We start from the raw sequence: 72089 nt of genomic DNA on the forward strand, positions 1-72089 counted from the left end.
TATTTGCAAGTTCTATACATCCTATTACATATTGCTGCTACTACATTTTAGCCAAACATAAATGTCAATCACATAATTCAGAGAATTAACATTATTGAATCATATGACAAAACTAATACATCTTCTTGCTTCACTCCCAATAGCTGAAATTATGACAATTTTTAGTAAAGATTGAATAAACTATTACAATATAAATTACTATAAGAAACATGAGTTTTACACATTTAAATAATAAATACATTTGCAAGGCTTACAAACACATTCTATCATTTCATGGTAACTTGAGAGAAATTTGAAAGAATATAGCTTTTTGCCAAAATGTGGTAGCATAGTGGAATTGGGTAGTTGAATATTCCTTTTCCATCCACGAAACTCTTCTTTATCCTTTATTCATTTTTTCTTCTAAATGAGCAGCAGCTCATGCTCACCTCAGCTATTGTTATAGAGTTTGTTAGTGCATCATAAAATATTCTTCATTTATTGCACTACAGTAAAATACAATCCAAATCAAAAAGAATTTAATATTAAAAAGTTAAAGTAATTAAAGTTTACCAAATACCATGATCTTCTTTTTCTTTCTCTCCCACTTTTATACTTCTATATACTTACCATTAACTCAAAAAAATAAAAGATTTTGGTCTCTTAACAATACCTTAAATTCATATTGGTTCCATAATTTTTTTTCTTATTATCTTAGTCTTTTAATTTTTAAAATGTTTTATTTCAATTTTTTGTCTAATTAACGACGAAAGTTTTTTGAAATCGATCGCTAAATCTGTCTCTAATTAAACAAAATAAACTATAATAAAACATTTTAGAAGTTAAGTGATCAAAATAACACGAAAATAATTAAGAGATCAATCTGAGTCTAAAGATATAATTAAGGGACTAAAATTAATATTTTGCTTTAAAAAATATTACCACTGTTGACATGATACAATAGTGAAAATGTTATATGAAGAAGGCTTAACTTAAAAAAGAACCATGTTTTACTTCAATTTGCTTATCATTATGCATGTGCATTTAGTAATGTTTTTATTTTACATAACGAGGCTATGTAAGGAAAATAATCTGGATATAATGCATTATCCCAAAAGTATTAAATTATCATATACACATGGAAGGTCTCAAGATATAAATTATATAAAAATGAAAAGTATAATTTATAACATCACTTTAAACAAATAATTAAAAGGAGCATTAAAGATGCTATAGAGGCACAAAAGCTCTTCGACTAGTATTAATTAAGAGAAGTCTGCTCTTTGTAAAAGGTTCAGTGTCGTTGATATCATCTCAACCTGGTTACTTGAGTAGCAGACTGATTCTTGCACACACTTTTTCAGTTAAATTGAATAGGGACATATAGTGTTAAATATTAATGTGTTAAACTGGGCATATTTGTTTCAAGAATCATCTATACAAAAATTAATTCTATAACAATCTTACAATATTTTCTGATAATAGGAGAAATGTGTATGTTTTAATAGAATTAATGCCATCATAGTTTCCTTTTATTTTATATTGATTCTATATTGACAAGCTTCATCGAGTTGGGCACCAATTTGAGTTCTTTCCGCTTTTGTTTTATAATTGTTGATAACCTCCAGGTCAACACTCATGAGGTTCAGGTCATTCTCATTTTATTATTTTAATTATTTATAATGTTGATTTTTTTTTCTTTATACCACCGGTTTAGTCCGATTTAGGGGCGAGTTCTGGCATCAAGTGGTTTCATCCCCCTCCCGATCGCAATTGCGTGGATCGAACCGTAGTTCTCCCTATCAAGTTCAGCGTCAATCACCACTGAACCAACTAACAATTGGTATAATGTTGATTTTGATGAAAGCTTGAGGCATTTTCATGGATGCTGTTGAGATTTCATTGAAATGATCCATTTTTTAATCTATATAAGTTATAAATAAAATATTGGATACATATTTGACGAAATGACTGAATGAATTGAAAATATTTAAGTTAAATGACTAATTTTTTACGAAATCATTCCTCTTTTAGACAAATATACTCTTGATTAGGGACGGAGCCATGTTATGAAGAGTGTGGGCTGGTGCCCCCACTATATTTTAAATCTTTGTTCAAATGTATAGTTGCACATATGTTAATATTATATGATGATATAATATAAAAATTTATAAATTAAGAATTAATAAAAATTTATAATAAAGTTTGTCGTAATTAAAAATGTATTATATATTTAGATTTAAATATATATAATGTTGTTATATATACAAATATTAGAGAGTCATCTACGTCATTAATATCATGAATAATTTAATATAGGATTATATGTAAAATGGATGATATTTTAATTATATAGAAACTAGTAACAAACCCGTGCCTTCGCACGGGTTTTGGTACGGGACGCGCATTGATTTCAAATGTATATTTTTTAATAGAAAATATTATATTAAAAGTAATTAAGATTTTGTGGAAAAAAATAATAACAATTAACATTAAAATGTGTCTAAAAAAATTAGGAACAAAATTGAAATCACCAAAATTAAATTGTGTCTAAATAGCCTTTTGTAACTTCACGTTCCCGTTAATAATCAATATTTTGATCAGTAACTTCATGTTCCCGTTAATATTTAATATTTTGCTCAGTAACTTCGTTCCCGTTAATTTCAAAATATTTTGATCAGTAACTTAATGTTTCCGTTAATATTCAATATTTTGATCAGTAACTTCGTGTTCATATTAATACTAAATATTTTAGTCAGTAACTTCAAGTTCCCGTTAATATTCAATATTGTGATCAGTAATTTCATGTTCCTGTTAATATTCAATATTGTGATTAGTAACTTCATGTTTTCGTTAATATTCAATATATTAATCAATAACTTCAGGTTCCCGTTAATATTCAATATTGTGATCAGTAACTTCATGTTCCCGTTAATATTCACTATTTTGATCAGTAACTTCATGTTCCCTTAATATTCAATATTTTAATCAGTAACTTTAGGTTCCCGTTAATATTCAATACTGTGATCAGTAACTTCATGTTCCCGTTAATATTCAATATTTTAATCAGTAACTTCAGGTTTCCGTTAATATTCAATATTGTGATCAATAACTTCATCTCCCCCTTAATGACAAATATTTTAATCAGTAACTTAAGGTTCCCGTTAATATTCAATATGGTGATCAGTAACTTCATGTTCCCGTTAATATTCAATATTATGATAAGTAACTTCATGTTCCCGTTAATATTCAATATTGTGATAAGTAACTTCACGTTCTTTCATGTTCTTTTTTCTGTATACAAATATTATTTTTGTTTAGGTATCATTTACAAAATTATTTGGATCAATATTAAATTTTCGTATATTAAAATATTTAGATCAATAATATATTTTTCCCGTGTACCATTTTTGGATAAAAAATATTTGATCATAAATACCATTTCTCATATATAAAAATATTTAGGTCAATAATAAATTTATTTTCCGTATACAGAATTCATTTTTGTTTAGGTATCATTTACAAAAATATTTGGATCAATAGTAAATTTCGTATATAAAAATATTTATATCAATAGTATATTCTTTCCCGTATAACATTTTTGAATAAAAAATATTTGGATCATAAATAACATTTTTCGTAAATAATAATACAAATATTATTTTTATTTAGGTATCATTTACAAAAATATTTGGATCAATATTAAATTTTTGTATAAAAAAATATTTAGATCAATAATAGATTTTTTCTCGTATACCATTTTTGGATCAAAAATATTTGATCATAAATACTATTTCTCGTATATAAAAATATTTAGATCAATAATAGATTTTTTCTCGTATACCATTTTTGGATCAAAAATATTTGATCATAAATACTATTTCTCGTATTTAAAAATATTTAGATCAATAATAGATTTTTTCCGTATATATACCTCATTTTTGTTTAGGTATCATTTACAAAAACATTTGGATCAATAGTAAATTTCATATATAAAAATATTTAGATCAATATTATATTATTTTCCCGTATACCATTTTGGAATAAAAATATTTGGATCATAAATACCATTTTTCGTAAATAATATATTTTTTCCATATACAAATATTATTTTTGTTTAGGTGTCATTTACAAAAATATTTGAATCAATATCAAATTTTCGTATATAAAAATATTTAGATCAATAATAAATTTTTTGGCATATTCCATTTTTGAATAAAAAATATTTGGATCATAAATAACATTTTTCGTATATAAAAATATTTATATAAAAATATTTAGATCAGTAATAGATTTTTTTCCGTATACAAACTTCATTTTTGTTTAGGTATCATTTACAAAAATATTTGGATCAATAGTAAATTTTGTATATAAACATATTTATATCAAGGTGAAGGATAGCATGATACTTATATCAATAGTAGATTTTTTCTCGTATATCATTTTTGAATAAAAAATATTTGGATCATAAATACCATTTTTCGTAAATAATAGTTTTTTTTTCGTATACAAATATTATTTTTATTTAGGTATCATTTACAAAAATATTTGGATCAATATTGAATTTTTGTATATAAAGATATTTAAATCAATAATAGATTTTTTGAATAAATTTTTCCGGTATATCATTTTTGACAAAAAAATATTTCGATCATAAATATCATTTTTCGTATACAAAAAAAATATATCAATAATAATAAAAAAAATTTGTGGAAGAAAGAGTGAGAAAGTGATGAAAGAGAAAAAAAATAGAGAATTGATAGAGATTTGATAAGTTTGATAAAATATAAGAGTTGTATTATTTTAATATTAAAATTAGAACTTTATGGTGCAAAGACCAAAAAACCACAATTTTAATGTGGTGGCAAAAAATCAAATAAGAGTATTTTTGACTTTTCCACAACCATTAATTTTCTTATATTATAGATATTTTTATTGATAGAAAAAATAATAAAATATTTAATTTATATACGTCATTAATATATATATATATATATATATATATATATATATATATATATATATATATATATATATATATATATATATATATATATATATATTTGCCCCCACTATATAAAATTTCAGGCTCCGTCACTGCTCTTGATAGGAGTTTATCTTGCAAAAGTTGCAAGGAGAAGACCATGATCTTAGACGCATTCCAAATATTTCGTATAAAGGGAAGAATTCAGATTTCTTCTTAAGGTGGAGCCACATAAATGGTCGTGCTAACCCCTGGATGAGATAAGCAAAAGCCACGGAAAAGTACCCTCTCTCTCTGGTTAGAATGACATCTTAACGAATGAAACTTAGTTTCAAAAACAGGTATCTCTTTAAGAAAGAAGGGTCTTCGCCATCTAAGATACCAAAGTCAAGGCACCATTAATATCACCCATATCTCTCCCCACCAAATCATCCGGCCGAAGAAAGATGAAAAATAAACTAGAAAATTTAGATTTTCAAGGAGGCTCCCTAACCAAAGGTTCTTCTAAAAGGAAGTTTGAAAATTCAACCCAATTTTCCTAACCATAACATCGTTTATTAAACCAATCAACGTTATTTTCCTTTTTTTTCCAAAAAGTGACATTTTTCCACCAGAAAGAGGAAAAGTGGACTCACTAAGAGAGGAAAGAGATAAATCACCATACCTTATTATAAAAATATTCCTCCAAAATCCTAAATATTTTATAAATAGCCTCCATTTTCACTTCACCAAAAAGGTAAGATTAACCAATTGGAAATTCCTCACTTTTAAACACATACTTTGGAGTTTTTTTATCTATCACAAATTCTAAAATAAATAAAAATTATAATAAAAGTTTGATGTAACTTCTTTAATAAATTCAAGTGATCAGTTGGGTGAGTTATAGAGATAAACTTGCACATTTGATGTAGTTAAGAGACAATTAGTAATAATAAGAATTTTATGAAATATTTATTTACTATTTAATGGTTTTAACAACAACTACTAAGGGTTCATAATACAGACATTTTATTTATAAGATTATCAAAATCTATTCTATTTGTTACATGCATTGAATGGAAAATATAGTCAAAATTCTCATAAAAAATTGTGCCTTGATGATCATCTCTCTTTTCCCAATTCTTCTTGTTTCCGGTGATGGTAAGCCCTTTTACATACTCATTTTAATTTTTCTTCTTTATCCTAAACACAATCTTTCATTCCATTTTAGTAACACTCTTTTATTAATTTTTGACATTACAGATGTTTTACCATGCATTACTTTCATGGGTATTCCTGTTAGATGCAACGATGCATATGATTGTTGGGATTGGATAGCTAGTTGTTTCAATCCTTTTATTCCGCGGTGCATTAACAATAAATGTTATTGCATGTAAACATAGGGATTGTTTAAAAGTTGGTTTTTAGATAATTTTAAAGAGGAAGGCTATAGACAGTTGCATCTATATTTTGAAATGTTTGAGATATTTTTAAAAATGTTAAAAAACAATTTATTATATTAACATATAAAATAATATTATTTTTTAAATTTTTTAAATAATATTATACATATTTTAAGATACAAACATAACTCTCCAAAATCTTCACGTTCAAGAATCAACTTTCAAAAAGACTTTAAAGGTTAAAAATTTGAGTTATGAAGATATATTACTTTCATAGTCTCATATTTAAATTTTAGAGATAAACAATTTTTGTGTATTTTGTGTTATGTCAAATCTAAAAAATTTTACTCTACTTTAAGCGTGACCCAGCGAAGAGAAGGTTTCAAAACAAAAAATACTGTAAAATAATTATGTTGCTTTGTAGTTCTATAAATTTATTTGTACTTAATAACCACATATAATTATGTCCTAAATGTATTTTGGTCCCTTAATTTGTATACTTTTTAAGTTTTAGTCTTTCCGTTTTAAAATTCAGGTTTTTGGTTCCTAAATTTTAGTTCATTTGAGATTTTGTTGGTCCTCCTCCAATCTAACATAGATGGCGTCCTTATTAATTAATGATGTAGTGGAAATTTAGATTTTTGTCCCTAAACTTTAGTTCACTTTAGATTTTCTTGTCCCCCTTCAATTTAACCTTTAATGATGTAGCGGGAATTCAGGTTTTTACTCACTAAACTTTAGTTTCACTTTTGTCTAATTTAATTTTTACATATTAAAAGAAAAGTTGTGTCAAAATATGAAGAATTTTGTTGTTATTTGATAGTGTATAAATGTCTAAATACAAAGTTATGTTGTCATCTATATGTATATGTATAGTTCAATAAAATATTTGTAAAAAATCAAACCAAATCAAACCGCATTAGTTTGGTTTGGTTTAGTTCGGTTTTTTTTCTAAAAGTCAACCGAACCAAATCAAACCGCACGATTTTTTCTCTTGCGGTTCAGATGATTTTTTTCGTCAAAACCGCCCGAACATCCCTAGTCTAGATTAAAAATTTTAAAAGAACCATTTTTTTTTAAAAAAAATTTTAAAAATTAAAATTGAAAATGACTAAAATCAATAACATATTTAACCTTTGATTTTATTATGCATTCAAAATGGGAGGCTTGCAATTGAAACATGAATCTTGTTATTCTTTTATTCAAGAAGACTTCAAAATTTTTATTGAAACTAAGTTTATTTAAAGAATATCATGACCCTAAAAAATTGATAGAATAAATTAATTTTAAAGATACTTACTCATCATCTTCAAAATATATCATTCTCACACGTAATCACATTTTACCACTTTCTCTATCTAAACAATCATCATGTCTAGATCATTTACACATTCGCTAGTACCACCACATTATCATAATGACGACTATCATTTAAAAATTTGCATGAACCATCAAAGTTATCATCTTTAGAGAACAATTTTTTCTGCAACAAGGCATTTAGCATAAAAAAATCTCAACAATGTACAATTAAGTCATGAGCTTAATTGTTAGAAAGTCATCATATTGGGGCAAACTTCTTTGAAACTCAATAATCTTGAGTAAGAAAAGATGCACATAAAACAAGGTTGTTTTCTTACACCAAAATATAAGGGTTGGTTCCGTAATACATCAACAGTCATTGAATTATGAGTGTATATCAAAGGTTTGAATGTTGGGTTAACCCAATATTTCAACAAATAGATTCTATTTCGATGAGAAATTTTTTGGATTATTGTTTGAGTGGCTAAAATTTCACATCGATTAAAAATAAAATAAATATTAAATTTATAAGAGAAATGACTCATGCCCCTATTGTCTTAAGACTTTTGATGAATATATGTAGGGGTGTTCAAAACCAAACCAGTCCAATAAAAAACCACAAAATCGAACCAAACCAAACCAAAACCGCAAAAAACTGCATTTGGTTTGGATGTGTTTAGGTCATTTTTTAACAAAATCGCGCGGTTCGGTTCGAATTACGGTTTATAATTTACAAACCGAACCAAACCGCATTACGTTACAATCAACATTCAGTTAACCCACGTCCAACTCAAACTCAACCCTATTATGCTTTAACCTTATAATTACGAATGATTTTCTCTTCCTCACATTAAAGGTTTCAATTTAAGTCTTCTCAAATCTCGCCTAGCGATATCGCACCTTTTTCTCATCTTCTTTTCCAAGTACATATCACCTCTTCTTCTCTAGTCTCTCATCTCTTAAATTCTTTCTTTTTCATCTTATTATTTTTATTCTACTGTTCTCTCTTCCAATTACGTTTTTAATGCTCCTCTTATTATATTAAATAAAAAGTTGTTGTCCAAATATGATGAGTTTTGTTGTTATTTGATAACGCATAAATGACTAAATACAAAGCTATGTTGTCATCTATATGTGTATGTATAACTCAATAATTAAAAAAAACTGAACCAATCGAACCAACCCAAACCGCATTAGTTTAGTTCGATTTTATTTCTAAAAGTCAACCAAACCGAACCGCACACTTTTTTCTCTTGTGGTTCGAATGATTTTTTACATAAAAACCGCTCAAACCGCATCACTAACACCCCTAAATATGTGGTGTATCAAAGTCTACGTTTAGCCTAGTGACACTTCTAGCGCTTCGCTCCTCAGACTCTCCAAAAAATAGTATCGAAACCATGATTAGTCTCGATGGAAGAGTGGAAGTGGATCCTAGTGTGAATTAAGGTTAGTGTTGTGGGTGACTCACACTTGTGATAGTGCGAGTGGCTAAAGTTCATATCGACTAAAAGTGAACAAAATGTTGAATTTATAAGAGAAATAATTCTTACCCCTAATACTTTAAAGTTTTAAAGTTTTAGGTGAATACATGATATCAAGGTCTACGTTTAGCCTAATGACACTTCTGGCATTTGGCTCCTCGGACTCTCCAACTGAAATATTTCGCAAATGTTTTTTTATTGACTTACACGTTCACCAATTTATTGCTTCATTTATTTCATATCAAACACATTGGATTCAAAAGAAGCAATGTCAAACAGTAGAAAAAGAAAACACACAAAACATTGCACTTGCATCTAATGGCTTGTGATCACGTTGACAATCAAAACTTATAGCTCAGTTAAGCCATCTGCACTCACAATTTATAGCTTTCACCTTCTACCCCCTTTTTCCTCCACCAAGTATACAAATTTTATCTACTTTGGCATAACTAATTCATATGTTTCGCATAACAAATTTACTTTTGCGTTATCAATTATCTGTTTTTCCATAACCAATTTATTTTCTTTCACATTACAAGTTAACCTTGTTTCACATTACAAATTTACCTGTTTTTGCATTAACAATCTCATCATCAAAAACTAACAAACATGACCTGCTTTGAAACTCTTTCTACCATTAGTAGGGACCAGGATTATTAGGGAAAGCACAAGGTTTTTATAGAAACAAATGCATAACCAATTCATATTTCCTCAATAACAGAATGTGTAAAGTAATTCTGTATATATTGATGTGTATCTATCTATCCATATATATATATACATCTTATTATCACCTTAAGCCGTTCCGGAAGTCAAATTTCCAATTTTTTTTCTCAAGTGACTGTTCACTAATTTGACAGATGAATCAAAATAAACTGTCAAAAATGGGCTAAACTGAATTTGACTTAGTCAAAGTTTGCATGTTGACTATAATTTCCTTGTTACATGTTAGAAACAATGAGAATCTAAAGTAGATTATGCATACCTAAGAATTTTGATATGATGTAGCATCCCATCTTTGTAAAACTCTAGATAGGAAGTAATGAGACTAAAATCACAACTTTTAAGTAGCCTCCTGCAAAGTTTTCTTCTTTTGCACTCTCAAATTACCATTGGGCACTCTTTCATTAAAATTTTCTCTGAGAAATTCCACAGCCATGAATGTAAGCGCTGAAGCCGGAATGTACCACGCAATTCTGGGGATGCTACCCCTGAACATCCCTTCCAAGCCTTCCTTAGCCCATATATTGTAGATAGCATCCAACCAACCCTTATACCTAATAGTACAATATAATATATAAAGCAAATTACCATCAATTTAGCTTTAGTCTTTCAAAAACATGAACATCCCAATTCCCAATGCACAAAATAGCCCTATTCATTACTATTAATTTAAGATAAGGAAAAATGAAAGACAGAGGGTAAATAGCCGTATTATATTGTAGATGTCCACAATACACCAGAAAATAAACTTATTATGCCAAAGCAGACACGTTCCAAACAACAATCATTATGCATAGCGTAATAACATAATAGAATTGTCATGGAAAAGAATTGATAAAAATCGATACCTCAAAGTTGAACCCTGAACTTGCAGCCTAGTTTTGACGACATCCAAAGGAGTGGTGAGATATGCACTGAGACCTGTTTAATTATTTGAAAAAAATTAATGATACAGAAAACATTTACCCCTAGAGCACTTAAGTACAGAGGATCCAGTGTACTTTCCACTAGATTTTGGTCCAGTTTTAATTACATCCATTCAAATCCATCTTTCTCTTATTTATATATTTTAAAATTTTCTTTTTAAGGCCAAGATTTGACTGGAGGGATTCTCACAGCAGAGAATCCGCCCCCACGCAGGATAAAAGGCAGAGCACAGGACATACCACCAGCTAATCCTCCTAAAACCAGTCCTTCAAAAGAATTATTAACATGCCAATTTGGGTTAGATATCCATCTTTGCTTCCCATACTCTGTAGCATCTTTCAAAGCTTCATAGAACACAACCTATAACAATTGCATGAAAGGTATTCAAAAGCACATTTACAAAAATATTACAAGACTATAATAATTTACTTCTAGAAACCTTTTTCTTTTTCACAAGATTTGAAAGTTTGGATCATACTTGCATTTAATACGATTGAACAAAATACATTTGAAAATGAGAAAGAAATATAATGACATGCAATGGGATACTTTAAACAAGTGCTAACAGATCAGACCCTAAAACAAGAAAATGCATCACAATAAAAAAATGGTTCCAATATGGATAAGCTCGTAAGATTGATTAGCCCCATGAAGACTAAAACTAACATTGAATAAAGCATCCATTTCCAATCTCTATGACTGATCATATAAGATATTCTTTACTTTAATTTCTTTTTGTCCAAACCCATTCTAAAGTTTAGCCAGGACACTTACTGAGTGATAGGATCAATTTAATATCTAAATAGGGAAAATAGCAGAAACAGGATAATATAAGAAAAGACTGACTTTTATTTGAATTTCTCTAGAGTTCAAATGGGATCTAGGGTTACAAATAAAAGTAGAAAGCTGTAGAAAAAATGCAGAAAAGATAGAAAGAAAAAGGAGGCTCTTAGAGAGGCCTAGTCTCTCCCATGTGGTATATCCACTACTAATTTCTGCGTGCCCTAATGATTGCTGCAGCCAATCATTAAATACTGAAACCTAGGAATTATTCTCCACTCATCTACTGCCAGCTGGCAGGCCCATGTGCAGCACCCACTACAAAAGATTCTGCTCTCTCTCCTTGCCCTTTTGTCTTTTTCTCACATAAACCTTACCATACCTATCAATTCTCCCCCCTTCAAAACTCTCCTTGACCTCAAGGAGAATGTTTGGAAATTCTGCTCCCATCTTGTTTCTTAATTCCCACGAATTGTCGACGTCAGGCAGGTTCTTCCATTTCACCAAAACCTCTATTTCTCCCAGCTCATTTCTCCTAGAAACTATCATCTTCTCAGGAGGAGGTTCTAAGTGCCACTCCTCATTCATACAAGCTGGCAGGGGCTGTGATTCCAGAGAAGATGAGACAGTTTTCTTCAATAAAGAAGCATGGAGAACTGGGCGTGCCCTAGTGTCTTCAAGTAGCTTCAGTTTATAAGCTACTGCCCCTATCCTTTGCAAAATTCCATAAGGGCCATAGTACCTAGGGCTTAGTTTTTGATTCACTCTCTTAGCTAACTTCTTCATCTTATAAGGTTGTATCTTTAAGGACACCTTTTCTCCTACTTCATACTCAACCTCCCTTCTATGCTTATTGGCTTGGCGTCTCATCACATCTTGAGCTCTAAGCAACTGATCTTGTAACTCCTTCAGCATAACATTTCTTTCAACTGTCAATTTGTTAAATTCATCCACAGCATAAAAAGGTGTGTCTCCTCTTATTAACATAGGTGGTGCCCTACCATATAAGGCATCAAAAGGTGTAGTCATCAAAAAGGCATGGTAATTGGTATGATACCAATATTCAGCCCAAGCTAGCCATTTAGACCATTGTTTAGGCTTCAGACCAGTTACACATCTCAAATAGGTTTCTAAACATCTGTTCACCACCTCTGACTGAGGGTGATATGCACTGCTGTATTTCAACTGAGTCCCAGCCTGCTTCATTTCACCCACAATCTTCTCTATCTCATTTGTTTGGTAGAAGGGATATCTATAGGGTCTCAGATTAGGAATAGTTGCTCCAGGCTTTAGGATGATAGCATGATCATGCTCCCTAATAGGTGGTAGCCCATTAGGTAGATGGAATACTTCTTCAAACCTGTCCAGTAATGTCTTCCATTCATCATCCTCTACTGCTGCATTTTCTCCTTCAGCTTGCACAGATTCTACCAGCATTCCTCTTCCTTCATCATTCAAGGCTTTCAACATTTCTTTCATAGAAGCTTGTTTGGTACTTAGTACAGGGTCACCAAAAATACAATGTTCAATCTCCTCCTGCTTCCATTTCAGACATAACACGCCAAAATTTGCTTCAATGCTGCCCAAACTGGCCAACCAATCCATCCCCAACACCAATTCAGCTCCACCTAACTCCATTAAGAAAAAATGTTGATTAAAGTCAACCCCTTGCACATTGAAACTCAGCCCTTCACAAACACCTTGATATTTAACCCTCTCTCCATTTCCCACCTCTATGACATAGGGAGGAGTCTCCATCAACTGTATGCCCATTCTCTCTACCAGCCTAGCATCAATGAAATTACTAGTTGCCCCTGAATCAATGAGGGTTATCAACTTCTGTCCTTGTACAGTAGCCCAAACCTTGAAGGATTTATTAGAAGTGAACCCTTGTTTGCTCTGCAGTGACAAATGTAAGGTTTTGAGTTCTGTCACTAATTCCTCCACTGCCTCAGTTTGAGTACTAACTCCCCAATTCCCCTCTTCTTCCTCACTACTAATCTCACACAGCTTGAAACTCATATGCTTAAATTTGCATATGTGCTCCCGATTCCATTTGTCACCACACTTAAAGCACAATCCCTTCTTGCTCCTCTCCTCTAACTCAGCAGGATTCAATCTCCTTCCTTTGTGTCTCTCATTTGCTCCTCCACTGATCTTCTCACCATCCTTCTTAGAGCCACCTACTTCTATAGGATCTTTGATTTTCAGCAGTCCTCCTCTATCCTTCCACGAGCTCCCATTCTTTTGGCAAACTTCATTTTTTTCTTCAATTAATAATGCTCTATCCATGAGGTCAGATAAACCTTGACTCTCATAGAGCTTTAGTTCAGCCTGAATCTCCTCCTTCAAACCATTCAAAAAAATGGAATCTAACATTATTCTTTCCTCTCTTCTTAAAGGAGCTACTAACCTCTCAAACTTCTCCATATACTCCACAACAGTCCCTTTTTGTTTCAAACTCAGCAGGGGGGCCATCGGGTTTTGCATCATACCCGGTTGAAATCTTCTCATCACCGCAATCTTAAATTCCTCCCAAGTCCTTAGTGGTGCTTGTTCTTCCCACCACTGATACCAATTCAAAGCTCTATCCTCCATAGCCAGTACCACTGCGTCTAGCTTGTCACGTACTTGTATCCCGTTCAAATGGAAGTATCTCTCTACGCGAACCAGCCAACCAAACGCGTCATCTCCCTTAAAGATTGGAATTTCCAATCTTCGTCTGTTTCCCAAAAACCTAGACCCATTTCCGCCACCGTGACGACGAGTTCTGGGTCGAGAATCTCGTGACACAGTGCTTCTCTCACTTCCTTCCTCATCGTCGTACTCGTGCTCGCTCCCATATCTATGTGTCCTTCGTGGTCGATCCTGAAGCAGTTGGCGTATCTGCTCCATTGTGACTTGGGGTTTCGCTTGTTGTTCCAGAACCAGCAGTCTGATTTGATCTAAGGTTCCTTCGAAATTGTTCATTCTCTCTTCAATCATGTCAACTCTGTTTTCCATGATGCTTCTAGTAATGACCATTCGCTGTGTAATGAAACCAAGGCTCTAGATACCAAATTGATAGGATCAATTTAATATCTAAATAGGGAAAATAGCAGAAACAGGATAATATAAGAAAAGACTGACTTTTATTTGAATTTCTCTAGAGTTCAAATGGGATCTAGGGTTACAAATAAAAGTAGAAAGCTGTAGAAAAAATGCAGAAAAGATAGAAAGAAAAAGGAGGCTCTTAGAGAGGCCTAGTCTCTCCCATGTGGTATATCCACTACTAATTTCTGCGTGCCCTAATGATTGCTGCAGCCAATCATTAAATACTGAAACCTAGGAATTATTCTCCACTCATCTACTGCCAGCTGGCAGGCCCATGTGCAGCACCCACTACAAAAGATTCTGCTCTCTCTCCTTGCCCTTTTGTCTTTTTCTCACATAAACCTTACCATACCTATCACTGAGCATATCAGACAATAAGAGGCTTTAGTCATATCAGACAATGGGCTTTCAATTAAACTAAAAGATGACCAAATAAGAGTGTTTAAATTATCTAATGAAAATATTGAAAATATTATAGAATAGTCGGGGCAGATTTGCTTAATGAATATGGTAGATGAAAGAAATTTTTTTTTTTAAAAAAGTGATTTAAACTATTTAAAAACACAGGAAAAGCTTTAGATGTTCACAAAAATAATCTTCAACAAGTTGATAATCACTTTTTTTTTTTTTATTTTGAACAAAAAGGCCCTAAAACACACCCTAACTACTTTTAAAGTGTTAAATCTTTATATAAAAGTGATTTATTCATGAAAAAAAGTTGAAAGACACAAACAATAAACTCAATGTGCTATGTGAAATACCATCAGACCAGCAAATGGTACATCCCTTGCCAGTGTAGACAAATATCTGCAAAATCAAGCAAAGTAACAAATCAAAATCATCCATATATATAAATTAATTGTTGTGAAATCAAACTGGACTCCTCTACGTCAAAAGTAAAACATCAACTAATGGATTTGATAAGATGCATATGAAGCTCTAACTTATCTAAGTTGGTATGCATAGTATCGCATAATTCAATCGGTAATATAAGTTAAGTCGCCTTCTACAAAATCCAATAGTGAACTGATGTAGCTCTTCATAAAATATCATGATTCATCTATAAAAGCACTATCAGAATTTTGTAAAATCATTTTGTGGATCAAAAATCGTGAAGTCAAATCTTCTTCTCACACTGACATAAACAGAACAAGAAAACCAAATTATGGAAAGGATAACTTGTTGGTGCCCAGGGTAGGAGTAGGATACTACTTATTGTCTAGTGATGCTCTTATAAAATTCTAATAAATGAGAAAGACAGATTTGAAAATTTAATAATTTAGATAACTTGAGATAACATCATCAAAACTTCAAAAGATATTAGTGTTTCTAGTGTATACCCTGCATATAAACCCTTTAAGCCTTGTGATCTCCATATTGAGCAGCCTGCATGAAACATCCCTTTATAATAGTCATATATTTCTGCACCAGGTTTTATTTCAATGCCATTCTTTATTGCAGTAGAAGTCCAGGATGTAATTGTGCCTTGAACTTGCATGCGCTGCTTTATCACTTCGCATGGAACATATACTACAGAACCAAGTGTATCTCCTGAAAATTTAAAAAGTAAGGCATATTTGAGCCTTTTATTGCACACTCACACGGTTATAGATGTCAAACTCGATAAACCATCAAATTTAGCAAGAATACAAATATGTCACATAGCAGCATCATATTATGTAAATATTTCAATGACAATCAAACGTTATTGGTTCATAAATGAAATACTTAGACAGTGTACTACAAGTTTATAACTTACAGAAGAAATATTTCGACTTGATTTCAAAAATAAATAGGCAAATGTGTCAGAAGAGAAAACAGTAAATCACAAACATTACAAGTTAAAAGAAAAAGCATTGTCACAATCATCAGACAGATTACACTGCAACTGGTTTCATACACGTGCCCGGGTGACTCAAAACGTGTAAATTCTCGAACATTATACAAAGTTTATTAGATGCTGCAAATCAGCTTACCAACAGCTCCAGCAATGAAATGTGCCCAATGGCCCTCAAGGCTAGGATGTGAATCCTCAATCCACTTTTTAGTGGACTCTATGACACCAAAATATGTTGCACCAGTCGCAAGAGACCCAGTAACACCAGGTAGTACACCCCTGTAAAAGCCTAAACAATTTTAAATCAATCAGAAGGCACACATATTTCAAGTTTGAAATCCATAGTCTACTTAACAAGAACATTGAGATAAAAATTGAAGTTAGATTTAAGTCATCAGTCATGCATATAAAAGCATGCTTGGTTTGCATCATGTTAACCTCCAAATAGGTTGTCCATTCAAAAGCTTTCTCTTAAACAATTTGTTTAGAAGTTTTTTTTTTCAAAAGCAAAATAAGCTGACCAATATTTACATGAAGAAATTTCAACTAAAAAACAGAATACCGATAATTGGGACAAAATATTAAATCATCACAGTAGTTTACCTTTTAATCCATCAACCTTCCAGACAGACCGCACCATCTGCAATATGCCTTTTTGGTTCTAACAGACAAATGATGTTCCCAACAAAAGAGAAAAGCTTTAGAATACATGAACAGCAGCTTAAACACAAAATTTAAAAACTGAGTTTTGCATATCTATAGACTATTACTATACCTTAACACCATTTAGAATAGCTTGACTTTGTATTCGTGTTTTGATGGTATCTACTGGATGCATCATTCCTTCCCCAAAAGCACCCGCAACAGCTCCCCATACAAACTCCCTCCATACTTCAATATCATAATATAGTAAAATTAGTTCTAATCATAAATTTATGAAAGACAAACGAAGCTATACCCAGTTTGTTTTCCAGTAAGCTAACGTTGGGACAGATGAATGAGACAGAAAAAGGAAATTGCAGGACAGTGCTGCATCAATGCAAAGAGATAATATGTGTGTCAGAAAAGTAAAAGCCCCAAATTACTTGTAGGGTTGTAAATTGCATCACTTCCTGATAGTGATTTTTTAAAGTAAAAATCATCACCCCTGTACTAAGATAATTTTACTAGGCCTAAGAAAAGACGGTCCATAAAGAAGAAGAAGAATAAGCCAAACATATGTGCGTCAGGCGAGCATACAAGCTCGGCCAAAGGCCGTACAGAATATGCCATAAAACGTCCAGATTGGGCTTGGGCCATCGAAATGGCTTATCATCCATCTGTTTAATAAAACATAGGTAGTGACGCGTTCCCGCAATAACTGGTGGAAGAAGTTAGTCAATGAAGAAACCATTCTCCCTACAATAGAGGAAGAACTGGTCTTCCACAACTCTCACTATCCAGCTCATGAAGCCTTCTATATATACCTCATTCCAAGAAAAGCCATACACAGAGCTTCTTACCACCCTCCATGAACTAGCCTTAAACTGTCAAAATACCCTAAAACACCACAAACAACCCTACAATCACAGGGCTACCTTATCGTACTTTTTAAGCAAATACAATCCCCTACTCCATGAAAACCCTAAAACTCATTGTAATTTAAAATCTCAATTTAACAGTCATACACCGTCAAGGTAAATCAGTCTTACACTAACATCCAACGAGAGGCCTCTATTTTTCCGTGGCATAATATCAATTTCAAAATGCAGGTACAAAAATGGTTTGATGTAGCTAAATAAAAGATTTTCGTTGAACCAATTCAATTTCATCAATTAGAATTCTCCGCTAACATACTCATACAACTCAGCTTCATTTCACAACATAAAACAACTTTACCTAAGCTCACAAATTTCTTTAAGCTTAACCTAATCAGAAAGAACTAAGCAGTAAAAAGAAAGATTCAACAACAGCATTCATCAACGAAAATGAAAAATGCAATCAAAATTCCGAAACTGAAACCAATTAGTACCGAAGAAATGGTCGTGAGAAACGTTCTTCGAAACTTGTGATTTAGTACTGGAAGTAGAGCTTTGAGCTGCCATTGATTGATTGATCAAGAAACGGGAAGTTCTTCTCTGGTTTAGGGTTTTGAAAGAGCGCGCTGAGATTTATGAAGGAAGATGGAGAACTGTTTTTTACCTTTTGATGTAAAAAGGTGAAGAAAAGAAGTAAAAGAAGTGAAGGAAGGAAGTAAAAGAAGATTCATGATATTTTGGACGGTTAGACACGTGTTAAAGAATTTAAAAATTTAAAAATAAAAGAAAAATACGATTGGATAATAGATTTTGATTTTTATAAAGTTTAATAAACAATTTTTAGATGGAGAATAGTTAGATATTAATTTCATAAACGTGGTTCATAATTTTCTCCAAAAAAAATATAATAAATGTATTTAAATATTATTTATAAAATAAAAATATAAGAAAATTATATATGTGTAGGAGAAAATTATACTATTGTTATATTTTTATTAAAAAAAAATATAAATTACAGTTAAAAAATCATATTTTTTCATTAAAAATAAGTATCATATATTTCATTAATGTCCTTAAAACATTATAATATTATTGGTTACAAAATATATATAAAAAAAATGCAATGGTTTAGAAGGTTGAGTGAATAGATAATTTTTCAATAAAATTGTTTTCAAAATTAGAGTTTAAAATGCACGGCAGTGAAATGCGTATTTTGTTGATAGTGGTTCATGAGAAAAAATAATTTTTGACATTTTAAAATAAGAATTTTGCGTTTAAAATAAAGATAATTGTTAGTTAAAATAAAATATGTATTTTGTTGATAGTGACACGTGAGAAAAAGATAAATTTTGATATTTAAAAATAAGAATTTTTTGTCTTATATAAAGAAAATTATTAGTTAAAATAAAATAGGTATTTTATTGATAGTGATTTGTGAGAAAAAGATAAATTTTGAGACTTGAAAATAAGAATTTTCTATGTCAAATAATAAAAATTATTAATTAAAATAAAATAGGTATTTTTCTGATAGTGATCTGATAGATGAAAAGTTAGTTGTGTGTATGTATGGCTATTGAATATTATCCAATTTCAAAAAATAAATTCTTGATTTTAAAAAAAATTTAAAATAGGTTAATAAATACTTTTAATAATAATAAATAAATAAATAAATAGAATTGATTAAATTTGTCGTAAAAATAAAAACTAAATGCTTTCATTGTATATATTTATACATCAATAAATATTTAATAAGATAAATTGTTTTTTTGGGTAAAAATGGATTTGGGGGATTGGTGAGAAGGAAAGAGACAAAAGTAAATTTGAATCTGTTATGTCACGTGTTAGACTGAGATTGAATCACAAATTACAACTAGGTGTTTTTGAAGCTTAATTCAAATCATAACTTTGGCTAATTTGAATTAATAATTAAATTTGAAATTAGGAATTTGGTGATGTATTAGTGATTCAAATCAAGAATATGTGTGATTTGAATCAAAGATGCCTTGATTTGAAACACAATATTGGATGACTTGAGTCATGATCAAACAAACTCTTTTGAAAAACACCTTGGTTTGTGTGATTCAAATCATCTAATTGCTTGATTTGAATCACATGTATCAAACCATGATTCGAATTAAATAAGTTATTTCCATATTTTATCATCTTGATTCAAGTCTTTCTTTCATCTGATGCAAATCATAGATGTATGATATGACTCGAATCAACTACTCATTTTCTCATCTATTTTGTTCCTTACCTCTAGCACCTATAAAAACCATTTTTTGTTGTTCTCTCCGAAAAGAATTATGAGACATGTAGATAGAAAAATCCATAATTTTCACAAATCTATAAAAACCTTTAGTGTTCTTTCTTTTACACCTTCTCTCAAGTCACACCTATAGAAAAATTTCATAGTGTGCTGATTGAGTTAGCTCTATTTGGGAGTTGTGTGAATTTCTTCAATACAACCAATCATCTTCAACCTCGAACCAAGAAACTCCATTTTTGTGGTACTCAACTCTAAAGATTGAGTGTTAAGTACATTAGGGATAAAATATTTTTTGTGAATATTTTTGTGCATATACGAATGAAGACTTGATATTGTGATTATGGTATCTAGAGATTGAATTCTAGAAAGGAAAAATATTATTTCCTTCTACATTAATGACTTTGGTAGAACCATGTAAAGGTTGTTGCGGAACGAAGTTAGGAGACTCTAAGATTATAAGGAAAAATATTATTTCCTTCTCCATTAAATACTTTTCCAATGGAAGAGGTTGGTGTTCCTTTTGAATAGTTGTATTTTGTAAAATAACGTGTAGTGTGCAAGATGTTTTGGTGAAGAAATTACACATGTGGGACACGGTGTTCTAACATGTGTGCAACATCTGGCCTTTGTTAGCAGGCCATGGTTATTGTTGTTTTAAGCGAAAATTATGATTATGTTTCAATCAGATTTGTTGTTATCTTTTGGAAAATATTAATTAGAATTGTTTAGGAGATTGAATAAGATCAAATCTAATTATTTAGAGATTTAAATTTGAATAAAAAATCAAAGCTTTTTGCCGGAGGTTTTTTGAAAAACCAATCGAAACAGAATCCTGTACAAATTTGGACGTGATCAAATCTATGCCCATTGGAGAAAAGTTCAGAAGTTGCGTTGCTATTGTGAGATATTGGATCTAACTCTAGTATGGTCGAATGATAGCTTCTTTGTTCGACAATTTCAACAGGATCTTAGCATGTCGTCGAAGTATGTTCACATGTTGCAATCGAAGCCATGCAATGCTGTAGTCGAAGTATGCTCAAGTATACCATAGTCGATATGCTAGGATTGTTAGCATGTCGAATTCGGCCTGTTTGTTATGCCCTATGGTTTAAGTTAGCTTGTTCCCTAAGTTAGTTTGTGGACCTATGTGTAAAAGCCCATTAGTTTAGTGTGTTAGTTTTATTATAAACTAGTAGGATACACGTGCCTCCGCACGGGTACTGGTTTGGACTGGACCAGATATACCAGATAAATTTCATATTTAATTAAAAATCGAGAAGTATTTCATGTAAAATTAAAAGCATATATATTTTAATATTGAAAAGTAAAACTAAATCGTTGTTGAAAGATAATGATTTAGAAAAGAAAGACATCAATAATATATATTTCAATTAACCATGTATAATGTTAAAAAATATTAGTATTCAATTAAAAATAATTGAAAAAAATAAATACATAAGTAATTAAAAAAACAAAACATTTTTATCATGTTTGGATTCATACGTTATTTTAAAAATATTTATTTTTATTTTCTTTAATTATAAAAAATGTAATAATCCGCGTTCAGAAGGAATTTGGCCAAAATTACCCGTACGTTCATATAGTATTGGTTTGTTACCCATGTGTTTACACAGATCTTAACCTGATTACCTGTGCGTTTACACGATACTGGTGTGTTACCCGTGCGTTCACACGGTATTGACGTGTTACCCGTGTGATCGCACGGGTAAGGTATGGTACGCGCATTTGTATATAAATTAAAAAAATAATAAAACCAATATTTAGATTAACCATATATTGTTTTCCCGTATTTTGACATCATTTATAAAAAATATTTTAATTAATAGTAAATTTTTTCCATACATAAAAATAATATCGTTTATAAAAATATTTCGATTGACCATAAATTAATTTTCTGTATTTTGACATTATTTATAAAAAAATTGAATTAGTAATATATTTTTCTCATAAAATAATAGAGTTTATAAAAATATTTAGATTAGGTCATTGGATTAAATAATAAGATTAAATAAATGAAGCAAACCTCATATCCATTTGAATTATTTTAATGGAAAAACAGTAGATCTATTTTTCTTTTATCTGAGTGGCCTTACATTTCAACTTTTGATTGTGTTAAATAGTCATATTGGATAATGAAAAAGAATGATACATACACACGCCATTTTCTTATACTACTCAGGTTAGGTTATGCTTTTACACATTACTATGGATTTGAAAGAATGTAAGGTTTGCATTGTCAAGTAATTTTCTATTAGAAAAATTTTAAACATGGTTATTTTGACACCATTCTTTTTATTTTATTGAATTCGTTATTTTGAACAGCTTCAAACTGTGTACTTAATTGAAGAAGGCAACAATTAATTATCTCACCTAAGTCTATATGTTGTCAGCCATATTTAACTGATACACTTTGTAGTGAAAGAATGTACAATTTACAAAGGCCAATGTACACATATTTTTTTGTTTGTCAGAGTAACCCCTTGGCATATTCTAAATCTAAGCTTCAACATTTTCTCAGACGAGGATTTTCTACAGTTTTGATTGTTCCTTCAACATATGGTGAAAGAATTGTCTAAATAAGATCATCAATGAATCAAAGATCAAGATGTAAAAAATTGAGAGGAAACCTAAAGAACTAAAACTACTAAATTTGAAGGGTTTACTTTGTACTATCATGGCCAAACTCTATAACCTCTACCAGGGCCAAACTCTGAACTCGAAAAATCCACCTTATCTGACAACTCAACCTCGTTGATCAAATGTTTCAGAAATATTATCGTGCAAAAACCATGTAAATCATCTGAAACAAACTTATTAATATTCTATTTTTACTGGTAATTGATAAGTCGATAAGAACCTATCCAGGTAGTTCACCGGTAAGCAAAAACTCAAGGGCCCAAGACTCCTTTTACTCCATGACTAAGTCCATACATACACATTTTCCACCAATTCCTCGCATTTCCGCACCAACTCCATTCCAGCTACCTGCAACCCAATCATAAGCCTGCATCCAAATATAAAATAATCGATTCAGCCGTGAACATTTTTAGTCCAAAGCATGCCATGAGGTTTCTCAAAATAAATGCAACTAACAGTCACACCCCCAACCTGTTACCTGCATAAGCCAAAACTCAAGAATCACAAACCAGATGCCATCACATATAATTCAGCAAACCAATAGCAAAACCATGAACCCAACCCTGTATTCTTACCAAACATCCCACAACCAAACAACCCGCTGCATAGTTCAAAAGCCCCGCACTTCGAAACCGTAACTCCAGCTAACAATGCCGACATAAGTTGTCAAACCTGACTCTATCAGGATGATACTACACCAATATTTATATATTAAAGTGAAAAGGTAACTACTGTTGTATCCTTAACTTTCAAACAAATCATATAACTTTGTAACTAACGTAGATTTCGAGCAAGGTTACCATTGTTAGAATATTGGTTTTCCGCAGTTAGAATATTGTTTTTTTGAGGGAGAACTGTATTGTTCCTTCAATGATTCAAACTGTCCATTCTTCTGCTGCATCTTATTAGATGAATTAATATAATCAATCTCAAAAGCATAAAATGTTGAGACCACCTCTAAACCAAACATTTTACAATCAACATCCATAACATGTTACTTACCTGCTGCAACAAAAGTATCTGCTGTATAGAATCCAATGTCATTAATTCCAACAAATTGTTGAAATGCCATTTTGTGGGATGTTGTTCAGTATAAAATTGTTTAGCTACAACAGAGAAGAAAATTTTAAGAGAAAAATGCGACAAATTTTCATTTCAATGTAGAAACAATATGTAAACACTATGAATTATAAATGTAAACACTATGAATTATAAATTTGTGACAGGTTTCGTATAAATTTGTGCATATAGAAGCTTTGTGGAACCATGATAGTTCTTAATGTAGAAAGCTTTGAAGACATGTTCTTTCTTCATTTCAATATTATATCTGCATCCAAAGAAAAATCCAGTTCCACATTAACCAAATGATAAACCTGCATCCTAAAAATCTATGTTGTAAATAATTTCAAAATAGAAAATCTAATAAATACTTACATGTTTATCAATCTGTTTGGGAATAGTAATCGTCGCCCTCCGTGAACCAACACCGACATAATGTAGAACCTAATATTTCAAACTACCAATTTCTTCCTCGGATAACCTCTCCGCAATAACCTACGAATAACATTACGAAATAGAGAAAAAATGGATTCGGAAGAAACAGAAGAAAGGAGAACTCAAAATAGGATCACCTCCAAACGAAGACTCCCTCCGCAGCACCTCAGAACAGCGGCTTCCGACGATTGCTTTAACCCAGAGTTTGACACACCGCAGCCAACTTCTTCTCCATATTAATAAAATTGCTTCAGAGAGAGAAAGAATCATCCAGCAAGTTGTATGATACCCTTGCACATCAATAAGAATTTTCATCTCCAAATCTGTGGTGGAAAATCAATGACGAAAATTAGTACAAAGAAGTGAAATATTCATTTTGCAGACAGATATGTGCTTACCACTCCATCTAATGATTGAATATCACTATTGACCTCTAGACCTCCCACTACAGATCGAAATCTCGCCGCAATAAATCTCGCCACTGATTTTCCACCACAGATATCCATAGAGAAATAAGCACAAACAGCTGCAAGGTGCTATCTGTGATAGGTTTCAACAACCACTCCAATGAATTTGTGTGTTCGGATGAAACTAGAAAACAAAAACTAAACCTCTTTTGGCGATGTCTATAAAACCCATCAAGTACCAAACAGATTAACATAGCAAATCAAAAAGAAAAAACATTGAAACCGAACTTCTTTCAAAATAATCATCTGCGGACACCGTGATCGAACACCAACGATAAATTCATCACTGAAAAACATAACTATCGCCATTATTTTTTCAACTCCGACCACCATCACCCCACGAAAACCCAGATCCGCCTCTGCCGCTAAGAAAGTACAATTGAAAAAGCTGACGACAAAAACATTACTCTTGAGATCCATCTCTTCATGATCTGTTAGTTAAAAAAAGTTAGAATGAAGAAGAGGAAGAATGTGAGATTTGAAAAATTAAATAGTGAAAGGAGGAAGGAGGAAGATCAAGAAAAGTGTTGAGAGAGCCATACCATGTTGTTGTTGTTGCTGCTACTCAAGTTGTGTCTCAGAAACGTGTATTCTGTGTCAAGAAAAAGGAAGTAAGAGAAAGAGGAAGAGAGTGAATGAGAAAGAAGAGAAAGAGGGAGAAGTGATAAGTAAGAGAAAGTGAGGGACGTTGTTTTGAATGGGTAATGTAAATTTTGTATCATAAAGCAGAAAGTAAAAGAAAAAGGCATTGGTTTAGTTGGAAACAAAAAGGTATCTCTTATCTAAATAGAAACAAAAAGGTTTATTATAACCAAAAAGGTATATCATTTAGAAGAATGAGTGTAGTAAAGAACAAATGATTTGGTCAAAACATAATTTGTTAGTTGGATAATTAAGGTAGGGGTAGAAAAAGACAACAAATGTGTGAAAAGTGATAATGTGGCATAATTTAACCAAAGGGTAGTTAAGGGTTTTTCAAAACATTTGATGTTCTTATATGGTAGATAGCATACTAGTCTCTCATCATTGCACACTGCAAATCCTAATTAGGGTGAGAGAGGTTATTTGTTATTCTGTAAGACTTGTAATCTTGTTTCAAAGAGAAAGTAAAAAATAGCAATTTATAACCAATTTAATTGTGTTCTTCTTGATTCCATCTTTCCTACCCTTGTGGGTTTCTTGTCAAGAAAAGAAACCTATTATACTTTGTTCTTGGCATCGATTTCACAAGAAATTGGTGCGGTGAGCGTGGAAAAGATGCCGTCATCAGAGTATGAGATTGAAAATTTCATCAGAGTGAATGATTTCGGTCTATGGAGCTTAAAAATGAAAGCCATATTGGTTCAACAGGGTTGTTTAGAACGTTGAAGGAAGTCGTAGCCATGGACACTGCGTTAATGGAAAAGGAGAAAACGACAATTGTAGAGAAAGCCTTTAGCGCCATCTTTTTTGGCCTTGGTGATAAGGTTCTTCGACAGGTCTCGAAGGAGACGATGACATCAAGTTTATGGGTAAAACTCGAAAGTTTGTACATGACCAAATCGTTGGTAAATCGACTATACCTGAAGCAAGCTTTGTATTCATTGAACATGAGTGAATACAAAATATTGGATGAGCAGTTGGATATGTTCAACAAGCTGATTCTTGATCTTGAAAATATTGATGTCAAGATCGATGATGAAGATCAAACCTTGTTGTTGTTGTGTTCTTTACCCATATCACATGCTCACTTCAAAGAAAATCTATTGTATGGAAGATAGTTTCTGACCTTTGAAGAAGTTCAATCAGTCTTGTATTCTAAGGATTTGAATGAACGAAAGGAGCACAATCCACCTTCGAGTGGTGAAAGCCTATCAGTTAAGGCAAAATTCACAAAGAGAAATGGCAAGTTCGACAAGAAGAAGGGTAAAAGTCAGTAGAAGTCTTATAATGGCGATGCATCTAGTATTCGATGTTATCACTGTAAGAAGAAGGGTCATACAAGAAAAGTGTTCCCTGAATGCCTGAAAGATCATGGAGGTAGGATAATAGCAACACATCCATTGTTCAAGATGATTTCGACTCGTCTAATGTTCTTGTGGTTTCAAGCAGTGACTCAGGTAATGAGTGGATTATGGATTCAGGTTACAGTTGGTACATGACTCAAAACAAAGACTTGTTCAAAGAACTATGTGATAAAGATGGTGGATCTGTATTGCTGGGAAACAACAAAGCTTGTGAAATTGCAGGTGTTAGATCTGCGAGATTCAAGCTCCATGATGAGTCAATAAGGTTGTTGACTGAAGTCAGGTATGTTCCTAATTTGAAGAGAAATTTGATTTCTCTTGGTGAATTCGACAAGAAAGGATATGTTTTCCAAGGAGAGAAAAGTATCCTAAGAGTCATGAAGGGGTCGAAGGAAGTATGGAGAGGCGTGAAGAAACAAGGCTTGTATACCCTTGAGGCTGAAGTTGTAAGTGGTTTTGCAAATGTTGCATCCACGAAACCTTGGTCAAAAATAGAGATCTGGCACATGAGATTAAGCCATGTTAGTGAAAGGGGTCTGGTCAAATTTGGGAAACAAAATCTGCTTGATGGAGACAACGTCGAAAAGCTAAAGTTTTTTAAACCCTATTTACTTGGAAAATCTTGCAGAGTGAAGTTCAATAAAGTCAAACAAAAAACACATGGATCCCTTGATTACATCCATGCTGATCTTTGGGGGCCTGCAAGGTGTCCATCACATTCAGGAGTAAGGTATTTTCTATCCGTAGTTAATGATTCTTCTAGAAATTTATGGGATTCATCCAGAAGACTAAGGATGAAACTTTTGCGAATTTCAAAAGTTGAAAGACTCTGGTCAAAAGTTAAACTGGTAGAAAGATCAAGAGGTTGAGAACGGAGAATGGCCTTGAATTTTGAAATGAGGCGTTCAATAGTTTTTGTTCAGCCTCTAGTATTGTAGGGCTCAGAACTACTGCAGGCACTCCCCAACAAAATAGTTTGGCTAAAAGGTTTAATCGAACCATTTTGGAAACAGTTAGATGCATGTTGGCTAGTGCTGGGTTAAAGAAGGTGTTTTGGGAAGAGGCTGTTTCAACAACAACATATCTGATAAATAGATGTCCTTCGACTGCATTAGATATGAAGACACCTGAAGAAGTTTGGTTAGGCTATCCACCAGATCTCGACAAACTTAGGATATTTGGCTGCATAGTCTATGCTCACATTAGGCAAGATAAGGTCCAACCTAGAGCTCTGAGATGCATGTTCATGGGATACCCTGAAGGAGTCAAAGCTTATAGCCTAAGGTGCCTAGAGCCAAGTCATAAGATGTGTATCACTAGTCGAGATGTATTTTTCAATGAACCTGATGCAGCAACCTGCCCTAAAATTGAAGGTTTTAGAGTCGCCACCTATTCTGAAGGGCGAATAGGAAACCCTACGCAGATATGAGATTCAGGGTAAGTTATTATAATCAGGTTGAGGGAAGGTGTTAGGCACCCTCAACCCTTTCCTAAAGGCTAACATTTAAAAATAAAGGTTTATGGCAAAAAATAAGGTTTATAGCTAATGAAATGAAAAAAAAAAAAGCAAAAATTAAAGTTTAAGACTGAATTGAGATTTTTAGGGGGGAGACTCGCCTTGTTACCAAGTGCCTACGTACCTCCTTATGGAGAATCAGAGTCAACGTAGTTCGGGCACAGGATTGTACGCCTTAGAATTGAATTTGATTATGGAGGGGTTTGAAGTTGTTTTGAAGTTGTTTTGAAATGCGAAGTTCGAAGGTATTTTGAATTACCTTATCGTAGTTGTGAACATCGCAGTGTTTGAAAGGATGTAAATCCGTAGTATCGTGGTTTAGTGTTTTAGATGTGGTTTTGGGCGTACAACCCTGCTTTAATATGGCACTGTTAGATGCGGTGATCAATAGATTTGATCAGTATAGCTAACAGATTAATGGGCATTGCTGGTTACTCAGATCGATAGATTGATCGTCGCGGGCAGCAAATTGAATGTGTTTTAATTTTGTAATTAAATCTCATGTTTTATTCTTTTATCTCTCGTCTAATGCGACCAATAGCTTTAGTCGGGTCGAGGAGAGAATTATTCAAGAATTAATTGAATAAGAATTAATGTTAATATATAAATTAATTAACTAATGAATTAAAACCCTTTTTTGTGTTTTTATTGTTTTGTATATTTGGGTGAACAAAATTCAATACATGAATAGTTCAATTAAATCTAACTAAGTAGTAAAAATTAACTAATTAAAAAAACCAAGGCAGTAGATAAAGACCCAAGGGTCACAAACCAAAGATATTAACATTAATTAATAGTTACTAAAAATTTAAATAAAATAATAAACCAAATGAAAGAAGAAAAAAAAACAATTACTCCCAGGGCAGCCACTCGATTCTCTCGTTCAAGAATTAGTATCCTGGTGGTTTTAAACATTCAACAAAATCTTGCCAATGTGATGAGGACACATGGCAATTGTTATTATAATTACAAAATCAATAAAAAATTAATATAACAATAACCATCAGATTCAATTTCTCCCAACTCTCCTTCACTCCTCGTTAACTTTCTCACCTTTACAGTAAAACCCAAAAAAATGTTTTCCTTTCCATTAACAACAAGTCTACAACAATCATGTTTCAAGTTCATAAATTTAAGAGGAAAAAGAGAAGAAACAAGATTACCTAATGGATCTCAGTGGCGGAGTAGACTCGCGATGTCGTCGGCGTCGAAATCGTTGTTGAAATTGTAGAATTGTGTCATTGTGATGATGGTGGCGCGGCTGAATCGGAGGGGACGATCCGGAAGGGCGTTGTTGCGAGAGTGCGGTGGGCGTTACTGCGGACCGTCAGCGTGAGGGACGGGGGACGGTGGTTTGTCGGTTGAGTCTGCGGAGGGCGGTCGTTTCCGTGGAGTCTCACGGTGGAGGATATTGGCACGGTTCTGATCGGAGGGAGGTGGCCCGCGGAAGTGAGTTTTTCGATCTGCTCAGTGGCTGTTGGGATCACATGTTTGCTAGGCTGTCGGTGGTGGTTCTACGGCGGGTATGGGGAGGCGAAACAATGGTGTTACTGTCGATGTGGACGTCGGAACTTTTCAGACGTAGTTGTTGTTTTAGTGAAATTCTCACAAGTTTCTTTTTATGTGGTTTCCCAAGAATGTTAGAAAATTAAAGTAAAATATGTACAGTGGGTGGGAGTATTACGTATGCGGTATAGGAAAGGAAGGCCAGGTTCCGATTGTTCTGTACAGTGTCAACTAATAAGGGTTAGAAAATTCGCCTCCTCTTTGTGTAAAAATGTTACCTATTTATACAAATAAACTAGGTTAACAAATAAGGAAAATAAAAAGATTTTATTCACATAATTAAGAAATCAAATCAATTTTTATTTGATTTTGATTCATTAGCCATATTAAAAAAAATAACTTTCAATTTCTTTTACTTGTTCCCAAAGTTATAAAAAATGCCAAAATTAAATATCAATCTAAAAACTTTCTTTTCTTGATTTTTAATTCAAAAATGCACAAAAGTGAAAAAAAAGTGATATTTAATAATTAATTAAAAGAAAAAAACGAAAAATCAACTAAAAATGAAAATATTTATGATTTTTTTTTTTAAAATAAAAATTAAAGTTAGTGACCATAAGATTAAAAAAATGATAAAAGTTAGACAATGGGATTCGAACCCGGGACCTTTCGATCGCACACTCTTATCCTTAAATTCTTACCAACTGCACCATATCAATTATTCGAAAGAAAAGGACATAGACAATTATAAGAGGGCAAATTTTGGGGTATGACAGCTGCCCCTGTTCAATCTTCTTAAACCTGAAGAGTCGGATAGGCACGTCTGCCCATCGTAATCTAAAGGTAGAAGATGATTGAACACTGAAATGCCCTGAAATTTGCCTTTGTTGGGGAGAAATTCCATGGGAGATGGGCTTACAGATGTCACCCGAGGTAAATACCCCTCTCTTTCGAATGCGAAGCAGATGCTTTCGAAAGGATTCACTGCGTTTCGATTGTAGCACGGCCTAGAAAGGCAACCTGAATTTTATGCAATGTTATGATGCATACGATGTATGATGCAGTGAGCTTCTCAAGATAAATGAGAGCGGTGTATGTATATGCAATATGTATGAAATGAGATATGTTAGTTGAATGATGCATGATTGTTAGTTGAAGCATGTTAGTAACTTTGAAAAAGAAAAATAAAACCTGTGTGTGTTATTGATGATGTTTTGGAGAATATCACTGCCTAGGGACTAACGTGATAAACTCAATTGAGGCACCCCTTTGAAAAACGATATTGTAAAACCTTTTGTGAACCCCTTTGTAGTCTTTGAAGAATATCACTGCCGAGGGACTAACGTGATAAACCCAGTTGAAGAAACCCTTTGTAGAACCTTGTGCTCAAGTGTGAGAGAAGAGAACCGTCCTGCTAAAGCCTGAGTCTTACATAGCGAGGATTTGTAAGAGGGATCACTTGTTTTGGTTCTAACAAGCTCACCTGCACCAATAGGATCATTTGCGAGGGTTATCGCAAACTCACCTACACCATTAGGATCATTTGTCCTAGTATGGACAATTCACCTGCACCATTAGGATCCTTCGCGAGGGTTATCGCGAATTTGCCTGCACCATTAGGGTCATTTACGAGGGTTATCGCAAATTCACCTGCACCAATAGGGTTATTTGCGAGGGTTATCGCAAAATTTACCTGCACCAATAGGGTTATTTGCGAGGGTTCTCGCAAAATTTACCTGCACCAATAGGGTTATTTGCGAGGGTTATCGCAAAATTTACCTGCACCAATAGGGTTATTTGCGAGGGTTATCGCAAAATTTACCTGCACCAATAGGGTTATTTGCGAGGGTTATCGCAAAATTTACCTGCACCAATAGGGTTATTTGCGGGGATTATCGCAAAATTTACCTGCACCAATAGGGTTATTTGCGAGGGTTATCGCAAAATTTACCTGCACCAATAGGGTTATTTGCGAGGGTTATCGCAAAATTTACCTGCACCAATAGGGTTATTTGCGAGGGTTATCGCAAAATTTACATGCACCAATAGGGTTATTTGCGAGGGTTATCGCAAAATTTACCTGCACCAATAGGGTTATTTGTGAGGGTTATCGCAAAATTTACCTGCACCAATAGGGTCATTTGCGAGGGTTATCGCAAACTCACCTGCACCATTAGGATCATTTGCGAGGGTTATCGCAAACTCACTTGCACCATTAAGATTATTTGCTAGGGTTATAGCAAACTCACTTGCACCATTAGGATCATTTCCGAGGGTTATCACAAACTCACCTGCACCATTAGGATCATTTGCGAGGGTTATCGCAAACTCACCCACACCATTTAGGTCACTTGCCCTAGTTCGGACGAGCTCACCTGCACCAAAGGAATTGCCTGCCATGATTCTGCCAAGCGTACCTGCATGAAAGGGATTCACCTGTTTTTAGACTCCCGACTCGAGGGTCGGAGGCTGGGCTGTTGTCACAGTCAGACGGGAACTGACTACCAGACGGGAACTGGATTTAATGTAACAGTCAGACGGGAACTGACTACCAAACGAGAATTGGATTTTCATGCACCAGTCAGACGGGAACTGACTACCAAACGATAATTGGATTTTCATGCACCAGTCAGACGGGAACTGACTACCAAACGAGAATTGGATTTTGAGGTAACAGTCAGACGGGAACTGACTTTGAAAATGATTTGGATGGCCAATAAAAATTGGGCTTTTTTGTGATATGTGAATGCACTAGATGATATGCATATGCTAGTGCGTATGTATGTATGCTGATGCGTGAAATGAACAGCAAGGTTGCTATCATCGGTAAGGTTACCGGAAAACATCAATCAGGTGGTTGGAAAATAAATCTCAGTAAGGTTACTGGCATCGGTAAGGTTACTGGGAAGCAGATGGATAGCATAGCTTAGCACCAGAGTTTTGAATTGGATGTTTGGGATAATGTTTATGCTTATGCTTTGATTGATGTAATGAATGGAACGAAGCAATGTCTTCTATAAGACTACCTGAAAAGGTTTCTGGAATGGATATGAAGATTTGTTTTAAAGAAGACTACCTGAAAAGGCTCTTAGAAAGGATAATGAATCGTCTTAAAGAAGACTACCTAAAAAGGTATGGTGTAATGTATCAACCAATGTATGTAATGCATGGTTTACATGTAATTGCATGATGCCCCAATGCTAGGTTGTTGATAACCAAAGATGTATATAGCTCGCTGGAGTTGTGGGTTGTTGGATGCTAGCGCGATTCCCCAATACCTGTTTTTTTTTTAAGATCGTAGTTAGGAGAAAGATTTGTCGGATGTTGTAAAGTGTGAGAACGCCTTTTCCTTATGTCGTACGCCTTGCCCCAGTTTGGTTCTTTTTTTTGAAATACTCCGCGCCTTTGAAATTTGAAGTTCTCCATGCCTTTAACCTTTGGAGATTCTCCACACCTTATGGGTTTGATACCCAATGCCCCAATGTTTAGTGGAGAAAGGATCCCCATGATCTCCAAGCGATGAAGGGAGTGCCCCGAGGAATAACCTTGTCGTACCAATGTACTCCAGCGTTTAGGTTGAAGGATATGCCCTTGAGCTCCAGGATATGAAGGGCTATCCATAGTGTTCTATCCTTTGAATTTGAATTCTACCCATGTTTGACATGCCCCTGTTTGCTGTTGCTTCAAGATGTGCCCCAAGTCGATTAAACCTTTAGGATGAATGCCCCTAGTTAATAGGATGTTTGATTGCATGCCCCTGCAACGCTTGATTAAGGGGAACCCCCTAGATGTGATTCCCCCCATTCCAGAGTCTTTATTAGAAAAGGATTACCTTTGATTAACCCATTTCGAGATCTCTTCGATGCTAAATGTATACTCGTAGATGACGTTGTACCATTTGAGAAGTAACCCCAATGCAATATGTATGCAAGTTTTGAAATCGAAGTCCGTTATGAATTAGGACGGGATGAATGCTTGAAGAAGCGCAGTGATTAGAAGTAGTTTTAACAAACTTTAGGAGTCAGTATAACAAAATCCTGCTTAGTATGCTTTCGTGGTTAACCTTGCCTCAATTAGGACTTTTGAATGTTGTAACTTGGCCTGGTTCACAGTTTTAAGAAACAATGGATATAAGGCTCAAAGTTTATTTACCCCAACCCTTTCTCCTTGATGTTCTCCGAATCCTAAAAGTTCGCTTAATCCAATGGATGTGCTTTGTTTGCAAGAGAATCGCTTTCGATGTTGAGCAGAAGCCTTAGTAGAGATCCAAGCATTAATGTGAAGCTTTGATGGTTTAGCAGTCACAAGATTATCCTTTGTAGTTCGCCTTTGTTTTTATCCCTTATTTTTGCATGAACCAACTCCTTTGAGTTTGATCCATCGGGATGCCCGAATTTTGCCTAAGTCGTTTTTTGTTTTCTTTCCTGAAATTTTCCATTTTGACTTAGCGGGCGTTTTTCTTTTGAAGGCTCCTTTTGAGATTGATCCTTGGATATCGAATGTTGTGATTGCCATGTTGACTTTGATTTGTAAGCTTCACCTTTGATACTTCCTCGATCTTGAATGATGTATTGAGGAAGAAGATTGTTGTGAATGTTATCTCCATTGCTCCCTCATTCTTAGATGAGTGCGAGGAAGATATGCTTGAACCTTTTGTTTCGCTTGATCCTTATGCTTGAATCTTTGCTTGATCCTTGCTTGAATTGACTGACTCTCTTGACAACCAAAATACACCATTGGATTAATTGAAATCTACCCTGCCCCTGGTTAAAATCAAGGTTTATTTGAAAAAGTAGAAACAAACTCCAACTCCTGGCTCGAGGGGGTAACGAGGGATTAACATCCTTATATCTCCACTGTTTGGGAATTGAAACAATGCCTGTACATCCTCGACTCGGTCTTACCTTGAAAGCATATGTTTAGCTGGACTTAGTTATTTGTATTCTTCATTCTCCCTTACGTTTGTTAATAACCATAACTTTGAAATAGAATACAATATAAGTGCGCGAGTGTAAACTCGTAGTAGTGAGTGAATGAATTGACTCCAAAACCTGCATGGTTGTCCCATTAGAATTACTAATCTGAAGGCACAACTTTTATCCTGAGTACATTTAGCGATCGTAGGGGTTGAAATTCTTAGCATGACGAAACCTATTGATCCTAGGGACAATCTCCTTTGTAAATCCGTTTGACCTTGTTTTACTCCTTAGTTCATGGACTTGTAGAAGTAAAGGGTAATCTCGAATTCTCCTTGGACATGTCAAACCTGTTGGGAATAAATCGTTAGCGGTGGGTTTTCGTCGTATCGGAACTTCATGAGTTTCCTTTGACTGAACCTCTTTTGCTTTCCCTAAGGATAGTATCACCTATGACCCTTTTTCCCCTTGGTGTGGGGTTGACATATGTCGGATTCCCTCCATCGTAGTCATGCATCTTTGTTCAGGGTATTGCCCCGGTTGGACTGACCCTTGCCCCTAGGTTATCGTAGAGCGTCCTTGTAAGCTTGATATGTTCTAAGATGAACCCCTTTATGACTAGATACATCTTGAGTGTATCTATGAGGGAACTCTTTGTTGAACTAATCCTTGCTCGATGACAACCTTTATTGTATTTATAATCCTGTTATGACAAGGCATGGACACGTGGCATGACGAAAGGCATCCTTTTTCCTCCTTGTGAGACTGAGTTCGTTCTCGATAATTTGTCCTCCTTTCTCCATAGTCTACGATCCTTTGATTGTTCTCTTCGTGAGTCCCGGGAGATCGGCTAGCGCGATAGGTGCGGATGCGGGTGAAGATGCAAATGTAGATAAAAATGTATGACTGCATGAAAATGCGAATGCATGGATATGCGAGAGACTCCTTGTATTATAACTCCGTGTATGCAATGCAGACGTGTAACATATGATCCTAGGGATAGCCTTAGAGGCGACATTAGACCCTCGTGGAATCTTTGCAGGATAAATGTTATGGCACGCTAAGGGAAATCCCTTAAATTCGAGAGTATGCAGAAGGTAGCGGCTGGTGAACGTTCAAGACAGTCACCAAATCTCATGGCCATTGAGAGGCCAATCAACGTGTACCAATAAAGTAGTCCTTGATGGGAAGGTTCTCTATGCGGAACACAACCTATATAAGGACGATATCGGATGAAGTGAAATCCCTACAAGCTAGGGATGAAAGATGTAGAGATGGGAATCCAAACCCTACAAGTTAGAGGGTGGCGGAAACAAGCATGGAGTGACCGTTCAGGACAGTCACTAGATCTCATAGCCATCGAGAGGCCAATCGAACGCATGCTAATGAAGTTGTCCTTCGGGGAAGGACGCGCCGTTGTGAAAACACATGGATGTAAAAGAAAATCCCTATAGGCTAGGGAATACGTAGGAGTAAGCACTGGGTGACCGTTTAAGATGATCACCGAACCGCATGGCCATCGAGAGGCCAATTGACGTATGCTAACAAAGATGTCCTTCGTATGAAGGATGCGTTTTTAGAAATATAATCCCTACAGGCTAGGGAACGCGTATATGTAAGCACATGGTGACTGTTCAAAGTAGTCACTGGATCGCATGGCCATCGAGAGGCCAATCGACGTGCGTAAACGAAGATGTCCTTCGTGGGAAGGACACGTAGTTATAAAATACAAAGATATAAAAGGAAACTCCCCACAGGTTAGGGAGTGTGTAGATACAAGCGTAGAGTGACTGTTCATGACAGTCACTAGGTCTCATGGCCATCGTGAGGCCAATCAACGTGCATAAATGTAGATGCCCTTCGTGGGAAGGACATGGTCTTGGAAATAGAGTCCCTGCAGGCCAGGGAACGCGTAGGGATACCTGCAAAAATCAAAATGCAAGGCATTCGCAGTATATAAATTGCACATATATAATAAGCATGTAAGCACATAAGCCCTAGGTTCATAGGTTCGACGTAGCGGCTTAGGGTGCCTACCATTCCCATTGGTATGTTCTAGAAGGTCTCATGGGGTCGTTCGTAGCCGCCGAGACTTTCTGTCTCTTTGGATTTTAGAACAACTCATTTTATCCATGAGGTTCGAGTTTTAGGGGTAGGTTCCCAGAGAGATCAGCCAAATACCAAGTCCAGCCCTCAACAAGGTCAAGCCTCGTATCAGACCTTTCCGGATATTCAACCCACTCTGAGTAGAATTATAATAAGACTCGTAGGCGATGTAATTCCCCTCTGGTCATTATTATAATTCCCACGCTTAAGTTTAACAACAATTTATATATCCCCAAAATTTACAGTAAAACAAATAATCATTTAAATAAACATTTATTTAAATTACTATAAATAATTACTGTAAATAAAAACCGTAAATAAATAAATAAAATAAAATTTAAATATTTGTAAGAACCTGATCCCCAAATCCGCCATTTGTAGCTCCAAAAACGCCGTACCACAATAAATATTAACGTAGACAAATATTCATTTAAATTGTTGTAAATAATGATTGTGAACAGGAATTGTAAATAAATAAATAATTAAAAAAATTAAATATTTAAATAAAAAAAATGAAAACCTAAATCCTAATCCAAACCCTAATCTTGGCGAATTAGCCAAACCCTAAAAAGTTCGCCAAAACCTAAAAAAGTTTGCCAAAAATCCTAAACCCTGCCAAACCTATAGGAGCATAATAATTTACAATTTTGTTATCACTATCCCCAGCAGAGTCGCCAGCTGTAGCAACCTGCCCTAAAATTGAAGGTTTTAGAGTCGCCACCTATTCTGAAGGGCGAATAGGAAACCCTACGCAGATATGAGATTCAGGGTAAGTTATTATAATCAGGTTGAGGGAAGGTGTTAGGCACTCTCAACCCTTTCCTAAAGGCTAACATTTAAAAATAAAGGTTTATGGCAAAAAATAAGGTTTATAGCTAATGAAATGAAAAAAAAAAAAAAAGCAAAAATTAAAGTTTAAGACTGAATTGAGATTTTTAGGGGGGAGACTCGCCTTGTTACCAAGTGCCTACGTACCTCCTTATGGAGAATCAGAGTCAACGTAGTTCGGGCACAGGATTGTACGCCTTAGAATTGAATTTGATTATGGAGGGGTTTGAAGTTGTTTTGAAGTTGTTTTGAAATGCGAAGTTCGAAGGTATTTTGAATTACCTTATCGTAGTTGTGAACATCGCAGTGTTTGAAAGGATGTAAATCCGTAGTATCGTGGTTTAGTGTTTTAGATGTGGTTTTGGGCGTACAACCCTGCTTTAATATGGCACTGTTAGATGCGGTGATCAATAGATTTGATCAGTATAGCTAACAGATTAATGGGCATTGCTGGTTACTCAGATCGATAGATTGATCGTCGCGGGCAGCAAATTGAATGTGTTTTAATTTTGTAATTAAATCTCATGTTTTATTCTTTTATCTCTCGTCTAATGCGACCAATAGCTTTAGTCGGGTCGAGGAGAGAATTATTCAAGAATTAATTGAATAAGAATTAATGTTAATATATAAATTAATTAACTAATGAATTAAAACCCTTTTTTGTGTTTTTATTGTTTTGTATATTTGGGTGAACAAAATTCAATACATGAATAGTTCAATTAAATCTAACTAAGTAGTAAAAATTAACTAATTAAAAAAACCAAGGCAGTAGATAAAGACCCAAGGGTCACAAACCAAAGATATTAACATTAATTAATAGTTACTAAAAATTTAAATAAAATAATAAACCAAATGAAAGAAGAAAAAAAAACAATTACTCCCAGGGCAGCCACTCGATTCTCTCGTTCAAGAATTAGTATCCTGGTGGTTTTAAACATTCAACAAAATCTTGCCAATGTGATGAGGACACATGGCAATTGTTATTATAATTACAAAATCAATAAAAAATTAATATAACAATAACCATCAGATTCAATTTCTCCCAACTCTCCTTCACTCCTCGTTAACTTTCTCACCTTTACAGTAAAACCCAAAAAAATGTTTTCCTTTCCATTAACAACAAGTCTACAACAATCATGTTTCAAGTTCATAAATTTAAGAGGAAAAAGAGAAGAAACAAGATTACCTAATGGATCTCAGTGGCGGAGTAGACTCGCGATGTCGTCGGCGTCGAAATCGTTGTTGAAATTGTAGAATTGTGTCATTGTGATGATGGTGGCGCGGCTGAATCGGAGGGGACGATCCGGAAGGGCGTTGTTGCGAGAGTGCGGTGGGCGTTACTGCGGACCGTCAGCGTGAGGGACGGGGGACGGTGGTTTGTCGGTTGAGTCTGCGGAGGGCGGTCGTTTCCGTGGAGTCTCACGGTGGAGGATATTGGCACGGTTCTGATCGGAGGGAGGTGGCCCGCGGAAGTGAGTTTTTCGATCTGCTCAGTGGCTGTTGGGATCACATGTTTGCTAGGCTGTCGGTGGTGGTTCTACGGCGGGTATGGGGAGGCGAAACAATGGTGTTACTGTCGATGTGGACGTCGGAACTTTTCAGACGTAGTTGTTGTTTTAGTGAAATTCTCACAAGTTTCTTTTTATGTGGTTTCCCAAGAATGTTAGAAAATTAAAGTAAAATATGTACAGTGGGTGGGAGTATTACGTATGCGGTATAGGAAAGGAAGGCCAGGTTCCGATTGTTCTGTACAGTGTCAACTAATAAGGGTTAGAAAATTCGCCTCCTCTCTGTGTAAAAATGTTACCTATTTATACAAATAAACTAGGTTAACAAATAAGGAAAATAAAAAGATTTTATTCACATAATTAAGAAATCAAATCAATTTTTATTTGATTTTGATTCATTAGCCATATTAAAAAAAATAACTTTCAATTTCTTTTACTTGTTCCCAAAGTTATAAAAAATGCCAAAATTAAATATCAATCTAAAAACTTTCTTTTCTTGATTTTTAATTCAAAAATGCACAAAAGTGAAAAAAAAAGTGATATTTAATAATTAATTAAAAGAAAAAACGAAAAATCAACTAAAAATGAAAATATTTATGATTTTTTTTTTAAAATAAAAATTAAAGTTAGTGACCATAAGATTAAAAAAATGATAAAAGTTAGACAATGGGATTCGAACCCGGGACCTTTCGATCGCACACTCTTATCCTTAAATTCTTACCAACTGCACCATATCAATTATTCGAAAGAAAAGGACATAGACAATTATAAGAGGGCAAATTTTGGGGTATGACACCTGAGATGGCTTTCAAGGAAACTAATGATGTTAGTCAAAGTATAGAGATATCTGAAGTTGAGCTGGAATAGGAAGATATTCCTATTGAGGTGAAGCATGTCGATGCTAAATTGTATATCCTATATCAAGTCGAAGAAGAAGCACAAGATGTTAAGGATACTAAGGAAGTTGAGGAAACTGTCGATAACTACCTGTTGGCAAGAGATAGGTCGGGAAGAGTCATCAAACTACCTCAGAGACTTGGGTATGCAGACCTCATAACTTTATCCTTAATCTCTGCAAGTGAGGTTCTATATGAAGAACCTAGAGACTATAAGGAAGTTATGAGTAGTCAAAATAAGACTGAATGGTTGATGTCCATGGATCATGAGATGAAATTTCTTCATGATAACCACACTTGGGAACTGATCAAGAAACCTGTTGGGGTTAAGTTAGTCAATTGTAAGTGGACTTTCAAAGTTAAGGAAGGAATCGAAGGAGTGGCGTCGAAAAGATACAATGCAAGATTGGTTTCAAGGGGGTTCACTCTGAAAGAAGGCGTCGACTTCAATGACGTATTCTCACCTATTGTAAAGCATAGATCTATTAGGAGGTTGTTAGCTATGGAGGCGAAGTTCGACCTAGAACGAATAGATGAATGTGAAGATTGTGATCTTATATGGTGATCTAGATGAAATAATCCAAACGAGGCAACATGAAGGGTATAGAGAAATAGGAAAGGAAGATTATGTGTGCAAGCTGAATAGATCTTTATATAGACTAAAACAATCTCATCGACTGTTGAATAGGAGATTCAACAAGTTCATGGCACACATAGGATCTCGGTGGGGTTTAGTTTTTGATGGAGCTTCTAATACTTATGGTCATGGGGTTGGTGCAATTATTATTACTCCACAAGGTTCACATATTCCTTTCACTACAAGGATATGTTTCAAATGCAAGAATAATGTTGTCGAATATGAAGCTTGCATTCTTGGTTTTGAAGAAGCCATTAATCTTAGAATCAAGAACCTTGATGTCTACGGAGATTTCAGATTCAGCATTGGTGATTAATCAAATCAAAGTAGAATGGGAGACTCGTCACCCTAGCTTGATACCTTACAAAGATTATGCTAGAAGATTATTGACCTTATTCAACAAAGTTGAGTTCCACCACATCCCTCGAGATGAGAATCAGATGGCAGATGCTTTAGCTACACTGTCTTCCATGTACATCGTGAATTTTCACAATGAAGTACCTCAAATAACAATCAGGCGTCTTGATAGACCTACTCATGTGTTCAAAACAGAGGTAGTATCAGATGAAAATCCTTGGTATCATGATATCAAACATTTTCTCCAGACTCAAGAGTACCCACTTGGGGCATCGAATAAGGATAAGAAAACTTTGAGAAGACTAGCTGGCAGTTTCTTTATCAATGCAAATTTTTTTTACGAAAGGAATTATGACATGTGTTGCACCCCAAAATTTACCCTCTTCATTTCAATCATAATTGACTTGTGTTTTCATTATCATATGCATTCATAACATAAGATGGGATCAAGGTATTCATTTACTTCATCAAGTTATAGAAGAAAGAGAGTTGTCAACCAGTACAAGGAGGATCCAATATCCTCATTCTTTTGGTCATTCAAGCTACAAGAGATCCTCATGCCCCATGGCATCTCTATATGCCCATTTCTTCACTAGTTGATTAGAGATTGATCAAAGATTATAGAGAATCCACTCCTCCTATCTTATTGGTCCTTATGTTGATTTTTGGGGTTATTTGAGTATATGGTTCTTTATTTGTTCAAAGTATTGAAGCATGATCATTATATTATCACACAAGTCATCTTTGTTCAAGATTTTCTCAAAATTGCCTAGAGGAATCAGGGTTTTGTATATTGGTTATCATCTCCTAACACAAGGGACTAAAATTAGGGTTTTGGATTTAATCGGGATTTCTCTGAGTTTTTGAGCAAAACTTATTTCCATGACTCTCTACATGTCATAAGGTGCCTAGGTTTGTAATATTGACCTTTGATTTTAACCAGAAGGTTCTCAATTACCCAGATGTTTGCAAATCAATTGAAGTGGGGAAAAGTCACCCAAAAAGTCAACTCTTGACTTTTTGAGGTCAAAATTGTGTTTGTCAAGTCAAATATGGGTAAAATGCAAGATTTGATCAAGAAATTCCCAAGGATTCATAAAAAATCAAGAATTGTACAAATTTGCCAAATTGGGAATTAGGGTTTATATAGAAAGCTTCTATTTTGGGCAAGTCCTAGTTGAGTGATCAATCACCTTCTGACCCATTTTTCCTAAGGATACAGGCTCCATTTCAAAATTGGTCAAACATGGATTTTGTTCTTTGTTCTCCAAGATTTCCAACTATGTAAAGAACTCCTCAAATGGATTAAAATTGAGAGAGTTATGATTGATTGAAGTTTGATATTTCAAGTTTTTAGAATTTCAGCACTTAGTGAAAATTTCACTAAGTTATTTTCAGTCTAAAACACCCAACTTTGAGCCAGATTTTGAGTACCTTGCAAGCTTCATTTCAAAACTTCTCCAACATCAATGTTGAATTACATGAGCTAAGCTTTCTCTTGATTACAAAGCATAAGGCTGGAGAGGTTTGATAGATCATGCGCATCCTCCATCTGGCCAGAATTTTGATAACAAGGGTGTACCAAACTTGGGCTCGATTTTGACATGTTTACAAGCTTCATTTCAAGAGATTTCTAACATCGATCTTGTTGTACCTTGGCTTAGCTTTCTAAAAAGTTGAATAACTCTTCAAATGATTAAGAGTTGGGAGAGAAATGGTGATAAGGTTTTGACAATACACCGTGGTGTCATCTTGCAACCAGTCTTGAGCCAAAAGTTAAAGTCATGCATAAATGAGTACTTATGATGCAAGAGCCTTGGCACACATTATTTGCATACACATAGCACACTTTTTCCTTGCTTCATTTAACCATGCATTGCTCACACGCACCATGCACATGTTGGTACAAATTTTGCCAAAAATGGCAATTTATAAATCAGCAAATATCACCCATGTACCTTTGTCTGCCAACACACACCCTTGCACCTTTCTCCTGATCCCATAAAACTCTCAAAACAATACAAGAAGCTCACACTACACAGAGCAAAACACACCATACTCTTATCTTCACTCAAATTTTTAGAATTGTCAAAATCACCCTCTAACGGTCTCAAGCTTGTAAAGACCTCAATGCCCTCACTCTCTATGCTCTATATAAGCTTCTCATTCCTGTCATTTGAACCCACGCATCCTTATTCTTACCAAAAGCAAATTTGAGTTCTCTCTCCACTCTTCAAATTTTCTGCAAAGAACTCTCAAATTCATTGCTCCAGATTTCAACTCTCTTTCCTCTCTACCCATTTAAAGCTTTAAGGAAGAAGATCAACTGAATTTCTTGCTTCTGGAACCAGAGGAATCATGAATTTATTTTTCACATTTAAGGAAACATTTCTGAAATCCTTGATCTCCCTCATGTTAGGTTTCTGATGTTTATAGACTTGTTCATGAGCATATAGTTGAGCCAAACAATAGGTTTGAGATGTTAATTTGTTGGTTTGCATTTTGTTTGAAACAAGTGTTTAAAGTTTTTCTGAAAACGCGTTTAGCTAGGGTTTCAACATGGAAAAAGGTAGGAGACGATCTCCTATTAGATGATTTTGGGCGCCTCTGGGTTCTATGTTCCATGGTGGCAGTCAGATGCTGACTTTTGCTTTTTATTTTCTTTCATTTTTCTTTTATTTTCCTTTGTTTCATAATTTTATTTTAAATTGTTTCCTTATTTCAAAAATCCCAAAAAAGTAGACAATGATCTTTTGTGAGTCTATTTTATTTTCATGCTTTTTTATTTTAATTTTATGAATTTCATGACATATTAATTAAAATAAATAGTTAAATGTGTCATTTCCTTTGGTTTTTATTATTTCCCTTTGATTTAAATTAATCTTTTGATCCAAAAATTAAACAAAAATATTTTTCATTATCCTTAGAGTTTTATCTAATTTTGGTTGCTCTTAGATCAAATTTATTGGAATTTTAACTTTGGTAAATCAATATTGAAGTTAATTTTCCAAATTTTAGGGTTTTGGTTGATCCCCTGCATTGTTTGCATTCAAAAACCACGTTCCTTTGTTTCTAAAATTCAAATAAATTTATTTTGGAGTTCTTGGATGAGTCAAGGTCATAGAAACAATTTTTGTGGAATTTTAAGTTCTGTTTTGATATTTTTCACAAATTGTTTGGTTAAATATGTCTACTTTGGACACTTTGTCTACTAGTCTTGATGTTTGTGAATCATTTGCACTTTTCCCAGTTTATCCAAGACCTATAAGTTTTGTTTCTGAATTTTAGAAACACTAAGAATGTTGGATTTAAATTGGTTTGAATTTACAAGTCCTTTTCATATTTTTAATGTATTTTTGAAGTGAACTTTTATACTATTAATTTTTTACTTTATTCAAATACTCTATTAACTACAATTAATAAGTAAAATTCTAGTAAATAAAATTAATTTTTCACTAAAACCAACACATCTAATAATTTTTTAACAACCACACATTTCTCATATGAACACTTAATAAGAGCATGCATATGCATTGATTATTGTGTACTTTTTAGGTAGATGTAATGAGGGGTGTGTAATTCCCAATAATTTTTAAAAAAAAGTTGTATGTATACATTAATACACAAATGATTCAAAAGAATTGAATGAATTGAACTGTACAACTATAATTCAAACCATAATAAATATGGCCTATGGCCTATTGTTATAATTCAAACCATAATAAAATATTATTAAGGGTATTTATTAGGATGAAAAAACTAACCTAACCTATCAATCTCACATGCTGCCTATTAAAAAGATCAATCTCACATGCTTAACATTCTCTCTCTCTCTCTCTCTCTCTATATATATATATATATATATATATATATATATATATATAGAGGACGACTCAAGTGACAACACTTGGTTATTATGAGAAATGAGAATAATGAATCACGGCCATTAAATTTTGATTTTGTTGATTTTAATAGACTGGATTGGTTTCTCTTTCAATCTTCCCATGTTGTCTTCATCCATTTATCTTTTCCTTTATTTGCAATCACTTTTGTAACTGTTTGTATTCCAAATGAATGAACGGTTTTGCCATCATTTCCATGAAATAGGTTCATTATCCATCATTGGTATAAATTGGCTTTTTTTTTCATCATTTTAATTTTACTTAAAATCATTATTGATTGTTGCAATTAATTAAAAATCAAATATTTAAAAATACCATATACAGTTATATACAACACAAGAATAATGTATAAGAACAAAAATACAATTATTGCGCAAAAAATGAGAAAATAACAATTAAAAGTCAAAATATTATATTATAATAAAATGTAATTATTGGTAATAAATTTTAAATTTATAAAAGATTAATTAATGTCGCATTAATGAAAAGAAAACCAATTTAGAAAATTTATTTTAATATATTTAAATATTAACATAATAAATTTATTTTGAAATGAAACGGGAGAGGATGAGTCTACTTCTAGACTTAAAAATTATTTATACTATATTAATCAATACTTTATTATTACATAAATGATTGTCTAACATGTGCAATAAAATACACAAGTTTCAAGATAAACTTTAACATATGTGAATTTGCATAGGATAGAAAAACCTTAAATAGTTCTTACTTAAAAAGTAAGATCTTTATTCTTCCACTCCATATTTTTTCTCGATAAACTTCTCTATATATAACAATATACCATTTAAAACAAAACCATTAAAATATGTTAGAATAAATATTACGTTAGTACGTTAAAAAAATATATCCATCAGTTACATACCAATAATTTAATTGGTGTACAATCAAAACGTACCAATAATTTAATTGGTGTACAATCAAAACGTAAGAATATATTCTCTACTTCAAAATGACTTTAATACCGTATCACAAATTGAATGAAACAAATTTACATTAAGAGCTAAAAAGAACTAATTTATTCCATTTGATTGCTCTCAAAATTATTTAATAAAACTATCCAAAATTATTCAATATCAAGACAAATTGAAACTTATTATTTAATAAAACTATAAAAAATTATTCAATATCAAGACAAATTGAAACTTTTGTACGGTTAGAATTTAACATTATCATAAATTTAAAATATCACCTAAATAGCAATAAAGGGTAACAATTAAATAATTTTTATTTACTTATTAACTTATTTATGATATTTGAAATATTCATTAATGAAAAAATTTAAACTATTATTTGTAAAAGAAGTTTAATTAAAAATAAAATTTTAATTGATTTAATAAAATATTTTTAAAATTAATTACTTATTTTTATTTTATTTTTTAATAATTACAACAATCTCCCACATTAAAAAAAATAAATTTTAAATTATTTTTAGTTAATTTTGCTACAAGATAATAATATTTTATTTCATTATTTGTTTCAGTATGCAGTTTTCAAAAATTTAATTTTAAAAAGGAATTAATATATAAGAAAGTTTTGTCTTACAACACAATACAAGTTATTAAAATATTTAAATGCACAATATATTTATATTTGGGAAAGACTATAATCAAATGTTTTGTATCTATATTATTTGGATTTCTTTTTAATTTTATTGGACTTGTACAAAAGTGTATATTTTATACACTTAATAGAAAAAAATTTACACTATTTTTTTTTGCCAATTACAAAATTTAAACACATTGTTTAATGACTATTAAAACAAATTAAAACAATATTTATAAATACTAAGGTTTAAGAAAATATATATATATATATATATATATATATATATATATATATATATATATATATATATATATATATATATATATATATATATATATATATATATATATATATATATATATATATATATATATATATATATATATATATATATATATATATATATATATATATATATATATATATATATATATATATATATATATATATATATATATATATATATATATATATATATATATATTACAAATTTGGAATTAGGCATGACAATTTGGCCCATATCCTATGGGTATCAACAAAAAAAAGCCAATAACGGGTAGGGTAAAAACCCGAAAAATAGGTACGGGTACGGATAATTACCCATTAAAATAAGCAAGTATGGGTGCGGGCATGGATATTTTACTATCCACCCTGCATATTAATATAGTAACATTTGTATTATTATATAAAAATGCATGTTTATCCATTTTTAAAAAAATACCGCCATTAAACAATTATACATTTTAATAAAAGTATTTATTTATTTATTAATTGAAAATATTGCATATAGGGAACAAAATATTGAATAATAACGAAAATATGAATTTACTAATAACGGGAACATGAAGTTACTGATAAAAATATTGAATATTAAGAGGAACATGAAGTTACTTATCTAAATATTAATATTAGCAGAAACATGAAGTTACTAATCAAAATATTGAATATTAACGGGAACATGAAGTTACTGATAAAAATATTGAATATTAACGATAACGTGAAGTTAATGATAAAAATATTGAATATTAACAGGAACATGAAATTACTGATCAAAATATTAATATTAACGAGAACATGAAATTTGTAACACCCGAGGCCAAAGAAGGCGAGGGGTGGTTGCACCGCATGGAACACCTGAGGCCGAAGAGGGCAATGGTGGTCGCCACATCGGAATGAGAGGGATCCTAATACTGTGCAGGTATGGGACTGCATGGTTGAAGGAAAGCTTATAAGGATTAATTGGTATTACCTATATCAACAAGATGCATCTTCTTTTCGGTAGCTCATTCCATAAGAACTCTATAGTTAAGCGTGCTTGACTTAGAGCAATTCTGGGATGGGTGACCTTCCGGGAAGTTTCCCAGAAAGCGTGTGAGTGGGGTCAAAGCATGCTGAAAAGAACCAACCACGCGGAAGCTGGTGGGCATATATTAAGGACAACATAAGTTACTAATCAAAATATTTAATATTAACGGAAACATTAGGCTATATAATTAAATATTAATAATATTAATTTTTTTAAGCCTATTAATCCCAATATATTAACTAACATTAAAATATTTGAGAAACACTTAGGCCCAGACTATTCAAAAATAATTTATGTTTTTCACACATCTTTTTTCATTATACTAACCTCTGACCTAACTTTTAATCTTTTACTAACACCTCTAATTTCCCTCAACCGAAATGAGCGAAAAATAGATCTGCCTGGTCAACCGATGTTTTTGGCTTGGTGCTTTAACTTGGCATGTCTAGCCTAATTAGTTTTAAAAACAAGTTAGGGCGGGTTTTTTCCGTAGTCTTTTTTTTCAACTTTTTTTTACTTAAAATGCAAATTGGGTAGTACATTGAGGAGGTTATTCCAATAATTTTTTGTCTCTTTATTGATAAAAAAATGGGATTTTGAATACTTGGTAATCTTTTTTGATTTACTTTGTGTTCTTAACTTGTTTTTGAAGACTATTGAAGTCCAATGATCTTGATTAGAGGACGACATGCTCAATGAGATGTTCTTTAAAGAACATGAGAACTAATTGACTCTACTTAGTGCTTATTCCTTTTGATTTCTAATTGATCATTTATTTTGGTTATGGCTTGGTGCTTGTGATTAGGGGAATGCACCTTAGTGCAATGCATAAGGAATCAATCTTTCCTCTCTTCCCATAATCCTTCTCATATGATAAGAGGTTTGAGTCCATGTTTATGGGCAATTCAAATACTCAATCATCTTATTTTCTTCTTTTAACTTATAAACTTGGTTCACCTTCACTTTGAGATCATGGTTAAGAGATGTTCATGCATTTTCTTGTGAATACCATGGATCCAAACTTGGATGTTTACTTCTGACCTCTATGGTCCTAATGTCTTAGTGCATAGCTCCCATGATTACATGACTTATATTCAATTGCAATTCTATATTGATGACAAATGGGAGCAAAATTTCTTTCTTTTCCAAACTTGCTTTTCTTTCCTCTTTGTTTGGTGATGCCTCAAAGGCATATGATCCACCTTTGTCATTTCATTGGTAACTTGATGCTTAAGTAATAGTGCCTTGAGGTTCATGTTCGTGGATAAAGCCAAGTCTGTAACACCCCAAAAATCTAAATTGATTATTTAATTAACTATTTAATTAATTTAGCATGAATATATGAGTATTTGATTTTATAACGTTTTGACTGTTTATGCAATGACTGGATAATTCCGATGATTTATGTGATGTTCTTGTGTGTTTGGGAATTATTAGAAATTAAGAGGGTTTTAGAATAATTAAGATAATTAATTTAGAATTATTTAATTAGAGAAAATAGAGAAATATTGGAGTTGGAAGTAGTAAGGGCATATCAGTCATTAGCTAAGCATAAGTGAGGGTAGATTTGGAAAACCATAATAAGGAACCTTTTAATTAGAGAAGTTAGGGTTTTAGGGAAACATATTTTTTGGTTGTACATGGAATTGAGGAGTAATCGAAAGAGGAGTGTGAGGCAGAGCTAGGACTTTGAGGAACACAAAGAGGAACCAGAGTCAAACGACGAGTCTAAGGTAAGGGGTGTGAAATCGTTGTTATTATAATTGATTTAAGCGGTAGATAATTGTAGATTATTGGAATTTGATTTTGGTTTGTTTGGGATTTTTGAATGTGATGAACCTGTGATGATTCAAGGTGATGGTTTGATGATCGGTGGTGATTTTGTTAATTTGATTAAGAGACGAATTAAACTTGTAATTAACCGTGTAAAATTATGAAAATCGTTGTTAGAAAATACAAGAAAAAGAGACTTTGGAAATCGGACCGAAAAAGAATAAGTAGAAGAGGTGTGACGAGTGCCACACTAGTATGGTGGTAGGAGCTACCTTCCTGTGGGCACATGGTGGCAGGCGCCACCTTTGTGTAGTGGCAGGTGCCACTGTTTCCTTTTTTGCCACTTTCTTGTTATGTGCAGAAACTTGATTTTTAGCGGTCTCGTAACTTTTGAACCGTAACTCGATTTTAGGTGCCGTTTGAAGCGTTGGATAGCTGACACAATGATCTATAATCTGTAAACATAATATGATTCATAAGGTGTAATTTCCAGTGATGGTTTCGTGAGGAGGTAATGAGTTATGTACTAACAACTTCATGAATATGCTTTAATATGCTTTCCTATTATGCATTGTGTTGCTATTATGTGAAGTAATTTAATTGATGTTTATTCTGATGACATGATGTTGTTTGGATTATGATGGATGTACTGTGAGGTATATAAAGATGACAGGATGATTATAATGAATGATGATGCATTTTGACTAAACGCGGTCGTATTTTATATGTTGTTGTGCATCATGCATTCATAGCATTTGTTTAGGACGAATAGTCCAATGATGTTTAGTAGGATGATGATCCAATGAGGTTGTAGGACGTTCCGGTCCAGTGATGGCCTTAATCTCATAGTGTGGATTAAGTGCAATTTGTGATGTACTCCGATTTCAAGCGAGAATCGATCCTATGGTGGGGATATTTGGAGAATAACGATGACTAAGTCATCTGTGATGTTTTTTTGTACCACATGCATGAGTCTAGTAAAGTTGCATTTCATTATTAGTGGCATTGCACAATATTTGTGTTAAGTGGTGTATTTGAATGATTTGGTTTGTGAAGTTTAAGTGTGAAGGATTAGTGTTATTGTTGTGCTATTTATACATATATGCAGTATACGATATTATGTTATTGTTATTCGCATATTGTAACTGCTATATATTTCTCTGATGTCTTTTATAATGATTATGATTTACTCACCCTTTCTGCTTGAAGGTTACCTCCATGTGGGTAACACGCAGGTAATCAAGATTAGTGCAGGAAGCTTAAAGGATAGCTTCAGAGTGCATTTATTTGCTTTTGGTAGAATAAAGAGAGTCTTGCTCTGATACGTAACATTGTGGTTGGGATCAATTGACTTGCAAACATTATACGTTATGTTATTTTGGAGATTTTGCATTACTTTTATGATTATATGTTTTGTTTTAAATTATGATGCTATGGACATGTAATGTGATGATGTTTTGATGCTGGACTACCTTTCATGGTGTTGAGTTTATTTTATGAAGAAGTTTAAGACTTATGATTCCGCTGCGAAGTTCCAGACGACTTAGTTGTGATACTAAGATGCTATTATGTTACAAGTATGTTGCAACCCATGTTACGGAGTACGCTTATTGATTATATGATGTTTTATAAAGATGTGACATCCTTGGAACTATTTTACGTTTATTTAATTTGTTTAAATTATCTTGAAAAATCGTGGGGTTTTGGAAGGGTGTTACAAAGTCTACTTGAAGCATACATTTGAAGTTTACTTTTTTTGTTAATCATTCACTAGTGAGACTTTGTCTTGACTATTGCTTTAGGTATTTCAAATTGATAATCATAAGTCCATTAGTGATTGATTATGCTTGTATTCACTTCTGACCTCTAAGTTTAAAAGGCTTCTTGTGCCTTGCTCCTTTGATCCCTGATTGATACTTGATTATCAATTCAACATGGTGACAAGTTAGGAGCCATAGTTTGCTTTCTCCCACCTTGTTTCTTTCTTCTTTGATTGGTGAGACCTCTAGGGTTGAGTATCCATGTTTGACTTAATTAATTGAATTATGCTTTCATATAGAAATGAATCATGCATTACTTTCATCTATTCTTGTCCCTTTTGCTTGCAATGCAAGCTAACTCCTAACTTGGAGATTGTTTAATTGTTTTACTAGTTAGTCTTGTATCTTGAGGACTAATTCCTTTCTTAAAAGGTGTTCCATGATTGATACTTTTAGGTATGTCTTAGTTACCGCGTCCTCTTGTTGTTTTGATCCTTTAAAGGTCACACCTTGCTTTGTTTGGTCATTGATACATGATTCCCTTGTGACATGACATCATAACTTGTGTGACAAGTCTTCTTGTTTTCTTTTAAAATGATTATGGTCCATGGCTTCTCATATGTTTGAGTTTTGTTTATGAGGTAAATTCTTCTATAAGTTACATTCTCATTCTTAAACTTTGACCTAGATTATTAAAAACTTGGTTCTTAAATCTCTTCTTTCAATTGCTTCTTTACTTGTTCAAGTATTGAATTGTTTGCTTTTAGAGATGTTCATCTCTCATTTTAGAAGTGTTCACTTCTTTTGTTTTCTATACTTGTTCAAGTAGTATATGCTTTCTTTTGATATGTTTATCTCATAACTTTGAAGTGTTTACTTCTTGTTTGTGTGTGCCTTCTTTTGAGATGTTCATCTCATTTCTTTGAAGTGTTTGCTTCTTCCTTTGTTTATGCCATGTTCCCTTAGTAATGTGATTTTATCTTGTTCAAGACAAATCATGTAGACTTTCGGATTGATATCCATGCATGACAACATTAGTTAGATCTCCCTCTTATCCTAACTTTAGGTCCACAAGCATGATAACAAGTAGGGTTGAGACCCCCTTTTTATTAGTCTCCCTTTTTTACGTTCTTTTTCTTTTCAACTTTCAAAACACTTAATAAAAAATGATATGAATCATACTCCCATGAGCCTTAAGTAATGGAAAGAGTGAGCGGGTACATTCCTTAACTTATTCTTCTTCTATTCATAGTCTTTTGTGAGGTTCAAATCACAAATTCCTCCCATAAAAAACACAACAAATCCTTTTCAAGACACTTAATAAATATTGATAAGAATCATACTTTCATGAACCTTAAGCAAATGGAAAAGGGTGAGCAGGTACATTCCCTAACTTATTCTTCTTTTATTCATAGTCTTTGGTGTGGTTCAAGTATCAAAACTTAAAAAAAAGTAGAGGGGTGATGAGTATCTTATCATTGGGATCCATTTATCATTTGTCTACATCAAAAAACACCAACCAATTCTTTTTCTTTTTTAGCTTTTCCTTGTTAGGTAAGAACATGTTAAAACCTTTCTACGATAATTGCATGAGTCTCCAATGGTCGAGTAGCAGTAGAATGTGAAATTAACATCGTTTAATAAAAAAAACAAACAAACAGAAACTTTTGAGCCCAACTACGGCGCTCTGATTCCTCAAAAGGGATACGTAGGCATTAGGTCGCTGGGCCTAAACGAGTACAATTTTGTAAAACTTCCTTCTTTTCCCCGTATTTTCCTTCTTTCTTTTGCATGCATTTCCTTTTAGCATTAAGCTTTAGATTTTAGTGTCACACCCTTTGATTAGACAATAAGAGTGGATCCCGTCGAGTATGACGGATGTGAGGGGTGCTAATCCCTTCCCCTTGCATAACTGACTCCCTTACCATTTCTCTTGGTCGCAAGACCTTGTTCTTTCCCTTATAGGTTTTCTTCGGTGTTTTCCTTTCTCTTCTCATGGGATAAATAGATACTCAATGGCGACTTCATTGTTTTTATGTTTCTCCAGTTGCTTCAACATGGTCTTGCTCAAATGCACGGATAGTCACGACGCAGACATGTTAATGCATGAGATTCACGAAGGTTCATTTGGTACCCATGCCAATGTACATTCAATGGCTAAGAAGATTCTTAGAGCAGGTTACTATTGTCTGACAATGGGATTTAACAGCTATAAATTTATGAAGAAGTGTCACAGGTGTCAAGTGTATGCTGACAAAATTTATGTGCCCCCGATGCTTCTCAATGTTATTTCCTCTCCATGGCCTTTGTCTATGTGGGGAATTGATATGATTGGAATGATTGAACCCGAGGCTTTGAACGGACACCTGTTCATTCTTGTGGCTATTGATTATTTTACCAAGTGGGTAGAAGCGACGTCCTATGCTAATGTGACCAGGCAGGTTGTGTTCAGATTTATCAAGAATAACATCATCTGCACATATGGTGTACCAAGCAAGATTATCACTGATAACTTCTCGAATTTGAATAATAGCATGATGAGAGAGCTTTGTGAAAGCTTCAAGATTGAACATCACAATTCTTCTCCTTACATACCGAAGAAGAATGAGGCTATTGAAGCGACGAATAAGAATATCAAGAAGAACGTTCAGAAAATGGTTGTCACATACAAGGACTGGCATGAGATGCTTCCATTTTCTTTACATGGGTATCGTAAATTCGTCTGCACTTCAACAGGGGAAACCCTTTTTTCTCTCGAAAGTAGTGCTCCCCGTTGAGGTCGAGATCCATCATTGAGAGTATTAATGGAGACCAAGCTATCTGAGGATGAATGGTTTCAATGTAGGTTTGATCAACTAAATTTGATAGAAGAAAAGAGGATGAAGGCTTTGTGTCATGGCCAATTATACCAGAAAAGAATGAAGCAAGCGTTTAATAAGAAGGTTCAACCTCATGTATTAAGAGAAGGTGACCTCGTGATTAAAAGGATCTTATCTTTTAATTGAGATTCTAGGGGCAAGTGGGATCCTAATTTTGAAGAGCTATATGTTGTTAAGAAAGCCTTCTCTGCAGTGCATTAATTCTTACAACTATGGATGGTGAGGAGCTCCCACGTCCTGTGAATGCTGGTGTAGTCAAGAAATACTTCGCCTAAAAATATAAAGGAACAACATCCTAAGTTGAAAACCCGAAAGGGCGGCTTAGAAAAAATGAGCGTCTCGATGGACTGAAAACCTGAAAGGGCGGTCCAGGAAAAAGTTAGAGACATAAACAGAATAAATCATCTTGGAAGATTGAAAGCCCGAAAGGGAAATCTAGGCAAAAGTTAGGGATTAATGGCAAGTAACTGCATCAGACAAGACTTGTTCGTCAACAACAATCTCTTCATCAGAAAATGCTTAACATTTTTCAACTGAAGCCTCAACTCAAAAGTTGTTAGGGAGAATAGGTTCATTGTATTTCAATGTATCGTTTCCATGAATTTACCATTTTCCAAACTTTGTAATTATCTATGGAGTATTGCCATTTGCAGACTACCATTCTATTAACGAAGTTTGAGCCTTTGTCCATTTATTTGCAATCTTATTTCTTTCTGCTTTACAAATTTCATTTATTATTGATAGTAATTTTTGAAATAGAAAAGTTTAAAATAAAAATTATGCTTTTTGAAAGTTACAAAAAATATTTTACCTTGACTTATGAATTTACCAAAAGGAATAAAAACAGTTGTTCTGGTGAACGGTCAAATCCGAAAGTGTAGAACTTGGTTTTTTCCAATAGTTTGTTCCATTTTTGAAGTACTGTGGGTTTTTGCATTAGTTTGTGATGTGATTTCTAAGATCCCACAATTTTTTGTTGGAAATTTGGTTGCAAGTCTTCCCAGTTGGTGATCCTCAGTGAAGCGGGCATAATGTGCTTTCCCAAGTCTCGTCTGGAGGATGTTTGGTTTTTATCCCAATATACGTATCTTGTTCTCAAGTCTCAACTGATTGCTTTTCCCTAGAGAATCTCATTTTGTGACAGGACTCCGTTTCCTTGAAGATTTCCACTATAATTTGGTTTGTACATGCTTGGTTAAACACTGGTGTATAATGACCGTGTCGGGTTAATCTTTGTGTTTGTTTTTGGAAGCATATGCATTATATCATACATAAACACTTAGTATTGCATTCATTATGCATAACCGAACTCTTGTTTCGTGCTCATTTTGCATTAACTCTAGTGATTTGTTCTGTCTCAACAGAGAATTTGTATATTACCAAATACTCCTTTCAATTAGAAAGTCTTTTAAGCAGAAAAGTATTTATCCTTTCTAATTCCCTATTGAGTACATTCCTCGTGGATAAGTAATATTTCAGCATTTCTGTTCAGCTCATTTACTTGAACATAATGATCTAGTGAGTTACGTCCTCACCAGATCCATTCTTAATTGACTATTTCCTCCAATTTGTTCCTAGATTAAACTTAGATCCCCAACCTTTTCTATGGGAAGCCTATGGAAGACCGCACATTTATTTTGCACCTTTAAAGACTTTATTATTCAGAAGTGTTGTTACAACATGCTTGCTAATTCATACCATTTGGTAGTGTGCCATTGATTACGACTCGATGACTATTATTGTGGTTTACCATCGATTACGACTAAATGATGATTTTTCTTCCCTTACCATTCGGTAGTTTTGAAATTGATTACGACTCGGTGACTATTGTTGTGGTTTACCATTGATTACGACTCAGTGATAATTTTTCTTCCCTTATCATTCGATAGTGTGCCATCGATTACAACTCGGTGACTATTGTTTTGGTTTACATTGATTACGACTCGATGATGATTGATTGTTTGCCATCGATTATGCCTCGTTGATCATTATTCTTCCTTTACCTGTGTAAGGCGTTCTCCCTAGTGAAGTTTTCTTCCCCAACGGAGTCTATCTTTTCTTTCCAGTGATGCCTCATTTCTCTCTTGTGGAAATCATATCCATTACATTCATAATCATAAGCATTGCATGGTATGTTAGGGAAAAAATTGTGTATTTTGTATTTAAGTCCCTTCAATCACGTCGAGTCGAAGATTTCAATCTCTATATCTCTGAATAGAAGAAACTTAAATAGGGGCATCTGTCATACCTAATTTTTAACCCTAAGATCCCGCATCATAGGCATTGTTTCAATCGCATCAAGATTACTTGCTTATTTCTTTTTGCCTCTCTCTCATCTTTGAGCTCACCTACACGGGGATCACCAGACACCTTTTTGTTCATATTTTTCCGGTTGTAGTTATTATGTTTCACTAACCATTAATCAAAATACCAAAAATAGTTCTTGTTCGTTCTGTTTCTTTTACAAGGTAAGGCTTTGGATCAAGAAGTTCAAAAGAGATTACTCAAGAATGAATGATTTAGGCTTTCTCCTATGTTCTATGCTTGAATATTGTTCATTATCATCTAAGTGGTAAAATATTGGTGGAAGCTTTCATGGAATCAGGAAGTTTTTGTTGGTCAAGCAATTGGATTCATTTTTATGGAGCATTGATTCAAGAGTGTTCAAATTCAATCAATTTACGTCATGTTCTAAAGCATTTATTTTGTTCAAAGAGTTTGATTCAAGTTGAGGAAAGTATACAAAGTGGATTATTTGGAAAGGACTTATTCAATCAGAAGTTGTTTGGAAATTTAAGACATTCATTATTTTTCAATGAGATTCCCAAATTCAAAGTCAAATGGAGGGAAAGTTCTTTTGTTTCATTACTTGAAGAAAGGTCAATTTTCTTTACCATACTTTGAAGATTGCAAAGAAACTATAAGGCATCATTTGGTTCTAATCATGACATGGTTTTGGTGATACACTTGTATTCTCAACAAAATATTACCAAGATCATTTTCAAGATTCGAATTCAACATCATCCAATATTCATCGTATTCATTTCAAAACCAAGGTGTTATGTCCATGACATTCAAATTGAAACCAAAATTTTACCAATCTAATTCATGATTTGATTTCAAAGTTTCCATTCAAGATTCAAGGTTTTTAATTCAATGTCATTCAACATACAAGTTTCAAGTCCAAACTACTTCAAGAATTAAAAATTCAACAAAGATCATTTCTAAGGAGAAAGTTCTCATTTCATACAAGGATTCAATTCATGGCAATCCAAAATTACAAAAATTCATGTTGGTTACAAATTCTATCAAAAGGGGCCAAGTTTATTCAAGTCCATAATTGCAAAGTGTACCAATTCTCAAAGTTACATCATTATGGTTACAAAAATTCTAGTTTCTATTCCTAAGTTTCAACTATATCAACTCCACATGTTACAAAGATTTAATTAAGCTTGTTTCATCCATGCCTTTGTGTCCAACTTGCTTCATCCTCCAAGCTCCAAGGCCACGATTTCATCTTCAATCCTCAAGCTCCATATGTGCCAAGTCTCTTAAAAAAGAAAGCTCCATCTTCACGCTCTCGATAATCATCCATGTGACATGAAAAGAAGAAGAAAAATTAGCATATGTGTTACGCGCCTTTTTTGGGACCTTTCAGTCTTTCGTTTGTTTTGAGCGGTTTACAGTAGAACTTTTAATTTATCCTAACGAGGAGGAAAGGGAAAAAAATCTAAATCTACCATGGGTGCTTAGGTGTGTGGATATCACCTAATATAGAGATCTAGGGTCCGAGAGGCTGGTTATATAGAGGGAAGGTATTAGCACCCTAAGTATGCGTAATACTCTACGAGAGCCCTTTGCTGTTTCTGTTTGACTTAGTGTTGTTTGCTGATTTGTTTACTGGGAAAGTTTCTCCAATAAGATAGGAGAGAAAATTGAATTGAAGAAAGACAGATGAACTGACTGTTTTTGGTGTTTTTGTTTGCTTGCAAAGATTCCTTGTGAGTCTCATGCCTACATATTCCTAATGGAAGTCACAGCTTTTGTAGTTCGGGCAACTAATAGGGAAATGAATTAAATTTGTGTGCCTTGTTCAAATCTCAAGGTTGAAGCTTAAAATGATATCTATTTATAGAAAAGCGACAAGTCGTCATTTTAAAGGAGAGATATCTCTACTATTCCACCACAAACATTTTGAAAGTGACAAAAAAGAGGTTCATTTCATAAGAGAGGGACCTTTCTTGGTGTCATACCCTAATTTTGACCCCCCTGAGATGTCACATCTTCAGGCATTTTATCAAACTCAAGATAGGTACTCAGAGCAGTCACCTATTCATCTAATACTTAATCGAGGATGTTCAAAGACAGAAGAACTCAGGCAAAGGATCAATCAATAAGAGAATAACCTCTAATACAATCACATAACTCATATGATTTATTCATTTACCTATGGTTGATTAGACACCAGTCATCAAGACTCAGGTTTGCTTAGTTCACCAATCTAGGGTTTTGAGCCCATCAAGGACTGCAATCAGGGACCACATTTGGGAAATCCTAAAAGGCTCCACGGTATCACTCAAAGGCTTCAATTATCTTCAAATGATACATATGACAACATCCATTGGGCATTATACTTCAATTCAAGATCTACAGTCATCAATCCCACTTGGCCGACAATTAGGGTTTTTGACCTAATTTACCTGGCCAGCTGACTTTTTATCAAGACATGGGTCTATAACTCAAAACATGACTCAAAAGATTTTAGTACCTCAATATAATCCATTCATATCATCCATTTGAGGAGGAGAGCTTGATTCAACACAAAAGTCCAAAATTTCACTTCATCTGGAAAAAGTCAACTGTACAAGATCACCTTTGACTTTTTAGGTTATTGGTCAAACCATGACTTTTAAGGGTCAATATCATCAATATATGATTATTAAAGTCATTTGACCAAAGAAAATCAAGAAAATTCATCAAGAATCAAAAAGTCAACAAAAAGTCAAACTAGTACATTTTGACCTAGTTCATGGATCTCAAAATTTCACCTACACAACTCAAAAAACTTCCAACATGAAAGTTGTAGATCTCATCAAATAAAAACAACTTCTCACAAAGGAACTTTTTGCAAGAGATCAATCATTTAAGAGATATGAACTTTGGAAGTTATAGGTCATGAAAAACTTAGAAAAATTCTAAGTGTTTTAACCTAGTTTTCTTCAAACATTGGGCCTGTTTTTCACAAATTTCCCAAATTATTTTGGAAAAACTCCAAACTAATGAATTGAAGTAAATGTTAAGGGCTTTCCAAATTGTGCTCAACCTTCTCCAAATTCATTTTGAGCTAAGAGTTATGGTTGCTCAAAGTTGGCCTCATGAAGTAAAATTATAGGTCATGTACCATTTTGAAACTTTGCAATTTTGTGCAAATGACTTCACCAATGGATTCTACACGACCCATAACACATAAGAAAAGATTCCATGCATTCATTTTCACCATGGCATGAGAATTGAAGAATATTCCCAAAACAAGAACATGTGATTATGTAATCATTACTTTTGAGAATTTATGGTAAGTGATGATTCATCAATTGGAATCTTCTCCTAAGCCAATAGAAAGCTTCTACACATCAGAAATGTTCCCTAAGATCTGCAAGGATCAATGGCTAGGGGGAATGCTCGAAAATGCCATCATTGCATTTTTGAGATTCTTTGAATTTCTTCATGGCCAAGAAACCAAAACTCCCTCATTAAGCAAGCTCACTCCTCCAATCTGTACAGATCTCTTTGCCTATAAATAGAAGTGTCATCCTTCATATTAAACACACCAAAGCAACCCTACTTCTTGCTTTCTCTTTCTCTCCCTCATGCTTATGGTTTTCAAAAGATCTTTGGCAAGAAGAATTGATTTCTTCAAACCAGAGCTCTTCTTTTGAAAGTAAGCCTTCTAACACATCAAGGAGGTTCATTAGAGGTGATCCAAGCACCTGGATCACTTCTGTAAGTGGAGGAACACCATAGTCACTTCCATTTTGGAGCTCGAGCAGTTGAAGGTCTGTAGCACAATTCGGGAGGTTTCAAGCAAGTCCAAGCATCCAAACATGTTCCTTGGGGTGTAGTGAAGCTATCCAGATGGTCGCAGCCTATTTGTAAGTGCAGAATCATCAACCTCCATGTTCACTTGAAGCTCAAATCGAGGGTGTCGAGCAGGGCAATTCTGAAGCATTCAAGATACAATAAGCATTCAGTTAGCATCACTGAGTCCCCAGGAAGCTTTTAGGATCATCCAGCCATAGCCAGAAGTTCTACACCATAGCCATAGACCTCCATTTTCTGAGGTATTTTTTCAAACTCTAACACTCATATTTAAGTACTCTTCTTTATATATCTCAATACCATTTCATTCTGCATCATCAGAGGATTAAAAACCCTCTATCATCATCCATTTATCTTTCAGTATAGTCATTTAATTTGATTTTCAAATTTTAGGGTTCTTCACGTTTTATAGTTAATTCATTAGATGTAGTTAATATAAATCTGTGTTAATTACATATTTGAGTTCGTGAGGAAATTTAGAGTGAAATCGATGTTTACATCACCCTGTTTGGTTGAGAATTGAGCAAGTTAGAACATTCAAAATCTTCAAGCTTGAGGTTGAAGACGACCATGGCTGTGGCGCGCAAAATTCAAATCCAAGGGCAGAGTTTATTTTATTTTGAATGATATGCGTTTTATAAACGAATTTATCGTTTGCCCTAGTGGCCTCACATGCGCTCTTAGTCTCCTCATGCCTCTGGTCTGGGGTTCGAATCCCCCTCGCCCCAGACTTTTTGATTCTTTTATTTTTCAAACATTTCTAACTCATTTTGAAACAAAACCAACTGCGCGCGTGTTATAGTCACCAACTGAGGCTTGGCCCAGTGGTATTATTTTGAATGTGTGACCATAAGGGCGTGGGTTCAAGCCTTGGTGGAGACAAACCTTATTTTTTATCACTAATTTCCTTTAGTTTCTTCACAACTTCACACAATTAATTCACCTATCAAATTAAGTCATTTTCACTTTATTTTTCACACACATCTTATTTAATATATCTATTTTGAGAATATACCAAAAATCATAAAAATATATTATTTTAAATATGTTTTAATTAGGTTTAAAATCACATATCTCTAATTTGTTTTAATACTTTAAAAAAATATATTTTTCACTTGATTTTCAAAACCTAATCTCTTATAAATATCTTTGTGATAAAACCCTAATTATCTAGGTTTTAATGAGGAATAGATTTCATCTTTACTTTAATTAAGTGGACTTTTTTGTCAATTTTCAAAACTATTTTCAATCTCTGATCAAACGGACGATCCAGGTTTTCAGACAACAAAACCTTGTATCTCCTCAACTGTTTCTCATAAACAGTAAATCAATTTTATTGGGCCTCTAATAGAGTGTAAGTCCCAGCACCTTTTTCTTTTCTTAGATTGTTTTCAAAAACTGTATTTTCAAAATCTTCTTTCTGTTTTCAAAACATTCTTCTGGTATTTGAAGGGCATTATTCCCGGTGAAACTCTTCAGATACCTATGTGACCTATGTCCATCCTCACTTCTTCTGTTTTCAAAAACCTTTAACTGTTTATAATAAATATTCAATTGTTATCAATAAACAACAAAATTGCTGGTAAGGCTTTGTACATACATCTTCAAAAGCCTCCACTCCATCCAGGTTAGGCTTTATAGCTTTCAATTTACATCCTTTATTTAAATTACTGTCAAATATAAAATGTTTATATATATTGTTTAGGACTACGTCTGAGTGTAAACCTTAGGACAGTTAAACTATATATATATATATATATATATATATATATATATATATATATATATATATATATATATATATATATATATATTATAGGACTATGGCCTAGGATTGAGAATGTCTTCCCGGTGAAGGCTCTTTCCTAATTAAAGATCTTTAGTTCAAACCCTCAAGATGAATTATTCCCGGTGAAACATCTTGAAAAAAAGCCTTAGAACCCAAAAATAGGATACATCCACCCAAGAGGAATTATTCCCGGTGAAACCTCTTACCCATTTGCTTAGAGCCAAAATAAGTTCAAAACCACATAGCTTTCTCTTGTGCTATAACAAGGACCCTCGATTAGCCTCCTCTTGGGCTTTGTACAAGGACCCACAGGCTTCTTAAAAGCATTCCCAGCTTCCTCTTGAGCTTGTATACAAGGACCCACCAGGTTTCTTATAAACATAGGAACATGTCTTTAGTCACCTTTTAGCCCACCCTGGTGAGTTTCTTCTATTCTTAAAACCAGACTTTAAACAAGCTAAGATTGTCTCAATCTCAGTATTGAGTACACCTTTTGGGATGAGAGACATGGACAGTCTCTGTCACCCTTATCTTCATTAATTTTCTTTAGCAGAGTCTAGGATCCATAGTTGTCTATCCTCAGTCAGTGTCAGCCTTAATCTTGGGCTTTAAACAAGAAGTCTCAAATAGTTAATCATTCTGCCATCATTCTAAAAAACCCCTGGAAAGGGTTAGCCTCCACAACATTCCTTCATTTTAACAAAAATCCCTGGAAAGGGTTAGCTTCCAAAAATTAAGCTTTCAAAAGATAAACTCTCCAGCAGAGTAAAACCCCTGGAAAGGGTTAGCCTCCAAAATCAGTCCTCTAGAGTCATAATTCCCTGGAAAGGGTTAGCTTCCAAAAATTCAACTTTTAAAAGATAAAATTTCATTTAAATTCAGTCTCAGTCAAATAAAAACCAAATTCCTCTGTAGAGTCTACTTTAGGTCAACCACTCAAACAAATCACCAGTAGGGTTAATCTTCAAACCTGGGTCTTTCATTCATTCCTGTTTAACAGAAGAACAATCCTCAGCAGGGTCAACCCTTAGGATAATCCTCAGCAGAGTCAAAATCCCCTCTGAGTCAAAGATCCCACACTGGTAGATCTTTCTTTAAAAAGTCAGCCTCAACCTTGGGCTTCGTACAAGGCACATACTCCCCTTAGAGTCAAAACTCTATCATAGGTATCCCCCTAGAGAGTCAGCCACAACCTTGGGCTCTGTCAGAACCCAGGCATGTTTTAACTTTCCCTAATTTGGTTAAGCACCTTTCTTTTATTCAAGACGCAGTTGACTGGTATACTTGCACATACACAAGTAAGGTCCCCCTCTTGAATGAAATGAATTCAACTTTTTTGTCACTCTTTTAATGTTTGTGGTGGAATAGTAGAAATACCTCTCTGTAAAGATGATTTCATGTCTCTTTACTGTAAACAGAGATTTAATTCAAGCTTCAACCTTGAGCTTTAAGCAAGGCACCAAAAATAATTAATTTCTCTAATTAGTTCTCCGAACTACAAAAAGCTCTGACTTCCATTAGGGATTTGTAGGCATGAGGTTCACAAGGAATCTCAGCGAGCTAATAAAAAACCAAAAATAGTCAGTCTGTCTTTCTTTTAAATCAATTCAATTCCTTCTCCTAACACAAAGGAGAAACTTTCCCAATCAATAAGCAACAAACATAAACACATAGACATAGAGAAGGTTCCCGTAGAGTACTACGGATATGTAGGGTGCTTAAACTCTTCCCTATGTATAACCGACCTCCCGGACTCCATAATTTCTAGTCTAGGTGAATCCCCACACTTAGCAAACTCCTAGGGTTTATTTGAGATCTTTTTCCCCTTCCTCTTTCGTAGGATAATTAAAAAGTTCGTGTGTTATCGTAGGAAGAACTGAAACAAAATTCATCCCGCCACGGGCGCATTCTCCTTCCAAATTTCGCGTGAAGGGTCTAGCGTGCCGTCCTCCCAAGTGAAACGGGGAGGTAAAATAAACGACACCACCGAAAAATGGCGACTCTGCTGGGGATAGTAATAACCTTGGTTTTCATCCAAACCAATGGTTGACCTGTGCTGGTCCAGCCCCCAATGAGGAATTAGGGATGCCAAATTCCCCCTCAAACAAGAGAGGTCCTGCCTAACCTCTGTGTCATTTCATGTGATTGTTGCATATATATTTGTTTATTTTGTTTTTTCTGTATCGGGAGAGGGCTTGATTCCCCCTTGCGGTGAGAAATCCTATACCCGGATTTGAGTGCAACATAAGATAGGATGGAGGATGTCTTCTCGGTGAAGGCCCTCTAATTTTGGTTCCCAAATCTACTCTTGGGATTTGCCTGGCTGGTTGTGATTAACTGCGCCAATGCATTCCGAGACTGATTTGTACCAGGAGGACCTAGAAACACATTAACCCCACTTAAAGCCTTTTTAGGACGTAGAGCGGTGATTAGGAAAGTAATTGTCACGCAGATACTACACTCAGAGAAAACTCTCTTATAGATACCAGTCAACGTATCTTTAAGATTGAGAAAAAGCTCTGAGAACCCTTAGAACCCGTTCTACAGGTACAAAAATCCTTATCCTTAGTTTACCCTGGGGCGAGGTTTGCGATGTGACTCCATGACCACTATACCCTTCTACGCCATGTTTGTTTAAAAACTCTTGTGTGTGCATTCATGCATTCATTCATCATAATAATAAAGCCAAAGAGTCTTTTTCGAGTCGTTTTTCAAGGAAACAAAATAACGATTGTTTTGAACTTCATAGAAAGAGAGAAACATAGAAAGGACTTAAGGATCCATACCATGGATTACGGAAGAAAGAGAGCTAGGAAATACACCTTCAAAATTCCTAAGGTCGAGGAATTGGAAAAGCTCGGAAAGCTGGTGGTCAACCCCCAGGCTTTCAAGGAGAAGTATGGAAAACTTCTGCCTCTTCTCAATAATTGTGGATGGGATCCTTCCCACTTTGGTACAGTTTTACGATCCAACGTATCACTGCTTCACCTTTCCAGATTATTAACTCATGGCTACGTTGGAGGAGTACTCTCGTCTGATTAGAATACCCGTGTACGCGTAAGATCCGTACTCCGGTTTGGAAAAGAATCCTGACGACATTATCATTGCTGCAACTACTCCCTTGAACGTAGTCGACATCATAACTCACATGGTGAATAAAGGAGGAATCCAACGATTGCCCTCCAAGTTCCTGTTGGATCAAGCTCGGTACTTCGTCAGCATCCAAGATATGAGCGCTTTTGAGGAAATCTTGGCTTTGCTTATCTACGGATTGTTTCTGTTTCCTAACATTGATAACTTCGTCGACATCAACGCAATTAAGATCTTCTTAATTGGAAATCCAGTTCCAACCTTGCTTGCGGATGCTTATCACTCTGTGCATTCAAGAAACCTGCAGCGAGGAGGATTAATCACATGCTGCGTACCGTTGTTATACGAATGGTTCGTCTCGCACCTGCCAAAGTCTAGCACTTTTTGGAACATGAGGGATGGCCTTCACTGGTCACATAAAATCATGTCTCTCACTCATTCGGACATTGATTGGTGTAGTCCTGACAACGACGAAACCAAGATCATCTTCAGTTGCGGAAGTTATCCCAACGTACCCCTTATTGGAACTAAGGGAGGAATCAGTTACAATCCATCTTTAGCCCATCGTCAATACGGCTATCCCATGAAAAATATACCAAGTAATATTCAATTGGAGGGTCTGTTCTTCAAGAACATCGACGATCATGGTAACATGCTGAAGAAGGAAATTGTCCAAACCTGGCGTCTTGTTCACACAAAAGGGAGAAGATTGTTAGGAAAACATCTTTGCATCTCCCTGGATCCTTACCTTCAATGGGTACGCGTCAGGGCATTCAAGCTCAGGATGCCATATCAGCGTCAAGAACCTATTCCCCTAAGGGAACCAATTTTCCTTTTCTCCACCGATGTTGAAAAACTACAAGCGGCATTAAACAGAAGAAGATGTTAGAACATGAAGTCGGCTCTTCGTCAAAGTTTTAGAGTCCTTTCTCTCTGTTTTTCTGTATTTCCCTTTTTAAAGTGTGTAAAAACGGCGTTTCCGCTTAATTAATAAAAGTTTGGTGTTTCATAACGTAATTATGGTGTTTCCTTGAAAAATATTAACTTAATTGCACATCATGCATCGCTTTAGTCATACGCACTGACACAAGAAAGAGAGGAGGAGAAGGAGGTGAACAAAGGCATTCAAGCTGTCTCATTCATACAACACTCGTTCAAGTCGCAAGAAAAGAATGGAAGACTTAGAACAAGAGAATGGAGAACTCAGAGAGGAGGTTACTACTCTCAAAGATGTTGTTGAAAGGCTCAATAGTATGGTAGAAGCCCTGGTGGTTGCATAGAATTGACCAACGCCAGAAGAACCACAAAGGACTGTGGTTTCTGAGATTGTTTCTACTCCTATTCCTTAGTATACCATGCCGCCCAACCGACCTTGGGGCATGCCGTATAATTTTATTCCAAACGGATACATACCCCCAGTTTCTGAAGTTCCAAGAGTAACAATGGATATGCGCCCACCAGAGGGTTACAGACCTCTGGAAATAGAAGTTCCAAGAGCAACGACAATGGGTCATGCACAACAAAATGTAGAGAGTCCAAGATCTGCCATCATGGCTTCTCCACAGCCGATTATGCATACTTTTCCTCCACCGGGCGGACAAGTATATCATCCCGCTCCCAGTGAGGATGTTGGCGTGTATGAAAGATTGGACGAGTTCCAGGAACAGTTTATGCAAATGCAGAAGGAACTCAAGACTCTCCGAGGACAAGATCTATTTGGAAAGAATGCTGCAGACTTCTGTCTGGTTCCAAATGTTAAGATTCCTCACAAATTCAAAGTACCAGAGTTCGAGAAGCACAAATGGAATTCATGCCCACAAAGTCACCTCGTGATGTACGCTCGAAGGATGTCAACTCAGACTGATAATCAACAATTACTCATCCATTATTTTCAAGACAGCCTAACTGGTGCTGCACTTAAATGGTACATGAACTTGGACAGTTCAGAGATTCGTACTTTTCGAGACCTCGGAGAGGCCTTCGTCAAACAGTATAAGTACAATCTGGATATGGCTCCCGACAGAGATCAACTCCGGGCCATGACTCAAAAGGATATAGAAAGCTTCAAGGAATACGCTCAGAGATGGCGTTAAGTTACTGCTCAAATTTGTCCTCCACTTGAAGAGAAAGAAATGACAAAAATCTATCTCAAGACTTTGAATCCATTTTACTACGGACGAATGGTCGCCAGCGCCCCAAGTGACTTTACCGAGATGGTAAACATGGGCGTACGTTTAGAAGAAGCAGTTCGAGAAGGACGCTTGAATAAAGAACCAGAATCTTCTATTGGTCCTAGGAAGTATGGAAGTTCCTTCCAGAAGAAAAAGGATCAGGATGTCAGCCATGTCTTGCACAAAGAAAAGAAGAAGTTTCCACCTCAAGTTGCTACAATAACTCAGGTTGTTAACTCAGCGCCAGCTTATCAACCTCAGGTTTCTCAACAACCATTTCAACAAAGGTCACAACAACCTTAGCAACAGGTTCGACCTCCAAATTTCAACAACAATCGGGTATTAAGGTATCCTGTCTTTGACCCCGTACCAATGCCGTATGCGGAATTGTTTCCAACATTACTGGCAAAAGGACTCATTTAGACAAGGAGTCCTCCAAATCCTGCGAACAGTTCTTCACCATGGTTCAAGGCTGACCAATCTTGTCCCTATCATCAGGGGGCACCAGGTCACAACATTGAGAACTGTCTCCCTTTCAAGACCGACGTTCAAAGATTAGTGAAGAGCGGAATGCTATCCTTCAAAGATACTAATCCTAACGTCCAGGCAAATCCTTTGCCGCAGGATAAAGAAGCTTCAGTAAATCTTATAGATCAACACCCCAACGTCATTCGAATCTACGACATTCGTCAGATAGGGGAAAATCTCTTCAAAATGCATGCTAGACAAGCTGGGTACAACCACGTACCACCTCACAACTACTTCACATGTGAAATTTGTCCAAAGAATAATCAGGGATGTGCTGTAGTTCAAGCTGCATTACAAGAACAAATGGACTTAAGATGGATTCAACACATCCGTGTCAAAACTGAATACGATGTTAACATGGTTCGAGGATGTCCAGGAGAATACAAGATTTATAAAGTTGAAGATCTTGAAGGATCGGTAGTCAGATTCCATAAGACTTTAAATGGACTTGCCTACTTTGGAACAGATTTCCATCCTTACAGTAGATGCAGAATTTGTCGAAGAAATTCACGAGGATGTTTGCGCGTTCGCAACGACATTCAGAAACTAATGGATGATAATACCATTACAGTTCTTGCCAACAGAGAAGATGACGATGTCTTTACCATATCTCCTCAAATTAATCAGGATGAACCAATGCAAGTCAAGTATGACAGCAGGAAGACAAAAATTGCTCCATTAGTCATCTACTTACCAGGTCCTGTACCGTATGAGTCCAGCAAGGCTATACCATACAAGTACAATGCTACATTCATTAAAAATGGTAAGGAAATACCATTACCATTTGTTGTCAACATTGCTGATGTTAGTCGGGTCACTCGAAGTGGACGAGTCTTCAACAGAACAACAGAAAATGTGGAGAAATCTTCGGAAGAAGCACCACATAAGCAGGACAATCATCCGACCAATGTTGTTCAAGCGAAAGAAAATGATGAGATATTGAAATTAATCCAGAGGAGTGAATACAACATCGTAGATCAACTGCTACATACTCCGTCTAGGATATCTGTTCTTTCCCTACTATTGAGTTCTGAGGCTCATAGGGAAGCTCTACAGAAAGTTTTGGAACAAGCTTTCGTAGAACCTGGTGTTACTGTAGGACAATTCAACAACATCATTGCCAACATCTTCGCAGGAACTAACCTGAGTTTCTGTGACAAAGATCTTCCTGAAGAAGGAGTGGACCATAACCTTCCACTTCACATCTTAGTTGGCTGCATGAATGATATACTTACATGAGTCCTCATAGACAATGGATCCTCTCTCAACGTCATGCCGAAATCAACATTGTCAAGATTATCCTTCAAATATTACCCGCTAAAGGACAATCACGTCATCGTCAAAGCATTTGATGGATCAAGGAAGTCAGTTTTTGGAGAAGTAGATCTTCCTATAACTATTGGACCTCAGACGTTCAAAATCACTTTCCAAGTTATGGATATCCCGGCACAATACAGTTGTTTGCTAGGTCGCCCATGGATTCATGAGGGTGGGGCAATTACTTCAACACTTTATCAAAAACTGAAGTTCATACGAAATGACAAATTGGTAACTGTATGTGGAGAACGGGCTCTGATCGTCAGCAACCTGTCATCATTCTCCGACATAGAACCAAAAGAAGTCGCTGGAACTAAATTCCAAGCACTTTCCTTGGATAAGGAAAAAGGAAAGGAGAAAGCAGCGTCTATTTCTCCCTACAAAGATGCAATCTAAGTTGTAAAGGATGGCATTACCAGTGGTTGGGGGCACATTAAGGTTCCAACCAACAACAAGAACAGAACAGGAGTTGGTTTCTTTCCAACAACATCAAGAGCTATTCCAGGAATTGAGGTAGTTCTTCCAATTCAAGAAACTTTCCACAGTGGAGGTTTTCTTCAGCCTGTTCAACAAATGGTCAATACCATCGGTACGGAAAACACCGATGAAGAGGAATGGCTATCATATCTTCACAAAGCAGGATACATCTCCCTACCAGAGTTTGATTCACCTTGCTGTTATCCAATTAAAGGATCTGAAAGTAAGACTCAACCAAGTAATGACGAAGTTACAAACAGCTTCACCACCAGAAGTCATGGTTCATCAGAAGAAGTTCCTCCTATCCCCGAAGAAACTTGGGCATTAGGAAAACCGAGTGGAAAATTCGACTACATGGTGAAATACTCCGCTCCTGAAAGTTCAAAAATCTCTTTTGAAGACATTGTTCCCACTGGATGGAACATTGATTATGAGTACCTTACTCAGCCAAAAGAGATATATAACCCTTGCTATTCATTATCAGCATCTGATGAAGTCATCATTGATGATTATATCCCCAAGTCACCCACAGAGGCTACAGATTTAGAGTATACATACCTAGTCAATGCCATCTTAGGAGAAGAGCAAGACCAAAATACAGAGGAGGATGATCTCGAAAGTGTCTCCGACAACGAGTCTCTCCATTCAGAAGATTTGAAGTTTCCTCAAAAGAAAGCCCGACATACTCCACTTGGAAATGGGTATGCTCACACCGCTCAGTCTGCTGAAGTAGAAGAAGATCGTCTGAGTGTTGCAAAGACAGTGGTTGGTAAATCAAGACCTACCATAGGCCAACTTAAGCCTAAGGTTCCAGATTACCTAGTGCACAATGGGGTTCGCCACTATTGGACAGCTGTTGAAGTTTCAACTGTTGTTCGCACTCCTAAGTAGGAACTTTCACCGTTATTTTGTCCTCTCACCATAGCCCAGGGTGAAGAGATGTTTAATAGGGCTTTGCATTTTACTATTTCTTAGGAAAATGTCCCTCTTTGCTTCGCCCAAAGCAATAGAGTTTTGTTTTATAGGGTCTTTGTTTCAAGAAATGAATGTCGATAAATAAAAATGTCATTTTGTTCCTTCGATAGTTTTTCTCTTTTCTTTTTTCGGAAATTGGTAATCCTAAAAAAACATCCTTAAAAAACATCCAAATATTCCATTAACTGCATACACCAAGTCTTCCCTTGTTGTCTAAATAAAAATCATCACACATATGCAGATTAATCATAAAACACCCCGTTGAAACGTGCGATCGTATGACTTCTCCAAGCTTTGGGTTTCCTGTATTCGAGGCAGAGGAAGAAGAAGACGAAGAAATATCGAAGGAAATTTCCCGATTACTTCAACAAAAGGAAGAGGCCATTCAGCCATACAGTGAGCCTATAGAGATCATTAACCTTGGTTCTGATGGAAACAGAAAAGAGGTTAAGATTGGAGCTTCACTCAGTTCAGAGATCAGAGAGAGTTTGATACAACTACTCAAAGAATTCTCAGATGTCTTCACTTGGTCTTATCAGGATATGCCAGGGTTGGATACCAGTATAGTGGAGCATCACTTGCCATTAAAACCAGAATGCCCTCCGGTTAAGCAGAAATTGAGAAGAACTCATCCAGAAATGGCTATGAAAATCAAAGAGGAAGTTCAAAAGCAAATCAACGCAGGTTTCCTCGTCACTTCAGAATACCCTCAGTGGTTGGCTAACATTGTTCCCGTTCCTAAGAAAGACGGAAAGGTCCGCATGTGCGTCGACTACAGAGATTTGAACAAAGCTAGCCCTAAGGATGATTTTCCTTTACCACATATTGACATGTTGGTTGACAGTACAACAAAATCCAGAGTCTTCTCATTCATGGACGGATTTTCGGGATACAACCAAATCAAGATGGCGCCTGAAGACATGGAGAAAACAACTTTCATCACCCCCTAGGGCACGTTATGCTACCGCGTTATGCCTTTTGGATTAAAGAACGCAGGGGCAATATATCAAAGAGCCATGACTACACTTTTCCATGACATGATGCATAAGAAAGTGGAAGTCTATGTGGATGACATGATTGCCAAATCAGAAAATGAGGAAGATCATATACGGAATCTGACAAAGTTATTTCAACGCTTACGGAAGTTTTAGCTTCGCCTGAACCCCAACAAGTGTGCCTTTGGTGTCTACTCAGGAAAACTCCTTGGTTTCATCGTCAGCAAACGAGGAATTGAAGTGGATCCAGACAAAGTTAAGGCAATTCGAGAAATGCCTTCACCCAAAACTGAGAA

General features: G+C 34.6%; 1 protein-coding gene and 1 long non-coding RNA gene across 3 annotated transcripts; both read right to left on the minus strand.

The window, feature by feature from the left end:
- Positions 1-9566: 9566 nt before the first annotated feature.
- On the minus strand, positions 9567-18697 carry LOC131662641 (uncharacterized). Its single transcript, XM_058932488.1, has 9 exons — positions 18500-18697; positions 17264-17379; positions 17092-17149; positions 16628-16777; positions 15992-16202; positions 15413-15458; positions 11018-11138; positions 10700-10772; positions 9567-10405 (listed from the first exon to the last, which is right to left on the minus strand). Exons 1-9 carry the CDS (start codon positions 18570-18572, stop codon positions 10192-10194), a joined length of 1062 nt encoding a protein of 353 aa, XP_058788471.1. The 5' UTR covers positions 18573-18697; the 3' UTR covers positions 9567-10191.
- A 5370-nt stretch (positions 18698-24067) lies between these two features.
- Positions 24068-39564, minus strand: LOC131662642 (uncharacterized). Of its 2 annotated transcripts, XR_009301784.1 has the most exons (6): positions 38958-39564; positions 29579-30199; positions 25436-25485; positions 24825-25324; positions 24367-24749; positions 24068-24259 (listed from the first exon to the last, which is right to left on the minus strand). It is a non-coding gene; the product is annotated as an uncharacterized LOC131662642 (long non-coding RNA). The 2 variants fall into 2 exon arrangements; XR_009301785.1 differs by lacking the exons at positions 24825-25324; positions 25436-25485 and having other exon boundaries at positions 38958-39562.
- Positions 39565-72089: the final 32525 nt, after the last annotated feature.

Source organism: Vicia villosa, linkage group LG3 (genome assembly GCF_029867415.1).
Source record: "Vicia villosa cultivar HV-30 ecotype Madison, WI linkage group LG3, Vvil1.0, whole genome shotgun sequence".
NCBI classification, from domain to species: domain Eukaryota; kingdom Viridiplantae; phylum Streptophyta; class Magnoliopsida; order Fabales; family Fabaceae; genus Vicia; species Vicia villosa.

Excerpts from the sequence above, each read along its gene's own strand:
- LOC131662641 (XM_058932488.1), bottom strand. The coding sequence starts at position 18,572 with ATGGCAGCTCAAAGCTCTACTTCCAGTACTAAATCACAAGTTTCGAAG. Across the intron at positions 15,459-15,991 it reads TTAAAGGGTTTATATGCAGG|ATATTTGTCTACACTGGCAA; the intron begins GTATACACTAGA and ends TTGATTTTGCAG. Across the intron at positions 10,773-11,017 it reads TTTAGGAGGATTAGCTGGTG|GTCTCAGTGCATATCTCACC; the intron begins GTATGTCCTGTG and ends ATAATTAAACAG.